This window comes from Lissotriton vulgaris, chromosome 1_1 (assembly GCF_964263255.1).
Source record: "Lissotriton vulgaris chromosome 1_1, aLisVul1.2, whole genome shotgun sequence".
In the NCBI taxonomy this organism is placed as follows: domain Eukaryota; kingdom Metazoa; phylum Chordata; class Amphibia; order Caudata; family Salamandridae; genus Lissotriton; species Lissotriton vulgaris.
In genome coordinates, this window is record NC_141685.1 from 1,712,285,507 (window position 1) to 1,712,357,595 (window position 72,089).

Genomic DNA, 72,089 nt, shown 5'->3' on the forward strand with positions numbered 1-72,089 from the left:
GCGAGGCACCGCATCACATTGCTTTCCAATGCAGTCAGATCCTCAAACAGCCCCCACTTACTGACGCCACCTCACAGGCCAACAGGGCACCCCACGGCGACTTTCGGCACAGCATTGTAGGATGGCCACACCAGTGCGGCAACTTGCTGGACACCACCTCGGTGCCATCCGGATCTCGGCGCGTTGTGCTGCCTTCGGCCTATTCGCACATCGGTCCGCTACTGATGCCGCCTCACGGGCCAACTGATTTTTTTGGCTTTTTATAGCCGAGAGCCGCATAACAGGTCATGTGACTTGTTTATAAAACTTTTCATTGGTTCATTTTACTTTTGGTTTCCTAATGATGGAAGGCTTGATCATATGACCTAAAAATAACACTTTTAATTGGATTAAAAAAAAAATTCCCAAACGATGAAAGCCCCACCTTTTTTTTTCTCACTCGGCAATCCAAAAAGGTTCTGTTAGATGACAACAGAGGGGACAGGCAACAAGAACCATCACTCAAAAAAGGGGAGGGCAAGTTCTTCCCTACCGGGTCACGTTGGTGCTCCACTGGAACTCATCGAATTGATAGTCTACAGTGTTTCTGGATGTTTCAGACTGAAGCTGGCGTCAGCATGAGAGCACCACCATCTTGTAGCTCCGTCGTGGCCATTCCGCAAGCAATCATGACAGCCGCTCCCCACCGGAAGCCTGCGGGAGTCGGGGGCCCCCAAGACTTTTGTAGAATCTTCAAGGCTGAGGGGACGCTTTCGAGAATGGGGTCCAAGCCCTAGCAGACAAGCATCCGAGTTCCAAGGTGTCCCAGGGCCATTTTAGTGGACTAGGCCCAAATCTGAAGAGCCTGCCGCCATTTTGAGAGTCCTGTGGCAGCCGCCTATCGCTGCACCGCAAGAGTGGGCGCAACTCAGCTGAATGGCGTATTTTGGCACAGTGTACCAAAAGCGGGCGGAATGGCAACTGAAACGGTAAAGGGGCGCCCCACTACAGCAGACGAGCCTCCACCTGGGGAGGCCCGTTCACGCCGCCTCCCCCCCCCCTCCCCGGGGCGCCCCACGCCGTTTTTCGGAGCAGCATTGTAGGATACCAAAACCAGTGCGGCAACTTACTGGACATCACCTGGGTGCCATCCACATCTCAGGGCGTTCTGCTGCCTTGGGACTATTCGCACAACAGACCGCTACTGACGAGGCCTCCCCCCCCCCCCCCCCCCCCCCCGGGCGCCCCACGCCGTTTTTCGGAGCAGCATTGTAGGATACCAAAAACCAATGCAGCACCCAGGTGACATCACCTGGGTGCCGTCCAGAACTCAGCACGTTGTGCTGCCTTGGGACTATTCGCACAAAAGACAGCTACTGACCATTGTTGCTTCTTTTTTCAAATTTGTTTTTTAAATAAGTTTACTGTTTTTGTTGCGTTGTATATATTTATAAGTTATTAAAGTTTTATAATCCTACTACTTTGTTGGAGTGCTATATATTTTTAATGTGACACATAATTGTAAAAACTTTGATGTACAAAGAGGCATCCCTGGAATCTTCCACTTCAGACTCGGTCCTACACACCCTCACAGTGAGAATCCCCTCCCCAATCACAATACAGGATGGTTATCAGATAGTAGGAACGCGTGTGCTGTGACGGATCTCATGAGGTGGGGGCCTTGATCTACTGTAACTCCTTTGAAGAGGGGTGATTCTTTAAAGTTGGGGCCATAAATTACATCCGCACGGCTAGATGATAGCCTAGGACCGGCCTGGACAATCAGACACAGAGGAAGAGGAGTGTCAGAGGGTGCGGTAGTGAATAGGGTGAAAGGGAGGTGTCGGTCGGGCACAGGGTGTGATTCTCAGGGAAGAACAGCGCAGATGGGGGGAGGTTTATGGCCCATGCATGAGAGAGAGAGCGGGGGTGACCAGTGCGTGGGGGAGATGCTTGCGAGGGTGGGGAGCCATGCTGAGGATCGGCGACGTGCAGAGAGTGGGTATGGTCAAGGCATCTAAAATGGCTGCCGTGCACGACAAAATTGTGGCATTGGAAAAAAGGCAAGATGGCGCAGACAATGTTTATCAATACTGATTAATTTATAACAATTATTTTTAACAAAATATTTACTCGCAGTGACAAAATAACGGTCAACACTTCCTGATTTCCTTCGAATCAAACGTTAACAGACGTCACGCAGCAAAAAAAAAAAAAACGCTCACGCGCAGCCGCTGGAAGACATGTATCAACATATATGAGCCTCCTGAAGGACTGGGCTATTTAGAACCCAGCGGTGCCAGGGCACAACACCTGAAACCTTCGTGGGTAACCTGCTCCGGCGTACAAATCACAGAGACACGGGACACTTCCTTCGGTGTCAAAGATTCAAGGTTTATTTGCTGCAGGGAAACACAGAAATCACGGAAGTACAACCAGTGTAGTTCAGAGTAACTGCTTCAAATTGGTTCTGCGGATCGCTCCTTTTATACACGATTTTCCCATAGAGTTACATAGCACACAAAAGTTTATGGCCCGGTTCCCACAATTATCCCCCAGAGGGGTCGTTTTGGTCACTTTGATACACACAAGGTCCGGGACATAAGTGCGGAAACATTTGGCGGTTCCCAACTGTAAAAACCCATCTTCCCACCATTAGTGCATTCCAATCAGCAGAAAACAGATCGAAATAGGAACAAGGACAGGTGCAGAGGAAGATGGAGACAGTGGGGAGATCGAAAAGGGTGTAAAAGGGGAGGTATCGGGAAACACGAGATACAGGCATCAAAGGGATGTGCCTAATGAGATGCACGGCTGAGACAATAAGCCGCTACGGCAAGATGAGCCTCGAGCGGCGCCATCTGCCTTACAATATCATCCCCCTCGTCATAAAGACACTTACAAAGGACATGTGTCTTCCGCAAATATCTTGGGAGTCCCAGGGTCGCGAAGCGGACAACGTCCGTTCGCTGGCTACTTGAGGGCAAGAGACAAAATGGATGCCGTATCTAAGATGGAACCCGTGGGTACAGATAGAAATACCCACGTAACAGACGAACGGTTTAGGTTAGCACAGCGAAACTGCGTACACCCACTAAACTCGTCATTTGCGGTTCATAGATACCAGACTCGACTATATTCGTGCGAGTCGAAAACACCACTTACAATTGTCACGGAACCTCAGACGCTCCTTTTGCCCTCATGTAGGCAAGCACTAGTCGGAATCATACTCGATATTCATCAGACCATCTAGATGTTGCTGTAGCATAGCTCTGTCCAACCGAGTTCCATTGGTAACAGGCGGCTGTCTCATACACGTTGTAGCACAAAGGCCACATAAGGCAGGACCGCACTGCACACAAAGGCAACACGTGAACAGGAACGCCACGACAACCCCGATAATCGTCAGAATCTTCCAACCCCAAGTCGACATCAGGCCCCAAAACCACCCAAGTAGCGTCCAATCCCCCACATCCACGTGTATGGATTCGGAGATTTTATGCAACTTTGAGATGGCTTGATAAACGGTCGGAGCGTTATCAGGAATGAAAATACAGCAGCTCGAATGGATCACTTTACATACCCCACCTCGATCTGCTAAGATCACGTCTAAAACCATACGGTTTTGTAACGTCATAAGTCTATCCGCCTGAAGTTCTGTGGTGATATTACCAAGGGCACTGGCAGTAATATTAGCTGTCGATTCTACCACTCGAGTCAACTGTCTCAGGTTCCTACTATTAACCATAGGTCCCCAAAACGGGAGGAAACCCTTGAAAAAGTCTCCCGCCTCTTGACCGGCAGTATCCTCTTCGCTAATTACGCCTCTCACAACTCTAGTCTTGTGATAATCTGCATCTACAGTGAACGTCGGAGGCAACAAATTTGCAATGAAGCATGAGCCCATGAAGTCAGAGGGCAACCATGCATATGCACGATCATGACAGATAAAGTATGTACCCTTGGCAGCCAGAAACACAGGGGACAAGACCATCGGCAGAATGTAATTTTCAGTGCAAGCACTCTCTCCAAGTCGGGCTTTCGATCTTCGACCACGACCCATTAGACAAAAATTACCAATGTGGGGTACGACCCATATCGGAGGTGAGCTTTTAAGCTGCTTTTCACTAGTGAACACACTATACTCGCCTCTACTCAGGACCCTGTAGGCTTGTACCTCTTCTTCTGGAATAATCGAGGGATCATAGATATCGCTATCTAAGTCCTCTATTGCTATAGACAAAGGTTTTTGATACGAGGTAGGACCAGAGTAGGGGGAACGTGGTTCTCGAATGGGGTGGAAACCTAGTGCGCTTCGAAACATTGTTTGAAATGCTCGAGCGGACCCTTGGGAACTATACGGTAACACCAGATATGGAATTCCCTCATCCGTGGTGTGTGGCATCAACCCACACACCCAACAATTGGTAGTGTTAACCACTAACTGATGCTGGTGAAGGAGCTGAATAAAGGAATTATTGCGGAATTCTGCACGTCTAGCCTGCTCGTGTTCCGGTAGGACATGAAAAGAATGGGGAGAGGCAACAGTGGTAAGTTTAGGATCAGGTGTAGGAGTAGGTAAGACAGGAGATAGAAAACAAAACATCATGTAGTACACCCCACCCGCCAATAATGCAGAAACAGTCAAAAATAATACAAACACTTGGAATATAAAACATTTGGTACGACTGAGTTGTTGCAACTTGAATCTTTGTGCCTGAGCTTCTTCCAAGTCCATCAGCTTCGAAAACGCCATCCCCTACGACCGTCCGCAACGTCTCTTGACGCACTTCGTTCCGTGTAGCAGCAGTCAATCCCTAGGAGTTCCCAGGAACCGACGGTCTTTAACCTAGTGTCAAGACCTGCTAACCAGAAGGAAGTACACGCGCGGCCCTACGGCCTTTATTTCACAAATATATATATGCGAAAACAATATCTCTCAGCTGTGGAAGCAAAAAAGTATAAGGAACGAAACTCAATGTATATATACAAGAATAATCACGGTAATATGAATGTTCAAACTGATCACGGAAAACGGGATAAATGCAGTTGTCAATAAAGCAAAGCAGGATCTTTTATTAGTCTTTAGTGCTAGATCGCAAAAAGTATCGGGTTTTCCCAGGACATGTCTGCTCGTCAAACAAAGGATCCGTTGAAGAGACAGCGTCCTGCTGATCAGTTGAGTGTTCTGGTCTTGAGTCTTTTGATGACAAATGTTCAACAGTGTCTTTCTGCTGCACTGAGGATTCTCCGACAGGCTGTGCGTCGCTAAAAGGTACAAACGCCGGCAATCCTTCGGTTTCAGTTGATGCAATGCCTCTCCTCACCCACGGGTCTGCCGGCAAAGGAATAGGGACTTTCTTCGTGTGGGTGGCGTGCACCCAGTTCTTCCGTCCCTCAAGACGAACAGCAGTCCTCGTGGCAAGGAGAACCTGGTAGGGTCCAGTGAACCTCGGATCCAAATTGTTCTTGCGCGAAAAGTTTCGCGTCACCACCCAATCTCCGGGCTGGAGCTGGTGGCCTGGACCCTCCGTCTGCGTCGGCAGTGCGTTGTAAACCTGTTGGTGAATTAACCTCAGTTTAGCAGTCAAGTCATGAAGATAATCGATCAACATTGGGTACTCAAGATCACAGAACGCACCTGGCCTAGGAACCCCCCAAACATTCGCAGGACGACCGAACACTATTTCATAGGGACTAAGCCCTACTCGGGAGTGTACAGTCGCCCTAGTTGACAGTAATGCTAAGGGTAAAGCGTCAGGCCACGAGAGACCAGTCGTAGCCTGAATCTTTGCTAGTATTAGTTTAAGGGTGCCGTTATACCCTTCAACCAAACCAGCTGACTGGGGATGATTGGCGCTGTGGAATTTCTGATTAATTCCAAGGCCCTTACACACACTCTTCATCACACTCCCCACAAACTCACTTCCGTTATCTGACCACACGACTCTAGGCATTCCATACCGAGGAAAATATTCCTTCAGTAGGATTTTCGCAGTAGACAAGGCAGTATTGTCTTTGAGAGGATAGGCCTCGATCCATCGGGAGAATGCGCAAACCACAACTAAAACGTATTTCAGGTTATTGCATCGCTCCATATGGATGAAGTCCAATTAAATCACCTCAAAGGGACATGAAGGGGGAGCAAAACTGCCAGGAGGAGTTGGGGTTCCCTTGCCAGGATTGTACAACATACACACCATACAGTTCTTAACCAAGCGTTCAGCACATTTCGTGATACCATCATTCCTCCACACCGGAGACAGCAACTTACAAATACCTTTCGCGCTAATATGTGCTAACCCATGCGCCATTGTCACAACGGCCAGCACATACGCATCAGGCAACATCCATCTTTTCTGATCCGATAAATCAATCCAACAACCATTCGCATCCAACTTTCCCGTACTTTCTTTCCACTTCGTCTTTTCAGTCTCGGTGGCCTCATTCTGAATTTCTTTCACACTCTCAATAGTGTCTTCGCACATGCTCGACTCTGTAGGCCACCTAACCGAACTCGTCACATACATTCGAGTGCTAAGGTTCCGGGCAGTCTCCTTAGCAATCTCATCCGCAAACGCATTACCACGACCAACATCATCTGTCACCTTACGATGCGCACTACATTTAACAATCGCTACCTGCTTAGGCAACGTCAGTGCATCCAAAAGATCATTCACAAGCTGACCATGCTGAATCTTCGTACCATGCGATGTCAGAAAACCTCTCTCTCTCCACAATCGTCCGAAGCTATGGGCGACGCCAAACGCGTATTGGCTGTCGGTAAACACATTCACACGTTTCCCTTTTGCTAACACACACGCTCTAGTGAGAGCGATCAGCTCTGCAGCTTGGGCAGAATTCTGATTCAACCTTGCAGTCTCAACAACAGTATTCAACGTTACAAAAGCATAAGCAGTAGTCACATCGCCATTCGGCAACTTAAAACATGAACCATCCACATACAGCGTTCCATCTGGGTCTTCCAATGGGGTGTTTTTAAGGTCCACTCGACCTTTTGTTTCCTCCTCCGTCCTCAAATAACAATCATGTTCTGTTATTTCATCTGACTCTGAGCTAATTGGTAACAAAGTCGCCGGATTCAGAACATTGCAACGTTTTATCTGGATATGACTTGCCAGCAACGTCAACTCGTACCCAGACAATCTCGCACTTGTCAAGTGCTGAGTTTTCGTACGATTCAAAAGAGTATCGACTGCATGCGGAACCATCACCGTAAGCATATTATCCATGACCAGTCCTGCTGATTGTCGGATGGACACCGCAGCTGCCGCTGTTGCTCTCAAACAACTCGGCAATGCTCTAGCTACCGGGTCCAAGGTCGAGGAAAAATATGCACATGGACGTTGCTTACCACCAAAAGGTTGCGTTAAAACACTCAAAGCACAACCTTCCCTCTCGTGAACATATAATGTGAATGGCTTACTGTAATCAGGAGTACCTAACACAGGAGCCGAACACAATGAATCACGCAATTCAGAAAAACTTTTCTGACATTCGTCCGTCCATGGTAAAGGAGTTGAAACATCCTTGCACGTAAGAGCCACTAATGGTTTCGCTAGCAATGAAAAATTAGGAATCCATTGCCTGCAGTACGACGTGATACCTAGAAAGGCACGCACATCTCTTTGGGTTGTTGGCACAGCCATTCGCGCAATCGCTGCAATCCTCTCTGGGGTCAACCGCCTTCCCTCCTTTGACAATAAGTGACCTAGATAGGTTACTTCTTGACAACAATATTGGAGTTTAGAAGGGGACACCTTGTGATTTAACTCGCAGAGATGTTGCAGCAACGACACCATAGCAATTTTGCAAATGTCCTGGGTATCAGCAGCCACCAATAGGTCATCGACGTATTGGATTAGAGCCGCACCAGCCGGCAACCTAAACGCATCCAGTTGACCCTTCAAGGCTTGACTGTAAATCGATGGACTTTCACAGTAGCCCTGAGGAGCGCGTTTAAACCGGAAGCTACGTCCACCGAGAGAGAAACCGAAAAGGTCTCTACTCTCCTCGGCAATCGGGATGCTGAAGAACGCATTCTTCAAGTCAATCACCGAAAACCACGATGCAGAAGCTGGAATCAGAGTCAGTAGCGCCGTGATGTCAGGCACAACGGGGAACTGAGGAACCACAATTTTATTCACCTCCCGTAAATCGATAACAAAACGATAAACAGGCGGTTTTGAAGGATCAGTACGTTTAAGAATGGGCAGTACAGGGCTGTTGCACACGTTTCCCCGAGTCTCTTCAATAACGTCTTTCTCGATCAGATCATAAATGATCGCTAACAGTGCTCGTTCACCATCAAGGGAGATACGATACTGGGGAATACGTGGCAATCGCACATTAGATTTCAACTGAACAACATAAGGGGAGATGTCAAGCAGGCCCACATCATTGGGACCCGTTGCCCACAAAGACGCAGGAAGAGAACTCAATTCCGGTGGAAGCTTATTGAGAGACAAGTACATAGGAGAGACAACCCTCTCTCCTAACGTAAGCTTTACACCCGCAGGAGAACAATACAAAGTTGCATACAAACGTTTAAGCAAATCCAGGCCCAAAAGATTTTCACCACAACCAGTAGTCAAAATCAGCGGAGCTTGAAGCTCACGAGGCCCAATTGTAAGGGCCAAAGGGCGCGAAACTGGATTGCTAACGGGGGCGCCAGAGAATCCAACGGAAACATTTGTTAAGCCAGACAAAGGTGCGCCAGGGAGTTTCGAATGCATAATAGAACTTTTCGCTGCACCAGTGTCCAACAGAAAAGGCTCAACGACGCCCGATGTAGCAACTGCGACGTAAGGCCCTCTCTGATCAACCGGAACTGATACCACTCCCTCTCCTTATCTTCGGCTGTCCTAGTAATTACTGTCGTCAGTTCCCTGATCGACGTAATAATCGTCTACATTGTACTGCGCAGATCGTCCTTGCGATGATCCACGTTGGTCGAAACAGTTATTAGAATTAGATGAATTATCAGAACGATCATTCTGAGCACCACGACCCCTACCGGGTGATACCTGATGCGAGCCACCACGACCTCCTTTAGATGAATTCCCACTATTTCGATCATTCAAAACAGGACAATTGAATTTGATATGACCCTCCTGTCTACAATAGGCGCATTGATTGTACCCTAACGATGATCTTTGGGAAGAGGAGTCATTATGAGGTTGTGATCGGTTCGATTGCGACTGCGATCTATTCTGTTGGGAAGCATTCTGATTCGAACGTGGAGGATACGCTTGCTGTAGCAACACTTTAGTTTTGAGCTCTTTCGTCTTTTTATCAGCACGGTCGTTCTCCTCTTTCTCTCTATTCTCGTAATATTGTGCTGTGGCCAATATCTGAGCTGAGGTAGAAACGGCCCATGCACTTTCTGAATTCTTTAATTTATTGCTCAAATCGGGCAATAGGTTTGAGACAAATTTATCCACGAACAACCGCTGACCACCCTCAGTACCCATATCCTGACCACTATGGTCGATGAATGCCTCCTCGAACCTCGTAAAGAAGTCGGAGACACTCTCGTCCTTCTTCTGCTTACAAGCTGACAATTTGTCCCAGTTCACCCTCATAGCTGGCATAAGAGTTTTCATTAACGTTATTATTCTTTGAGGAAGAGCAGTAATCATCTGCTCGGGTTTAGCTCCACCAGTTTGTCGACCATCCGCCGCTACAATGGCAGCCCAATCACCACCTAATTCATTGGGATGGTTTTCCTGACGGATCTTAGCCCATACCGGTTGCGGTACGACATTGCCGAACAACATATCGATATCAGCAAGATTCATTATCGTAGCATCTACGAGCTGCGATAATTCTTTGTAATACCCTGTAGGATTTTTGCGAGGGTCAGGCAAAGATTGCTTCACCTGTAACACTTCCGATCGTTTCCATGGGAGATGTATCCACACTCTCGGGACATGCGGCAGAACAATAGGAATAGCATTAGCATCACCCGGCATCCATACCGGTGGAACTTCTCGCATGGGAAATTGACCAGACTCATCTGGCTGTCTTTCAACATCCTCAACAAACAAGGCTTGAGGTATAGGAGTGGGACGGAAAGATAGCAACCGCTCAACAGCGCGTCGAACGTTGGTATCCACTATCAGTCCAGTCGAGAACTGAAGCTGTAGATCAGACAAAGCGGTCAGCACCTCGTCAGGTGCATCGGCCGATATCTGATCATGAAGGACCTTACACATTTCCTCGAACACAAATCTTTGGGTTGGTATATTGAATTGGCAAAATGTGTCGAGTACTATACGGGGTGGATTTCTAAGAGGATGTGTCATCCAACCCATCGCCATATTGTATAGCGAAGCACGTTCTCTGTTACCAGGAAGCTGACTACGTCTCTGAGGACCATCGGAACCAGCGGACCCAAGAACAGGTCCGAGCGAATGAAAGAAGCTAGCCGCAAGAGGAGTAGTACGAGTACGAGTAGAGGGAGAAGTATAGGACACAGGACTAACAAGTGAAGGGGTAGAAACAGTAGCAACAGCAGGAGTTAACAGAGCAGGAGCAGTAGCGGGAGCAGGAGTATGTGGAAGCGGAGGAGCAGTAGGGATGGCAACAGGCAAGGTGGTAGGAACAGTCGGAAGAACGGGTGCAGGTTGAGGAACAGGCAAAGGAAGAATAGGCGGAAGAACAGGTACAGGAGGAACCGCAGGAGCTGCGGCACCCTGTACGTACGGAGGCGGCGACTTCATAAGATAGGACATTAAAGGATCCTCAACTGCCTCTTATTTCTTTTCCGACTCCGTAGGCAAAGTAGGATAACATTTATCTATGGTCATACGCTGTAGTCTATCAAACACTTCCTTCTCCTTAACCTCCTTATCACGCTGAAATTGCTCTGCCTTCTTTACAATGGTAGCAACACTATCTCGCTGATTTCGTTTAGTCTGTCTGATTTCTTTCTGTCGGGCTTCTTTACGCCACAACCGAAAGGCATCAAACATGGCCGGCCTTGACTTTCTCTCGAACAATTTAGCCTCTAGGTTGTCTAAAATCGGGGTCTCAAAGCTACCATGAGGTGGCCAACTAAGGACACCATCCTTCTTCGTATATCGGATCCAGTAATCATTAAAAGTAATCGGGCCTAGCCCATGCTTACTGTACAGTTCATAAGTCGGAGTTCTAACCGGAGGAATCGGACACGAGTCCTCCAGTCGGGAATCCACACCACAAGGTCTGAAACAACTAAACAAAGTACTACGACCAGGCATCTTGCACACTAGCCGAGTTTCACAAACGTCAAGGGTTACGGGATTTACCAAGTCCCTGTAAAGAACAAAACCCTCGGTTTTTGGCGGCTGCAGTCGTCAAACAACACAACAAAGTACCAAGAACTACAAATGCAATGGAACCATGCAACCACTAAGCAACCACAACCAAGAACTCTGGGAGCGACCCACAAATACTTAACTCAAAGATCGATGGCGTCACCAGGAAGGCCCGTCAATCGTCTCGCTCTACCAAGGTCTACGCCAGGCGCCAAAACAGGTCTACAGTCAGGGCAGCAGTCCGTCGCAGCCGTCAGGAGGCGGGAATCTTCGCGGGAAAAGTCTTCGGGCCACTTGTTTCGACAACAGGATCGATGAAGCGGAGTGCACCTTCCCTCGGAGATTTCACACGAAGTTCCTCACGATCGTCGGGCTTGGACCGGTACCACTGATGGAGCCCCACGTTGGGCGCCAACTGAAGGACTGGGCTATTTAGAACCCAGCGGTGCCAGGGCACAACACCTGAAACCTTCGTGGGTAACCTGCTCCGGCGTACAAATCACAGAGACACGGGACACTTCCTTCGGCGTCAAAGATTCAAGGTTTATTTGCTGCAGGGAAACCCAGAAATCACGGAAGTACAACCAGTGTAGTTCAGAGTAACTGCTTCAAATTGGTTCTGCGGATCGCTCCTTTTATACACGATTTTCCCATAGAGTTACATAGCACACAAAAGTTTATGGCCCGGTTCCCACAATTATCCCCCAGAGGGGTCGTTTTGGTCACTTTGATACACACAAGGTCCGGGACATAAGTGCGGAAACATTTGGCGGTTCCCAACTGTAAAAACCCATCTTCCCACCATTAGTGCATTCCAATCAGCAGTAAAACAGATCGAAATAGGAACAAGGTCAGGTGCAGAGGAAGATGGAGACAGTGGGGAGATCGAAAAGGGTGTAAAAGGGGAGGTATCGGGAAACACGAGATACAGGCATCAAAGGGACGTGCCTAATGAGATGCACGGCTGAGACAATAAGCCGCTACGGCAAGATGAGCCTCGAGCGGCGCCATCTGCCTTACAGTATCATCCCCCTCGTCATAAAGACACTTACAAAGGACATGTGTCTTCCGCAAATATCTTGGGAGTCCCAGGGTCGCGAAGCGGACAACGTCCGTTCGCTGGCTACTTGAGGGCAAGAGACAAAATGGATGCCGTATCTAAGATGGGACCCGTGGGTACAGATAGAAATACCCACGTAACAGACGAACGGTTTAGGTTAGCACAGCGAAACTGCGTACACCCACTAAACTCGTCATTTGCGGTTCATAGATACCAGACTCGACTATATTCGTGCGAGTCGAAAACACCACTTACAATTGTCACGGAACCTCACTCCTCAGCCACCCTCAGAAAACATAAAGGGTCAGGATACGTCTCCCGTACCCCCTTATACCCTGTAATTTAATTAAAACGAAATACAAAATGGCAAATTCCCGTTTCGCTACCTGTTCGCGACCCGGTTCGCGAACCGGGAAGCGCTTCTACCGTGAAAAATCAATTTTTATTTTTTTTTCCCACGGGACCCTTCCTAGGGGGTCAAGAGGGGTCTACCTTGCCCCCTTTCATTAAATTCCCCCTTCGTTTTTCTCCTCCTCTTTTCTCTCGATCCTACCGAGAGACAAGATGGCGGCCGCTCCGGACTGTTTAGAATGTTGACAGACACCGGAGAGCAAATCAGCTTCGCTTCGCAAAGCTCCGTAACGCGACAAGTACGCGAACCGGAGCGCTACCCAGGACGCTGTCACAGATATATAAATTTTTTTAAACGTTAATTTCTCAAAATCCACTGGAGCACATATATTAAGACCCGGCAAAGGCACATCGGGCTAACAGTCCCTACAATTTTGCCAAGTTTCGTGCAAATCCATTCAGCCGTTCGAGCTAAAAGTGAGGTCAAACGCCCTATGGAAAACTCAATGTTAAAAACGCGTTTTGGGACGCCCCTTGTTGAATAACTTTGGCGTTGATCGACGGAATTGGCTGAAATTTTCAGGAAAATGGCACATTTTGTTTCTGAGCGTCCCCTGAAAGTTTGGGGGGGGTTTCTTCAAGCAGGGGCCGAGAAAAAAGGGGGTCCCAAAACGTGTTTTTAACATTGAGTTTTCCATAGGGCGGTTGGACTCACTTTTAGCTCGAACGGCTGAATGGATTTCTATGAAACTTGGCAAAATTGTAGAGACTGTTTGCCCGATGTGCCTTTGCTAGGTCTCAAGATATGTGCTCCAGTGGATTTTGGGAAATTAACGTTCAAAAAAATATATATATCTGTGACAGCGTCCTGGTTAGCGCCCCGGTTCGCGTACCAGACGCGTAACGGAACTTCGCGAGGAGAAGCGGATTGGCTCTCCGGTGACTGTCAACATTCTAAACAGTCCGAAGCGGCCGCCATCTTGTCTCTCAGTAGGATCGAGAGACAAGAGGTGGAAATAAACGAAGGGGGAAATGAATGAAAGGGGGCAAGGTAGACTCCTCCTGACCCCCTAGGATTGATGTGGAGGCTATTAAAGGGCCCCGCGGGGCAAAAAAATAAAATAAATTTTTGGGGATTTTTCGCGGTGGAAGCGCTACCCGGTACGCGAACCGGGTAGCTCACCGGTAGCGTAACAGGAGTCTGCCATCTTGTGTTTCGGACGAATTTAGTCACAAGATGGAAGATAAACAATGTTGGGAATGGGTATAAGGGGGCACGGGAGACATATCCTGACCCCCTAGGTTTTCTGAGGGTGGCTGAGGAGGCCCATATATGTAAAAAAAAACCACCTTTTTTTCAAATTTTTGCACGGTTAGCGCCCAGTCCGCGCACCGGGTAGCGTTCCGGAAAGCGTAACAAGGGGAAAACCAAGGGAAATAGTAAAATAATATTTTAGAGTGCTTTGAGGTAGGGTAGCTCTGAATAGAGCTGTTGTGTTGTGTGGGTGATGTAAGTACCAACATGTAGGTACCAATGAAGAGTCTAAAATTCAATGTACACCGTCTCCTCTGTAGATATTTTGTATGTTCTAATATGGGTTATTTAAATGTAAATGTGTGGAAAAGCACTTCATGCTTTAAAGCAATTGTATTTTTGAACTGATTGTTCTTTCCTCTTAGTCCTCCTCTTTGTTTTTTTTCCCCACACTCTTCTTCAGCATGATAGTTGATAAATTTGTTCCCTCAAAAATGTATTTACATAAAAAAATTATATTAAATACATATAAAATATATGTTTCCTTTAAAAGAAGAATACATTTTACAGCTTTTGATATTTGCTATTAAAAAACCATTGAAATTCACTGAAAAAACATAGGTTATAGACCATATATAGTTAGGAATTAGCATTTACAAAACCTTGAAAATTCACTGAAAAAACCATAGGTTATAGACCATATATAGTTAGGAATTAGCATTTACAAAACCTTATTTTACTCACACAAAACCATTGAAATTCGCATATATAGTTAGTTGCACTAACTATATATAGCGCACCCGCAATCCACTGCTGATCATGTCACATATTACATCATTCATGACATGGTCAGTGACATCACTGATGACATCACTGATGACATCTCAAATGACATCACTGATGACATCACTGATGACAACATCCAGTGACTGTATGTTTCTGTAAAGTTAAAATATGTCTTACATATTGAAGAATGAGTGGATGTATAAGTGTCTGGATGAAGGATTTAGTAGGTGCATGACTGACTGTATGAGTGAGTGATTAAATGTGTCTCACTGAGTGCATGGGTTAGTGACTAAACTGTCTTAATTTGTGCATCATTATGTCTGTTGTTCTGTAAACTGCTGCATGTGTTGATCAGTAGCTATATGAGTAACTATATGGGTTATTGATTGGTTGCCCAAGTATTTGTATGGGAGACTGAGTGTGTGTGTGGATGGCTGGGAGGTGTATGACTCTGTGCATAGATGTGTGAGCAGTTGATTCACTAGATGTATGGGTTCAAAAGTGCATGTGGAAACAGCTGTATGGGCGGTTGACTGTGTGCATGAGTGTATTGGTGAGTGAATGGATATCTCAGTGCTACATGTCAAAGTAAGTACATATGTAAAACACAGTACATGTGAGAGTTGACATATATAAATAACTGTGCATAAGAGCCAGTGAATGTGTGAGTGGCTGTATGGATCATTGTGAACTTGTATCAGGGATTGTATAAGAGAGTAAATATGTGTTAGTATATGTTTGAATAAGTAAGGTGTGTATAACTGTATAGTTGAGGAAATGGAGGTGTGATTGATTCTTTGCATGACTGACGAGGTGTGTGAGTAACTCCATGGATGAGTGACAGTCTGTGAGTGTCTGTTTACACTGAGTGTATCTAAGGTTATATTAGAGTCTGAAGAGGTTCATCGTATAATCACATGCATGATGTCATCAGTGATGTGATCAGTAATGTCAAATGAAATGTCATCAGTGATGTCATCAGTGATGTCATTTGAGATGTCATCAGTGATGTCATCAGTGATGTCATTTGAGATGTCATCAGTGATGTCATCAGTGATGTCATTTGAGATGTCATCAGTGATGTTATTTGAGATGTCATCAGTGATGTCATCAGTGATGTCATTTGAGATGTCATCAGTGATGTCATCAGTGATGTAATTTGAGATGTCATCAGTGATGTCATCAGTGATGTCATTTGAGATGTCATCAGTGATGTCACTGACCATGTCATGAATGATGTAATATGTGACATGATCAGCAGTGGATTGCTGGTGCGCGATATATAGTTAGTGTAACTAACTATATATGCAAATTTCAATGGTTTTGTGTGAGTAAAATAAGGTTTTGTAAATGCTAATTCCTAACTATATATGGTCTATAACCTATGGTTTTTTCAGTGAATATATATATATATATATATATATATTACAAACACCACAGGAACCCATTCGACAAACAGCCACTGGAAGGTTCAATAAGCACTGTTTATATATATATATATATATATATATATATCGCCAGTAGGTATATATAGTTAGGATTTTTTGTCTATGGAACTTTTGAAAATTCTATGTCTAATAACTTTGGCGTTTGTTGACGGAATCGGCTGAAATTTTCAGGAAAATGGCACATTTTGTTCCTGAGCAGCCCCTGAAAATTTGGGGGGGTTTCGTCAAGGGGGGGCCGAGAAAAAAGGGGGGTCCCAAAAAGCGTTTTTCCCATGTTAATTTCCGTAGGGCCTTTGGCCTCACTTTTAGCTCGAACGGCTGAATGGATTTGCACGAAACTTGGCAAAATTGTAGGGACTGTTAGCCCGATGTGCCTTTGCTAGGTCTCAATATATGTGCTCCAGTGGATTTTGAGAAATTAACGTTCAAAACAAGATATATATCTGTAACAGCGCTCCGGGCTGCGCTCCGGTCCGCTTACTTTTCGCGAAACGGAACTTTGCGATGCAAAGCTGATTGGCTCCCCGGTGTCTGTCAACATTCTAAACAGTCCGGAGCGGCTGCCATCTTATCTCTCGGTAGGATCGAGAGAGAAGAAGAGGTGAAAAACGAAGGGGGAATTTAATGAAAGGGAGCAGGGTATACCCATCTTGACCCCCTAGGAATGTTGTTGGGGTTATTAAAGGGTCCCGTGGAGAAAATAAAAAAAAAATTATTTTTCACAGTAGAAGCGCTTCCCGGGCCGCGAACTGGGCCGCAAACTGGTAGCGAAACGGGAATTCGCCATTTTGTGCTTCGTTTTAATTAAATTACTAGGTATAAGGGGGTGCGGGAGACCATTTTGTGCTTCGTTTTAATTAAATTACTAGGTATAAGGGGGTGCGGGAGACGTATCCTAATCCCTTATGTTTTCTGAGGGTGGCTGAGGAGGCTCATATATGTTGATACATGTCTTCCAGCGTCTGTGCGTGAGCTTTTTTTTTTTTTTGCTGCGTGACGTCTGTTAACGTTCGATTCGATGGAAATCAGGAAGTGTTGACCACCAATTTGTCAGTGCGATAAAATATTTTGTTATAAATGAATCCTTATTGATAAACATTGTCTGCGCCATCCTACCTTTTTTCCAATGCCACAATTTTGTCGTGCACGGCAGCCATTTTAGATGCCAGGCCGGTCCCAGGCTATCACCTAGCCCTGCGGATGTAGTTTATGGCCCCAGCTGTAGAGAATCCAGACATGCCAACCCTCCCGATTCAGGCGTGAGACTACTGATTTCAGTGCTAGTCTCCCACCTCCCGATTTCTGCAAGCAAAAACCCGGGGGCATATTACCAACAACTAGCGATAATTTTTGTCTCTAACTTGTTTAGAGACAAAAATTATCGCCGCACATCGGCGATTTTTATCGCAGATAAACCTTGCTATTAGCAAGGTTTATCGCAAATGCGATAAAAAACGGCCGCAATGCATGAATATTGCTGAAAAGTCAGCGATATTCATGCATTATCGAGCAAATGCTCTTAGCCATGTTATCCACCTCCCATTGGATAACATGGCTAAGAACTGCTCAGGTCAGGTGTTAGCTTTTGGAGATATTCACGCTTAGCGCGAATATCTCCAAAAGTTGGTAATAGGAGATAGCGATGTTAGGGACTGTTTCCAGTCGCTAACATCTTGGCACGCCCACTTTGCATGTCATTAGTGATAAATATCACTGACATGCAAAGCGGGGCCCAAGATGGTCGCTATCTCCTTTTAGCTGTCACTAACTGGTGTTAGCGACAGCTTGGTAATAGGGAGATCATTTTATCTCCGCTTTCTTGGCTTTTAAAGCCAAAAAAGCGGAGATAAACCCCTTGATAATATGCCCCACGATCCCTCGGGGGTTTCAGCTGACAAGGCTTGGTATTGTGTTACGTGGTAATTCTTCCAGGAAACGTCAGAGGGTCGATGCAGGCGTTCTAGAAGGGGTGATAAACCATTTAAGCCTCATGAACAAGCGCATGGTCTTTTAAAGATCTGTGAAGTACTCGGGGCGGCGGTGTGTGTGTGTCCTCTTTCAGGAGCGGGCGGGGGGGGGGGGGGGGGGGCACTGCCAGCAACTTGCCAGGCCAGGCAGTGTTCAACACTTGCATCACCCTTTCTCTGCCTGCTATTGCGCTCCATGCTTCGGAAAGGTAAGAAAAAGAACGTGCATTTGAGTTTGAAATGTCCGATCCTGTAGCAGTACACTTGCAAAGCCCACACATGACAATAACCCGATTCAAGGCCCCATTCACCCGATTTTTTAAAAATATATAACACTCCAACAAAGTAGGATTATAAAACTTTATTAACTTTTAAATATAACGAACGGAACAAAAACTGTAAAAACATTTAAACATTTTTGACAAAAAAAAGCAACAATGGTCAGAAGCTGTCTTTTGTGCGAATAGTCCCAAGGCAGCACAACGTGCTGAGTTCTGGACGGCACCCAGGTGATGTCACCTCGGTGCCGCACTGGTTTTTGGGATCCTACAATGCAGCAAAGAAAAACAGCGTGGGGCGTCCCGGGTGGTGCGGAGGGAGGCCTTGTCAGTAGCGGTCTGTTGTGTGAATAGTCCCAAGGCAGCAGAACGCGCAGAGATGTGGATGGCACCCAGGTGATGTCCAGTAAACTGCCGCACTGGTTTTGGTATCCTACAATGCTGCTCCGAAAATTGGTGTGGGGCGGCCCGGGGGGGGCGTGGGGGAGGCGGCGTGAACGGGCCTCCCCAGGTGGCGGCCATCCAGCTGAGTTGCGCCCGCTCTTGCGGCTACAGCGTCTCGCTCACCATGTTGTTGAGTTGCTCCCACTCTTGCAGTGCAGCGATAGGCGGCTGCCACAGGACTCTTAAAATGGCGGACGGCTCTTCGGTTTTGGGCCTGGTCCACTAAAATGGCCCTGGGACACCTTGGAACTCGGACGCTTGCCTGCTAGGGCTTGGGCTCCATTCTCGAAAGCGTCCCCTCAGCCGTGAAGATTCTACAAAAGTCTTGGGGGCCCTCGACTCCTGCAGGCTTCCGGTGGGGAGCGGCTGCCATGATTGCTCGCGGAATGACCACGACGGAGCCACGAGATGGTGGTGCTCTCATGCTGACGCCAGCTTCAGTCTGAATCATCCAGAAACAAGGTGGGACTTTCATCGTTTGGGAAAAAAAAATGTTCTAAACCAATGAAAAGTGTTATTTTTAGGTCATATGACCAAGCCTTCCATCTTTAGGAAACCAAAAGTAAAATGAACCAATGAAAAGTTTTATAAACAAGTCACATGACCTGTTATGCGGCATAGGGCTACAAAAAGCGTAGAAAATCCGTTGGCACGTGAGGCGGCGTCAGTAGCGGACCGATGTGCGAGTAGGCCGAAGGCAGCACAACGCGCCGAGATCCGGATGGCACCGAGTTAGTGTCCAGCAAGTTGCTGCACTGGTGTGGCTATCCTACAATGCTGCGCCGAAAGTCGGCGTGGGGCGCCCCGTTGGCCTGTGAGGTCGCGTCAGTCAGTGGGGGCTGTGCGTCTCCCCCAAGATGGAGGCTCCTCGGCTGCAGTGGAGCGCCCCTTAGCGTTTCACTCGCCGTCCAACTGAGTTGCGTCCGCACTTGCGGCTACAGTAGGCCGAAGGCCGCACAACGCGCCGAGATCCGGATGGCACCGAGGTGGTGTCCAGCAAATTGCTGCACTGGTGTGGCCATCCTACAATGCTGCGCCGAAAGACGGCGTGTCCAGCTGAGTTCCGGTCACTCTTGCGGTACAGTGACTCGAACGCGCCGAGATCCGGATGGCACCGAGGTGGTGTCCAGCAAGTTGCCGCACTGGTGTGGCCATCCTACAATGCTGCGCCAAAAGTCGGCGTGGGGTGCCCCGTTGGCTTATGAGGTGATGTCAGTAGTGGACCGATGTGTGAATAGGTCGGAACCAGCACAAGGCGCCCTGCACTGTTGAGCCTTTTTCAATGCCTGTTTTTTGTTGTTTCCCCTCCATCAAAAACAAAGTTGAGAGTTCTGAGCAGTGCTTGTAACACTGTCTGAAGCTTATTTGCACCTGCTGCAGCTTCACTATTGCCCTGGTGTGGCCAAAGATCGCCCATGACATAGGCGGCCGGCTCCCGAGGTCCGGCGGAACTTTTTTCCTTTTCCTTTCTGCTTCTTGTCCTACAATCCGTTTCACCTGAAGACACGACCAGGTCCCTGAATGTGTGCAGGGGGACGCTATTGATTGAATGAAAATGGCGGCTTGACACAAAGCTGACTCAAGCATTGCTGTTGATGCTATACAGACAAAAATTGGTTTTCAGTTTGTACATTCTTCAGGATTTTTTTCCATCCAAGGCTGATTGAGAGTTTGTAGAAAAATGGCTTCAGATTTTCCACATATTACTCTTCAACATTCTTCCTAAATGTAAGAATGTGAGACTCACAAGGAGAACGGCTGTTTATCTTTCCTTTCAAAATGCTGCCAACAATATTTTCTGAATGGAAGACACCATCTTGTAGCATAAAGGGCCGAAAGGGGTTCTGGTCTGGCCGATGGTTGGTGGAGACATTTTGACTATATCTTGGACCTGCCCGGCCTCGCCCAAAATGGCGCCGGTGTAAATGGGACTCGTAACTCCTTGTTGTGTACTGGTTGAACAACCTTGATATCACGAGATATGAATGCAGTTTTGATGCTCATGGCGGGCGGGGACGAGAATTGATTGAATATTTCGACATCCCTATTGATATTAAGTTCTGATGTGTTATTGATTACTGTACTATTGAAAGTTCGAATTAACGTCACCCATGGTACTTGCACGCAAATGTATATCTAGATAACTTTTTTGTAAGTGGCCCTGTCGTATTTTAATTACAAAATGTACGTCCACCGATTCCGCAACTGTTAGACACCTTAGTTCTTGCAACCTAATAGCTCGCTCGTTACGTTCCTCTATAATGTAAATGTCTCCTCATCATATACGATTTCAGTTTGCTCCGTGGCCGGCCCACGTGGTTATAGGCCCGTATTTGTATAGTGACATTTTCACAATAAAGGTTTTTAAAGCAAAACAAGGTAGTAGTATTTACATTGGTAAAGTTTTTACTTTTAGTCACTGTTTTCGAATCAGTAAAAGGCAAGTGAAATAAAGCAGTCCAATTACATGACGGATAAAAGGTATAATATGTTGGAACGCAGTAAAGATAAATGGTCAAGGGCAGTTGTGTTTTCCACTCCTGCAACATAAAGTGATCGATAAGAATCTGATAATCAGGCGTATCGGCGACTAAGACAGCAGGCCGAGCAGTAGCGGTCGGCAGTAGGTGTTTCTATAGGGCGGTGACGTGGGCAGGAGGAGGGGCAGGGTGGGGGGAAATAAGGTATGGATTACGGAGTTTTACAGGTAAGTAAACATTTAAATACATAAAACGAATTTCGTTGCGCACACTGCATCACCAAATGTTATATTAGAGTCTGAAGAGGTTCATGGTATTATCACATGAATGATATCATCAGTGATGTGATCAGTCATGTCAAATGAGATGTCATCAGTGATTTTATCAGTGATGTCATTTGAGATGTCATCAGTGATGTCATTTGAGATGTCATCAGTGATGTCATTTGAGATGTCATCAGTGATGTCATCAGTGATGTCACTAACCATGTCATGAATGATGTAATATGTGACATCATCAGCAGTGGATTGCGGGTGCGCGATATATAGTTAGTGTAACTAACTATATATGAAATTTCAATGGTTTTGTGTGAGTAAAATAAGGTTTTGAAAAGGCTAATCCCTAACTATATATGGTCTATAACCAATGGTTTTTTCAGTGAATATATATATATATATATATATATATATATATATATATATATATATATATATATATATATATATATATATATATATATATATATATATATATATACATATATATATATATTGCACACAAACCTTCTTTGACAGAAGGATTAACGGGACGAACTCTCGTATTTAAGAAATTATACTGTTTTTATTCAATTTTTAGCCTTCAGATCGCATTATGCAGCAAAAGACAAACACTGATCTACGCGTTTCGGGAGCACCTCTCCCTTGCTCACGATCACCTGATCTCAGGAAGTCAGTTCTTTTAAAGTTACTGTGTAACATTTCCCGATTAGTGTGCTCATTGTCTCTAGGCATTCTGGAGGTTGTAGTTTTCATTAAAAACAAGTAGAGTTCATTGACTTTAAACATTCAACTTTGTTGCTTTTCAATTAATTAGGAAAAAATGTTTGTGTATGTGGTCATATACATTTATCCTTGTCCAACAAATCCCAATTTTCTTTCTTTTGTATTCTACAAGAATGTTTATAGATTTCAACTTGATCTTTTCCCTTTGGTGGGAAGTGATCCTTTAGTTCATATATTGAACTTCCATTCTTTTCTGTACAGTTCTTTCATCAGCTGACCTTGTTTCTCCTTTATATTTTTTGTGGATTCAATTTTCTTATTTCCATTTTGCCTTGCAAATCATTGTCTCACCATTTTCATTTCTGTATTTTAACCATTTTTTCATTTTTCTTTTTCTTGTTATGTTTTCATTGTCAATCGGAGTATTTAGCGGAGCGGGCTGCCGCTTTATTTATTTTTTCTTTTCTGTTTGTTCAAAGATGTATATAAAGCTCTTCCGACTGGTTGAGGCCATATGGGTGCATTGTCCTTAGCTTCATGATGTATTTTGATTCCTTCCGGCGAAGTTCCCTTTCTCTGTCTCCACCTCTTTTCATTTGCGGGACTGTGTCTATTCCATAGAATTTTAGTTGTTTCCAGTCCCCTTGGTGCTGTTGTTCCATATGTTTTGCGATAGCGTTGGCCCGGTCTTTGTGCACCGTTGCCCTTACATGTTCCAAAATTCGCTTTTTTAGCTCACAGATAGTACTTCCCTCGTACTGCAGTGGGCACGGGCATTCAACTATGTATACAACATATTGTGTCTTACACGTTATTAGTTGTCTTATCTCCCACGATTTTCCATTTTTCAGTTGCAACATTTTTGTTTGTTTCGCTATCTGGCACACCTTGCACATGTGGCATTTCACAAATCCTTTTGTTTTAAGCCAGTCACCCTCCATTTTCTTTGGCTTGAAGTGGCTGTGGATTAGATGGTCCTTCAGATTCCTAGACCGTCTATATGTTACCACCGGATGTTTTGCCCACTACTTCTTTGACTGTTTTGTCCAGCTGGAGAATTTTCCAATTCTTCCTCAATATCTTCATGACTTGATTACTCTCTACTGAAAAGTCCATTATTAAACGTATTGGTTCCTTCTCCATTACGTTTTTTCTTTTTTGTTTCGGCATTAGGCATTCTTCTCTTGACTTTTGGTTGGCCTTTTCCCAGCTTTTCAAAATTATTTTGTTGTTATATTTTCTCTTTTTAAAACGTTCCGCTGTGTTTTGGCCATGTCTGTGCCACTCCTCCTCCTCACTGCAGATTCACCTTATTCTGAGGAACTCTCCGAATGGTATACTCGCTTTTAGAGATTCCTGGTGGAAGCTGGTTGCTTCCAATGTTAAGTTGGTGGCCGTACTCTTGCGATGCAGGGTGGTGTGGATTTGGTTGTCTCTGATGGAGATTTCAGTATCTAGAAAAACTACACAATTTTTACTTGTTTCATAGGTGAATTTCAATTGGGTAGTGCTGTTATTTAAAATTTCGAAGTAATCTCAAAACTCCTCTTCCGTGTCGTCCCATATAATGAAAAGATCATCTATGAATCTCTTCCATGTGATGATCTTGTTTAGAAATTCATCGTTTTCAGCTCTCCACGCCACCTCCTTTTCCCAATATCCCATGGTCAAGCAGGCATAATTTGGACTAAAAGAAAAGCCCATTGCTGTGCCGTTACGTTGCCGGTATACTTCTTCTCCAAATAGAAAAATATTTTTGTTGAGACAGATCTCAATCATTTGTCTTAACATGCTGTTGTGATCATAATATTCAATGTTTCTTTCTTGTAAGAAGAAGCTGCATGCCTCTATGCCAAAATCGTTCCCTATTGTTGTATATAACGATACAACGTACATTGTTACTAATAGGTAGGACTCTTGCCATGGTGTATTTTGCAACATCTTCAGTATGTTGGTTGTGTCTTGAATATATGAGCTTAGCTACTTTACATAGGGCTGTAAAAAATAGTCTATGAAATTTGCCTCTGGTTCAAGCAGAGATCCTTTTGCTGTTAGTATCGGTCGCCCTGGAGGTTTCCTTTGGTCCTTATGCAGCTTGGGCAGAAAATAAATTGTTGCCGTCACAGGATGATTTACTGTTAGATATTTTCGTTCTTCTTCATTGATTTGTCCCTTCATTGTCCATTCATGAAGTTTCCCATCCAACATCTCTTTTATTTCATTAGTTCTTCCCTACCACTTGGAAGGAGGCCTTGGTGATTCCAATTCTAAAAAAGGCGGATGCCGACCCCACTGTTTTCGCCAACTACCGCCCCATCTCCCTTCTCCCCAAACCCGCAAAAGTCCTGGAAAAAGCCGTTCAGTTGCAACTCACGGAATATCTGGAAAACCACTCCCTACTGCACAATTCACAGTCCGGATTCAGAGCGGGATTCAGCACTGAGACGGCATTACTGGAAGTATCGGAAACCATTCGGGAATGCGTGGACAGGGGCGAGGAGGCCATGTTGGTCCTCCTCGACCTGTCAGCAGCTTTCGATACGGTCTCCCACCCCATCCTCCTCGACCGACTCAAACAGATAGGCATTGGCGGCACTGCCTTCAGCTGGATCAAGACCTTCCTTTCGGGAAGAAGTCAGAGGGTACTGCTGCGGCCTTTCAAATCGGATGAAAAACCCCTGTCTTGCGGTGTGCCACAGGGCTCCGCCCTCAGCCCCCTGTTTTTTAACGTCTACCTTGCCCCACTGGCCGACGTTGTGGAGTCCTACGGAGTCAGGGTGGTCTCCTATGCTGACGATACTCAGCTGGTGTTTTCCTTCAGAGACCACTCGGACTCCGCATTCACCAACTTCCGCCAATGCCTCAACAACATCAGTGTCTGGATGACTAATAACCACCTCCGACTAAATGCAGACAAGACGGAGGTGCTGTTCTTCAATCATTCTTGGTGGTGGCCCACGGCACTTGATCCTGCTCCCTCTCCTGTTCACTCTGCACGTAACCTGGGTTTCCAGTTTGATGACTCCCTCTCATGCAAAACTCAGGTCAATAAAGTGACCTCTGCCTGCTTCCTGAAGTTGCGCATGATCAAAAAAATACTCCCTTACCTCCCTCTGGATTCCCGCCGCACAGTTACCCATGCCCTCATCACGTCCCACCTGGATTATGCTAACAGCCTCTATGCTGGTGCCCCCCAGTATCTGTTAGACCGGCTTCAGATTGTCCAGAATGCGGCGGCCAGATTGATTGGTAACATTCCCTACCGTCAATCAGTTTCCGCGTATCGTAAGGAGCTTCACTGGCTTCCAGTGGCCAGCCGTATCCAGTTCAAGATCCTTACCCTTACCTACCGAGCCATCAACGACCTCGGGCCCAACTACCTGAAAAAACGTGTCTCTATATCTCGTTCCATCAGATCCTTGAGATCCAATGACCTCCGCCTCCTGATCTCTCCCCGTTTTAGACTATCTAGAATGGGTGGCAGAGGGTTCAGTGTCATTGCGGCAAAATGGTGGAACGCTCTGCCAATCGATCTGAGATTCTGTCCTTCCGAATCCATCTTCCGAGCCAAACTCAAAACTTGGCTCTTCTCTGGACTCTGATTTCTCCCTGCTGCTCCCCATGCTCTATGTTCCTTATTCCCCCCTAGAGACTCAGGATCTAGCGCCGGGACACCCCTTCGGGGGTAGCTGTGCGCTCTATAAACTACATAAATAAATAAATAAATAGTTGGGTTCTTTTTTAATTTTTCATAGTAAACAAAGTAGCCTGTGGGCTTCCATCACATATGCAGTCTTGTCTTGGATCACAATATTTCCGCCCTTATCAGCGATTTTAATTTCAATGTTGTTGTCATTCATGAAATTTTTTAGGGCTTCTCTTTCTTCTTTGGTTAAGTTGTCTTTATGGGTTCGACATTTCAATCTGTATAAATCCTCGATCACGGCTTCCTGGAATAAATCCACTTTATTTCCCGGTGTCAATTGCGGGTAAAATTTGGATTTTAGTTTAAGCCCGCTTAGGCCACCTCCCTTTTGTGCAATTGCTTCATCCAGGCTTATGTCATTCTCATCAAGTGTATCCAGGTTAACAAGTGTCAGGTAGCTTGTGGCATCCTTAGCTTGTAACCCTCCGATGTGTTCAGTTGGTTTACATTTTGATGCTGCATTTTGTTTTTCCACAAAGTATTTTGCTAGTTGGATTTTCCGAAAATAGTGGTAAAGGTCTACTCTTACTTGTGCCAAGTCCATTCTTTTAGTTGGACAGAATTGTATTCCTTTCTTAAGGAGCATTGTCTCTGTATTTGTTATTTGGCGATTTGACAAGTTTACTACTTGGAGTTCATCCATTTCTTCCTCTTCAGGCGCATGCTCAGAGTCTCTGTTCCTATTTTCTCTGTGCTTGTTCCGGCCCCTTTTGCCCCTTCTTGTGGGTTTCTTTGTTATCTTTGTCTGCTTGAGTCAGGTTTGATGCTTTGGAGTAGGCATCCTTTATACATCTTTGCCCATAACCCCTTTCGGTGAAACGTTGTATCAAACCTGACTCAAGCAGACCTTCTAGTTCCTAAAAAAAGAGAGTCTGAAGATGGTATCATCAGATACATCTCGACCTTTAATTCTAAATCAAGTGACATACGGAAATGTCTAAACAAACATTGAAAAATACTGCACACAGAACCTACCTTAACCGAGGTGTTGAAGGATTCCCCTAACGTGACTTACAGAAAGAGTAATTCTTTGAAAGATAGACTCTGTAAAAATGACATCTCTTTGCGGAAATCCACGTCCAGGCAGATACAGGGTTTCTATGTTTGCATGAAATGCAAAGCATGCAAACATAGTTCCAATGTAAAAAATGTTTACTTTCCACTATCCAAAACTGAGAAGAAGATTGAAAAGCACCTAACATGTCTATCAGAATATTGTGTCTACATTTTAATGTGCCCCTGTGAAAAGAAATATGTTGGGAGCACGATGTTCCCCGCAAAGAAAAGAATACTAGAGCATATGCGGGCAATTGCCAATAAAGATAAATTGTCTCCAATAGCTCGTCATTTTGAAGAATTGCACAATGGGAATCGCAACCTATTATAGTTATTTGTGATCCATAGGGTCCCCCAGTCCAACAGGGGTGGTGACAGAATCCGTAAGCTGCGACAAATGGAGTCTAAACTTATTCTAGAGCTGAATACCAAAATTTCGGAAGGGTTGAACTCCGAAGAGGAGATGAACTGGTTCCTAGGAGAGTAGCTATGCTGTAAAAGTATATGTATTAGATGTATATATGGTCAAAAACGTAACAAATGGTAGAATTGTTATTTTGAGGTCATATTGGCTATTCTATACATGTCTTTCTGTATCCTTCGTTTGACTTCCTAGATCATTTTTAAATGAATTTTAACTCACTGATTTAAGAATGTGAACATTTACGAGAAAGAATGAGACACCAATAGATGTTTCGATTTTCTTTCAGGTGTACAAATATGAAAATATGTCTGAAAATATGAGAAATATGAGATTCATGGACAATTCCTAGAAGTCAAAATTGTTGCCTACAATGAACACTAATGACTATTATGAATATGAATTGGAATTCACGCATTTACAGATTAATTGTTTACCCACTGGGGATTAAGATTAATTATTTACGGAGACTAAGATATGTACAGTGTTCGAGGTGATATAATTACCCACTTGGGATTGTGTACTCTTTTTCTAGGATTGTATTGACACACTAGGATCTTTTGAATTGTGATATAGATTGCTAAAACCCACTTGGGTTTCGTAACCTGTTTTGTAATTTTCTTAGCAAACGCATGTAGGTCCGTGTGTTGTTATGAATATGTCAGTATGACACCCAATATTGACAGACCATTGATTGTTGCCATAAATCGAAAAGTACATATTACGTGTTACTAAAGTACTGTGCACCACAAATGGTTTATTGTTTAAGGAATGGCTCTACAGAGCATTGAAAAACACGTAAAAAGACGAAACGTTTACCGTGTTAAGATGGCCGAAAGGCTTCTTTGTGTGTAAAGTCCTTTCTTGATGTTCACAATCGACACTTTGTTGCACTTTTTTTCTTTATTTAATGTCGGCTAAAGATACAAACAAATCACCCGTGACCAAGGCGAGTGTGTCGCCAAAACGCGTTGGGTTTTTTGAAGAGTTTGGCTTGATATGGAATAAAGTCTTCCAAAACCATATTATCGTTTGGCGGAGATTATTGCTGAGAGTGCATTAGTAGTGGAAAGTACGAGGTGGAACGGATTTATGCAGGGCCACCTTGTGCCCTGGTTTTGCACCGACGCCAAAAGAGTCCCGGTCTCAACACAAGGACAGTGGAAAGGAATATATATATATATATATGTATATATATATATATATATATATATATATATATATATATATATATATATATATATATATATATATATATATATATATATATATTCACTGAAAAAACCATAGGTTATAGACCATATATAGTTAGGAATTCGCATTTACAAAACCTTATTTTACTCACACAAAACCATTGAAATTCCATATATAGTTAGTTGCACTAACTATATATCGCGCATCCGCAATCCACTGCTGATGATGTCACATATTACATCATTCATGACATGGTCAGTGACATCACTGATGACATCACTGATGACATCTCAAATGACATCACTGATGACATCTCAAATGACATCACTGATGACATCACTGATGACATCTCATTTGACATTACTGATCACATCAATGATGATATCATTCATGTGATAATACGATGAACCTCTTCAGACTCTAATATAACCTTAGATACAATCAGTGTAAACAGACACTCACAGACTGTCACTCATCCATGGAGTTACTCACACACCTAGTCAGTCATGCAAAGAATCAATCACACCTCCATTTCCTCAACTATACAGTTATACAAACTTTACTTATTCAAATATATACTAACACATATTTACTCTCTTATACAATCCCTGATACAAGTTCACAATGATCCATACAGCCACTCACACATTCACTGTCTCTTATGCACAGTTATTTATATATGTCAACTCTCACATGTACTGTGTTTTACATATGTACTTACTTTGACATGTAGCACTGAGATATCCATTCACTCACCAATACACTCATGCACACAGTCAACCGCCCATACAGCTGTTTCCACATGCACTTTTGAAACCATACATCTAGTGAATCAACTGCTCACACATCTATGCACAGAGTCATACACCTCCCAGCCACCCACACACACACTCAGTCTCCCATACAAATACTTGGGCAACCAATCAATAACCCATATAGTTACTCATATAGCTACTTATCAACACATGCAACAGTTTACAGAACAACAGACATAATGATGCACACATTAAGACAGTTTAGTGACTAACCCATGCACTCAGTGAGACACATTTAATCACTCACTCATACAGTCAGTCATGCACCTACTAAATCCTTCATCCAGACACTTATACATCCACTCATTCTTCAATATGTAAGACATATTTTAACTTTACAGAAACATACAGTCACTGGATGTTGTCATCAGTGATGTCCTCAGTGATGTCATTTGAGATGTCATCAGTGATGTCATCAGTGATGTCACTGACCATGTCATGAATGATGTAATATGTGACATCATCAGCAGTGGATTGCGGGTGCGCGATATATAGTTAGTGCAACTAACTATATATGGAATTTCAATGGTTTTGTGTGAGTAAAATAAGGTTTTGTAAATGCGAATTCCTAACTATATATGGTCTATAACCTATGGTTTTTTCAGTGAATTTTCAAGGTTTTGTAAATGCTAATTCCTAACTATGTATGGTCTATAACCTATGGTTTTTTCAGTGAATTTTCAAGGTTTTGTAAATGCTAATTCCTAACTATATATGGTCTATAACCTATGGTTTTTTCAGTGAATATATATATATACATACATATATAAACATATATCATCTGTATATCTATATAAATACAAACATAAATGCATGCATACATATACTTATATGCATACAGATGCATGTTATTTACATGAAAGTTGAAAAAACACTAATAAAAGCAAAGCTAAAAAGCCACCTCATTACAAACAGAATGGCTTTAACTTAAACGAGGGCGAGATCTATTGCATTTTCAATGCTTGTTTACTTTGGTTCCATCAAGAAGGCATTCAGATGTGTCACACATTTGCCATAAATTCTGAATGTTAGCACTCTAGTTGCACATTAGATCACTGTAGTAAAGCTACTGCTCACCAGGGACATCTGCTGCTGGTATTCAAAGTGCATGTTTCAGTCTGCATGTCAGAATTTTTTTTAATGAAATTGAAGAGGGTTTGAGAAGTCACTCAAAATGTGCCCTAATTTTTCTTTCTGCAGCACTAATCATAATTCATATGTCAAAATATACCCCCTCATTTTGTTCCTTTTTAAATTAAATGTTTTAAGAGTTACCACTTTATTCCAATCAAGATGGCTTCAGGTGTGCCATACCTTTGTAATAAGTAGGACTGTTAGCGCTCTAGTTGTTCTTTAGAACACTCTGGGACATTCTGTCATTGGGCTATACTTGGGCTACATCTGGGTGATATTTGGGCTACATTTGGGCTCTTTTGTCTCTGGTGGCCATTTTGGGAGACTGCATGTCAGAATTTTTTAATGAAATAGAAGAGGATTTGAAAAGTCACTCAAAATGTGCCCTAATTTTTCTTTCTGCTGCACTAATAATACCTTCTATTGCATAATATACCCCCTCATTTTGTTCCTTTTTAAATTAAATGTTTTAAGAGTTACCACTTTATTCCCATCACGATGGCTCCAGGTGTGCTATACCTTTGTAATAAGTAGGACTGTTAGCGCTCTAGTTGTTCTTTAGAACACTCTGGGACATTCTGTCATTGGGCTATACTTGGGCTACATCTGGGTGATATTTGGGCTACATTTGGGCTCTTTTGTCTCTGGTGGCCATTTTGGGAGACTGCATGTCAGAATGTTTTAATGAAATAAAAAAGGATTTGAGAAGTCACTCAAAATGTGCCCTAATTTTTCATTCTGCAGCACTAATCATACTTTCTATGGCAAAATATACCCCCTCATGTTGTTTCTATTTTAAATTAAATGTTTTAAGAGTTACCACTTTATTCCAATCAAGATGGCTTCAGGTGTGCCATACCTTTGTAATAAGTAGGACTGTTAGCGCTCTAGTTGTTCTTTAGAACACTCTGGGACATTCTGTCATTGGGCTATACTTGGGCTACATCTGGGTGATATTTGGGCTACATTTGGGCTCTTTTGTCTCTGGTGGCCATTTTGGGAGACTGCATGTCAGAATGTTTTAATGAAATAGAAAAGGATTTGAGAAGTCACTCAAAATGTGCCCTAATTTTTCATTCTGCAGCACTAATCATACTTTCTATTGCAAAATATACCCCCTCATGTTGTTTCTTTTTAAATTAAATGTTTTAAGAGTTACCACTTTATTCCAATCAAGATGGCTTCAGGTGTGCCATACCTTTGTAATAAGTAGGACTGTTAGCGCTCTAGTTGCTCTTTAGAACACTCTAGGAGGCTGCAGTAGAACACAAAGGAATCAACTGACAGTCTCTGTCCTTGTTGGATGTACATGTTTTACTGAGAATGTCAGACTTCATTTTCACATGACTGAGAAAGATAATGTGAATTTACAGAAAATATGCTTTCAGTTTAGCTTATAGATCCCCTTCCAAACCACTGTGGGAAAATCATGAGATATTAGTTTTCTTTCAAACAATATTCATGATATCACAGCAGAAGGTTTTTTCACATGGTAAAATCACCTTAGAACCCACCACAATTCCTAAAACGAGTATGGTACCATCAACAAATGATTTATAATGTAACTAAAGTCCTAAAACCCTCTATTAACTACAATGCTTTTTAATGAGGTGCTATCATGTATATTGGTCCCAAGATGGCTGCCAACACTTCTTGGATGAAGTGCTGACAGCCAATCAGATCAGATGTGTGGTTAGGCTCCGCCCAGATATATATCTTTTTTTGAACCTAAATTACTCAAAATCCACTGGACCACATATATTGAGACCTAGCAAAGGCACATCGGGCTAACAGTCCCTACAATTTTGCCAAGTTTCGTGCAAATCCATTCAGGCGTTCGAGCTAAAAGTGAGTCCAACCGTCCTATGGAAATTAACATGGGAAAAACGCGTTTTGGGACCCCCCTTTTTTCTCGGCCCCCCCTTAAAGAAACCCCCCAAAATTGTCAGGGGCTGCTCAGAAACAAAATGTTCCATTTTCCTGAAAATTCCAGCCAATTCCGGCCACAAACGCCAAAGTTATTAGACATAGAATTTTCAAAAATCCCATAGAGAAAAAATCCTAACTATATATACCTACTGGCGACCGCCAGTAGGTAATATATATATATATATATATATATATATATATATATATATATATATATATATATATATATATATATATATATATATATATATTCAATGAAAAAACCATTGGTTTTAGGCCATATATAGTTAGGGATTTGCATTTACAAAACCTTATTTTACTCGCATAAAACCATTGAAATTCCATATATAGTTATAAGCGCTAACTATATATCGCGCACCCGCAATCCACTGCTGATGATGTCACATATTACATCATTCATGACATGGTTAGTGACATCACTGATGACATCACTGATGACATCTCAAATGACATCACTGATGACAACATCCAGTGACTGTATGTTTCTGTAAAGTTAAAATATCTCTTACATATTGAAGAATGAGTGGATGTATAAGTGTCTGGATGAAGGATTTAGTAGGTGCATGACTGACTGTATGAGTGAGTGATTAAATGTGTCTCACTGAGTGCATGGGTTAGTGACTAAACTGTCTTAATTTGTGCATCATTATGTCTGTTGTTCTGTAAACTGTTGCATGTGTTGATAAGTAGCTATATGAGTAACTATATGGGTTATTGATTGGTTGCCCAAGTATTTGTATGGGATACTGAGTGTGTGTGTGGGTGGCTGGGAGGTGTATGACTCTGTGCATAGATTTGTGAGCAGTTGATTCACTAGATGTATGGTTTCAAAAGTGCATGTGGAAACAGCTGTATGGGCGGTTGACTGTGTGCATGAGTGTATTGGTGAGTGAATGGATATCTCAGTGCTACATGTCAAAGTAAGTACATATGTAAAACACAGTACATGTGAGAGTTGACATATATAAATAACTGTGCATAAGAGCCAGTGAATGTGTGAGTGGCTGTATGGATCATTGTGAACTTGTATCAGGGATTGTATAATAGAGTAAATATGTGTTAGTATATGTTTGAATAAGTAAAGTTTGTATAACTGTATAGTTGAGGAAATGGAGGTGTGATTGATTCTTTGCATGACTGACTAGGTGTGTGAGTAACTCCATGGATGAGTGACAGTCTGTGAGTGTCTGTTTACACTGATTGTATCTAAGGTTATATTAGAGTCTGAAGAGGTTCATTGTATTATCACATGAATGATATCATCAGTGATGTTATCAGTCATGTCAAATGAGATGTTTTCAGTGATGTCATCAGTGATGTCATTTGAGATGTCATCAGTGATGTCATCAGTGATGTCACTAACCATGTCATGAATGATGTAATATGTGACATCATCAGCAGTGGATTGCGGGTGCGCGATATATAGTTAGCGCTTATAACTATATATGGAATTTCAATGGTTTTATGCGAGTAAAATAAGGTTTTGTAAATGCAAATCCCTAACTATATATGGGCTAAAACCAATGGTTTTTTCATTGAATTTTCAAGGTTTTGTAAATGCAAATTCCTAACTATATATCCACTATAACCTATGGTTTTTTCTGTGAATTTCATTGGTTTTTTAATAGCAAATATGAAAAGCTTTAAAATGTCAAGTATGTGATAGATAAAAACATTTTCGTATTTATGCACGCTGATGTGCTTTGAACGCTGCCCCCCCTCCCCTCTTTTCTCTTAGTAGTACTCTCTCTTTGCAGATAGTGAACGGTAGTTAACGCAGGCCTTTGCCCCCGTTGTAATCCGTCGTGCCTGCTTGTCTCTCCATTTGATTGATTGTTATCCAAGCATTTACTGTTTTAGAATTGGTTCTCTTTGGATCATTCTCTATTTACAAACAAGCACAAAGTCGCAATACTCTGTTTAGTCTTTGCAGATCGGGAAAAATCGTGTAAAAAAATAAAAGTAATCGAGCAAAATCAGTACGCCACTAATTGGATCTTTTTTTGACCTCGCTAAAATAGAAATATTATAAACAACCTTTCATGAGAAATACGAAAATAGTGAGATGAACTGAGCTCCACACCATGAGGGCTGCAAGACAGCTCGGCTCCATCACCCATCCCGCACAAAATAACGACAAACCCTATGCAAATATTAAAAATATAGACAACACACCAGCAAAGAAACAGGGTAAAACATGTTATTAAAAAACTATTTACATAACGTTGGTTTATAAGATGATGTCAGTAGTGGACCGATGTGTGAATAGGTCGAAAGCAGCACAAGGCTCCAAGATCCGGATGGCAAGCTCCTGGATGTTGGGTGCCATAGTTCAGAGTTCTGAGTTTGAGCCTTTTTCAATGCCTGTGCTTTGTTGTTTCCCCTCCATCAAAAACAAAAAAAATATATAAAACTGTGCAAAAATACAAAAAAAACAAAAAATGTTTACAAAAGCAGTGCTTGTAAGACTGTCTGAAGCTTATTTCCACCTACTGCAGCTTCACTATTCTCAAAGTAAGTGAGGGTCGTTTGTGGACCTGACTGCATTTGAAAACAATGTTATATGGTACCTCCCTAAACCGCTTGACGGAGGCCCCCGAGGGACGGTGTGATGGCACGGACTCGGAGAAGACGCTTGGCTCCGACACCCTCCCCAAGTCTTATAGCACTGGTATAGCCTGAGATCGCCCCCGACATAGGCGGCCGGCTCCCGGGGTCCGGCGGAACTTTTTGCCTTTTGATGACTCTTCAATTCTGGACCTTGTCCCACAATCCGTTTGACCTGAAGACAAGCTGTAGTGGGGCGCCCCTTTACCGTTTCAGTTGCCATTCCGCCCGCTTTTGCTACACTGTGCCTCTTCCGCCATTCAGCTGTTTACCGCCCGCTCTTGCGACTACAGCGTCTCGCTCATCATGTAGTTGAGTTGCTCCCGCTCTTGCGGTGCAGCGATAGGCGGCTGCCACAGGACTCTCAAAATGGCGGCCGGCTCTTCGGTTTTGGGCCTGGTCCACTAAAATGGCCCTGGGACACCTTTGAACTCGGACGCTTGTCTGCTAGGGCTTGGGTCCCATTCTCGAAAGCGTCCCCTCAGCCGTGAAGATTCTACAAAAGTCTTGGGGGCCTCCGACTCCCGCAGGCTTCTGGTGGGGAGCGGCTGCCATGTCTGCTCGTGGAATGGCCACGACGGAGCTACGAGATGGAAGTGCTCTCATGCTGACGCCAGCTTTAGTCTGAAACATCCAGAAACACTGTAGACTACCAATTCGATCAGTTCCGGTAGCGCCCCAACATGACCCGGAAGAGAAGAACTTGCCCTCCCCTCTTTGACTGATGGTTCTTGTTGCCTGTCCCCTCTGTTGTCATTTAACAGAACTTTTTGGACTACTGAAAGGGGTTGTGTTCCGAACGCTGGTTGGTGGAGACATTTTGACTATATTCTTGACCTACGTTGTCGCGTAATGCGTTATATGACACGCCGCGTTAGCGCACCCGGAAGTGATCCGAGGCGCGGCGCGCAGCGCGTAACGTAAGCATAACAGGTCATGTGACTTGTTAATAAAACTTTTCATTGGTTCATTTTACTTTTGTTATTTTAATGATGAAAAGCTTGGTCATATGACCTAAAAATTACGCTTTTTATTGTTTTCGAACATTATTTTGTTTAAAACATATGTTATAATATTCCAGGCTAATGTACTTTCCCGGAAAATGTACAACTGTCCTGCAAGTAAAATATATTCCTTTTTCGAGAAAAAGGGCGTTTCTTCGTTCCATGACGGAGCCGTTGAGTAAAAGATACTCGGCCTGCTGTCTTAGTCGCCGATACGCCTGATTATCAGATTCTTATCGATCACTTTATGTTGCAGGAGTGGAAAACACAACTGCCCTTGACCATTTATCTTTACTGCGTTCCTACATATTATACCTTTTATCCGTCATGTAATTGGACTGCTTTATTTCACTTGCCTTTTACTGATTCGAAAACAGTGACTAAAAGTAAAAACTTTACCAATGTAAATACTACTACCGTGTTTTGTTTTAAAAACCTTTATTGTGAAAATGTCAGTATACAAATACGGGCCTATAACCACGTGGGCCGGCCACGGAGCAAACTGAAATCGTATATGATGAGGAGACATTTACACTGTAGAGGAACGTAACGAGCGGGCCATTAGGTTGCAAGAACTAAGGTGTCTAACAGTTGCGGAATCAGTGGACGTACATTTTGTAATTAAAATAAGACAGGGCCACTTACAATAACATTTTCTAGATATACATTTGCGGGCAAGGAGTTACGAGTCCCATTTATACCGGCGCCATTTTGGGCGAGTCCGGGCAGGTCCAAGATATAGTCAAAATGTCTCCACCAACCATCGGCCAGACCAGAACCCCTTTCGGCCCTTTATGCTACAAGATGGTGTCTTCCATTCAGAAAATATTGTTGGCAGCATTTTGAAAGGAAACAGAAACAGCCGTTCTCCTAGTGAGTTTCACATTGTTACATTTAGGAAGAATGTTGAAGAGTAGTATGTGGAAAATCTGAAGCCATTTTTCTACAAACTCTCAATCAGACTTGGATGGAAAAAAAATCCTGAAGAATGTACAAACTGAAAACCAATTTTTGTCTGTATAGCATCAACAGCAACGCTTGAGTCAGCTTTGTGTCAAGCCACCATTTTCATTCAATCAATAGCGTCCCCCTGCACACATTCAGGGACCTGGTCGTGTCTTCAGATGAAACGGATTGTAGGAAAAGAAGCAGAAAGGAAAAGGCAAAAAGTTCCGCCGGACCTCGGGAGCCGGCCGCCTATGTCATGTGCGACCTTTGGCCACACCAGGGCAATAGTGAAGCTGCAGCAGGTGCAAATAAGCTTCAGACAGTCTTACAAGCACTGCTCAGAACTCTCAACTATGGCACTCAACATCCAGGACTTGCCATTCGGATCTTGGCGCCTTGTGCTGGTTCCGACCTATTCACACATCGGTCCACTACTGACATCACCTCATAAGCCAACGGGGCACCCCACGCCGACTTTCGGCGCAGCATTGTAGGATGGCCACACCAGTGCGGCAACTTGCTGGACACCACCTCGGTGCCATCCGGATCTCGGCGCGTTCGAGTCACTGTACCGCAAGAGTGACCGCAACTCAGCTGGACACGCCGTCTTTCGGCGCAGCATTGTAGGATGGCCACACCAGTGCGGCAATTTGCTGGACACCACCTCGGTGCCATCCGGATCTCGGCGCGTTCGAGTCACTGTACCGCAAGAGTGACCGCAACTCAGCTGGACACGCCGTCTTTCGGCGCAGCATTGTAGGATGGCCACACCAGTGCGGCAATTTGCTGGACACCACCTCGGTGCCATCCGGATCTCGACGCGTTGTGCTGCCTTCGGCCTATTCGCACATCGGTCCGCTACTGACGCCGCCTCACGTGCCAACGGATTTTCTACGCTTTTTGTAGCCCTATGCCGCAGAACAGGTCATGTGACTTGTTTATAAAACTTTTCATTGGTTCATTTTACTTTTGGTTTCCTAAAGATGGAAGGTTTGGTCATATGACCTAAAAATAACACTTTTCATTGGTTTAGAACATTTTTTTTTCCCAAACGATGAAAGCCCCACCTTGTTTCTGGATCATTCAGACTGAAGCTGGCGTCAGCATGAGAGCACCACCATCTCGTGGCTCCGTCGTGGTCATTCCACGAGCAATCATGGCAGCCGCTCCCCACCGGAAGCCTGCGGGAGTCGGGGGCCCCCAAGACTTTTGTAGAATCTTCACGGCTGAGGGGACGCTTTTCGAGAATGGAGCCCAAGCCCTAGCAGGCAAGCGTCCGAGTTCCAAGGTGTCCCAGGGCCATTTCAGTGGACCAGGCCCAAAACCGAAGAGCCGTCCGCCATTTTAAGAGTCATGTTGCAGCCGCCTATCGCTGCACTGCAAGAGTGGGAGCAACTCAACAACATGGTGAGCGAGACGCTGTAGCCGCAAGAGCGGGCGCAACTCAGCTGGATGGCCGCCACCTGGGGAGGCCCGTTCACGCCGCCTCCCGCACGCCCCCCCCCCCCCGGGCCTCCGCACGCCAATTTTCAGAGCAGCATTGTAGGATACCAAAACCAGTGCGGCAGTTTACTGGACATCACCTGGGTGCCATCAACATCTCAGCGCGTTCTGCTGCCTTGGGACTATTCGCACAACAGACCGCTACTGACGAGGCCTCCCCCCGCACCACCCGGGACGCCCCACGCCAATTTTCGGAGCAGCATTGTAGGATCCCAAAACCAGTGCGGCACCCAGGCGACATCACCTGGGTGCCGTCCAGAACTCTGCACGTTGTGCTGCCTTGGGACTATTCGCACAAAAGACAGCTTCTGACCATTGTTGCTTTTTTGGGTGAAAAATGTTTAAATGTTTTTACAGTTTTTGTTCCATTCATTATAGTTAAAAGTTAATAAAGTTTTATAATCTTACTTTGTTGGAGTGTTATCTATTTTTTTTTAAAACGGGTGAATGGGGCCTTGAATCGGGTTACTGTCATGTGTGGGCTTTGGAAGTGTGCTGCTGCAGAATCGGACATTTCAAACTCAAATGCACGTTCTTTTTCTTACCTTTCCGAAGCATGGAGCGCAATAGCAGGCAGAGAAAGGGTGATGCACGTGTTGAACACTACCTGACCTGGCAAGTTGCTGGCAGTGCCCCCCCGCCCGCTCCTGAAAGAGGGCACACACACACCGCCGCCCCGAGTACTTCACAAATCTTTAAAAGACCATGCGCTTGTTCATGAGGCTTAAATGGTTTATCACCTCTTCTAGAACCCCTGCATCGACCCTCTGACGTTTCCTGGAAAAATTACCATGTAACACAATACCAAGCCCTGTCAGCTGAAACCCCCAAGGAATCGTGGGGCATATTATCAAGGGGGTTTATCTCCGCTTTTTTGGCTTTAAAAGCCATGAAAGCGGAGATAAAATTATCTCCCTATTACCAAGCTGTCGCTAACACCAGTTAGTGACAGCTAAAAGGAGATAGCGACCATCTTGGGCCCCGCTTTGCATGTCAGTGATACTTATCACTAATGACATGCAAAGTGGCGTGCCAAGATGTTAGCGACTGGAAACAGTCCCTAACATCGCTATCTCCTATTACCAACTTTTGGAGATATTCGCGCTAAGCGCGAATATCTCCAAAATCTAACACCTGCCCTGAGCAGTTCTTAGCCATGTTATCCAATGGGAGGTAGATAACATGGCTAAGAGCATTTGCTCGATAATACATGAATATCGCTGACTTTTCTGCGATAATAGCAAAGTTTATCTGCGATAAAAATCGCCGATGTGCGGCGATAATTTTTGTCTCTAAACAAGTTAGAGACAAAAATTATCGCTAGTTGTTCGTAATATGCCCCCGGGTTTTTGCTTGCAGAAATCGGGAGGCGGGAGACTAGCACTGAAATCAGTAGTCTCACGCCTGAATCGGGAGGGTTGGCATGTCTGAATTGTCTACAGCTGGGGCCATAAACTACATCCGCAGGGGTAGGTGATAGCCTGGGACCAGCCTGGCATCTAAAATGGCTGCCGTGCACGACAAAATTGTGGCATTGGAAAAAAGGCAAGATGGCGCAGCCGCTGGAAGAGATGTATCAACATATATGAGCCTCCTCAGCCACCCTCAGGAAACATAGGGGATTAGGATACGTCTCCCGCACCCCCTTATACCTAGTAATTTAATTAACAAAGCACAAAATGGCGAATTCCCGTTTCGCTACCAGTTTGCGGCCCAGTTCGCGGCCCGTGAAGCGCTTCTACCGTGAAAAATCATTTTTTTTTTATTTTCCCCACATGACCCTTTAATAACCCCAACAACATTCCTAGGGGGTCAAGAGGGGGATACCTTGCCCCCTTTCATTAAATTCCCCCTTCGTTTTTCACCTCTTCTTCTCTCTCGATCCTACCGAGAGATAAGATGGCGGCCGCTCCGGACTGTCACGCAGCAAAAAAAAAAAAAGCTCACGCACAGCCGCTGGAAGAGATGTATCAACATATATGAGCCTCTTCAGCCACCCTCAGGAAACATAGGGGATTAGGATACGTCTCCCGCACCCCCTTATACCTAGTAATTTAATTAACGAAGCACAAAATGGTGAATTCCCGTTTCGCTACCAGTTTGCGGCCCAGTTCGCGGCCCGTAAAGCGCTTCTACCGTGAAAAATAATTTTTTTTTTTATTTTCCCCACGGGACCCTTTAATAACCCCAACAACATTCCTAGGGGGTCAAGAGGGGTATACCTTGCCCCCTTTCAATAAATTCCCCCTTCGTTTTTCACCTCTTCTTCTCTCTCGATCCTACCGAGAGATAAGATGGCGGCCGCTCCGGACTGTTTCGAATGTTGACAGACACCGGAGAGCCGAAAAGTAAGCGGACCGGATCGCTGCCCGGAGCGCTGTTACAGATATATATCTTGTTTTGAACGTTAATTTCTCAAAAACTACTGGAGCACATATATTGAGACCTAGCAAAGGCACATCGGGCTAACAGTCCCTACAATTTTGCCAAGTTTCGAGCTAAAAGTGAGTCCAACCGCCCTATGGAAAAATGAATGGGAAAAATGCGTTTTGGGACCCCCCTTTTTTCTCGGCCCCCCCTTGACGAAACCCCACCAAATTTTCAGGGGCTGCTCAGAAACAAAATATGCCATTTTCCTGAAAATTTCAGCCGATTCCGTCCACAAACGCCAAAGTTATTAGACATAGAATTTTCAAAAATCCCATAGGGAAAAAATCCTAACTATATACACCTACTGGCGAACGCCAGTAGGTAATATATATATATATATATATATATATATATATATATATATATATATATATATATATATATATATATATATATATATATATATATTCAGCCAAATACTCTTCCAGTAAAGAAAAGAATTCCGGGCCACTTGGAGATGTAAAGCGCGTTTATTACAACGGCTTTCTCGACGCGTTTCGCCGGTGAAACCTGCTTTTTCACGAGAACGAACCAACTTAGGAGTGTGCAATATATACAGTCACATGGTATTAGTGTCATACCAAGGCAATGGAAAACAGACTTGTTGGTATACCTGCGGGCTGTGTTCAGATAAATAAAACATTATCAGAGCATTATCAGAGCATGACTGGTAAGTTAATTAAATACATTGTGCAAATAATACATTTCATGACAGGTAATAGCATCAAAGGTAGTGCACAGTTCATACGATTAAAGAAACAATTCTGTACTGTCAGCGCTTTCATTGCGCAAATCATACGAAATAGGACGTGAAATCAAATGTAAACGCAGTTCATACGATTAAAGAGAGTCTAGCCCGAGTGGGCACAATTCCGTACTGCCAGCGTTTAAACGTCCAAACAGACATAGTCAAGTCCCTTATAAACATAACGTCACAAGCAGGTGCAGAAATAAGTTCACGTTAAAGGCACATTAAAACCGTTGGACTGCAAGCTGAGTCAAACAACAGAAAACAAGGGATAATTCACTCCCGAATTGTGTACTATGTTACCACCGCCTGAATAAGGCAAGCACTATGCATTTGAGCCATAGTGGGCGCCAGTTGAATCAAAAAACTACAGTCGCCAGGTAGTCCTGTCACACAGTTCTGTCATACGTGCAGGTGCTCAAAAGTATCGAACAGATTCCCATATATGGCCACCACCAAGTTCTGTGAACATAAAATTAAACAGTGAGTGACTATGATGCACATGTGAACAATTCAGTGATTAAAATAATAGTTTAAAAATGGCAAATATGTACATGCAGTCAATCTAGGTTACTTAACCCAAATGCACACTTAGTTCTTCATGTAAATTGTGGCCACCCGGTTGTGTTGTCCTATATTTGATAATGAGTCTGGATTCCAGTCTCCTCATCTCCTTGATTCTGTCTCCACCTCTTTCCCTCATGGGGACTGATTCAAGTACACAAAAGGAAAGCATGTTAGCATTTCCTTTGTGATGTGCTGCAAAGTGTCTAGCAATGGGATATTGCTTATCACCATTAGTGATTGCTCGCATATGCTCAAGCACTATTTTCTTGGTGGGATGTTTGGTACTGCCAATATAGTATAACTGGCAGGGACATTTCAAGGCATGGTCAGTCAGACATGTAACGTGTTTGGTGATTTTGAACTTCTCTGTATCTTTCGAGAGTTGGACTTCTTTTGTGTTTTTACTATTGCGACAGGCTTTACACCTGCCACAAACGTAAAAACCTTGCACGGGGTTTCTCTGTTTCACAGTGGAGCAGAGAAGATCTTTAAGAGACTTGGGTCTTCTGAAGGTCAGCTGGGGATGCTCTGAGATTTCAGGTGCTAGGTCTTTATCTAGTTTGAGGACATTCCAATATTTATTCAAAGCTTTTCTCACTTCCCTAGATTCAGAGTGCTAGTCAGTTATGAATCTGCTGATGGTGCTAGATATAGGTTGACATTCCTTCTCTTTAGGTTTGAGTAAGCTCGATCTCTCTCTTTCTTTTACCTTGGTAAGGGCATTGGATATGGATTTACGACTATAGCCTCTTTGTTTGAAGCGTTCACTCATAATGAGTGTTTCTTTATTGTAGTCAGCCTCGTTAGAACAATTGCGTTTAGCTCTCAGAAATTCTCCCATTGGGATGGAATTAATGAGATTGGCTGGGTGACAGCTGGAAGCGTGCAGCAAGCTGTTGCCTGCTCTGCTTTTTCTAAATAAAGTAGTGGTCAAAACGTTGTTCTTATTCTCAACCTTAACATCCAAAAATTCAGTGAATGTTGAACTGATGTGACACGTGAAGGTGAGATTAAAATCATTAGTGTTGAGGCCTCTGACATAATCCAATGCCTCTTGTTGCGACTGTGTGGATGGAGCTCTAGCTGGTGGTAGCCTGCATTTAAATCCAGCTTTGAAAACCATTTGGCCCCATTTAAATCGGCCACGATGTCGTCCATCATTGGCGTCAGGTGCCGCTCCCTTTTTATGGCCATGTTCGGGAGGCGCATGTCCACACACAGCCTAATTGCGCCAGGTTGTTTCGGTTTTGGCGCAACCACGAGGGGCGACACCCAAGGCGTGGGCCCTGACACTTTCTCGATCACTCCCAAGTTCTCGAGTTTGATTATCTCCTCTTCCACCTGCGGCCGTAGGTGGAACCGCACCCTCCGGTGTCGTAGTGCAGTTGGTCTCACAGAGGGGTCAATGTGTAGTTTGAACACTTTTCCTTTTAGCCGACCCAGTCCTTGGAACAGTGTCGGAAAGTCTCTCAATAGGGCATCGGCGTGCCGCTCGTGTACTTGGTTGGCGAACCTCCGCTGTGTGGCAGCTTAGCAACGTGCCTCTTCTGCCCCCTGTGACATGGAACTTGGTGTTTACCTTCTGGTCGTTGCATGACACCGTCACGTCGATCACTCCGCGTAGGGGCAACGGTTCATCACTGTCATATGTGTATATCCTGTCTCTCGAAGGCAATAGCGGCGGACGAGGATTAAGCTGTTCATACTGTATGCTGTCCATAACATTTACCGACGCCCCTGTGTCGATCAATGCCTTCACCGGGGATCCTGCAATGTCAACTTCGCACATTGGCGCTGGCCTTTTCCTGGATCCATATCTCCCTACGAAGGAGACGAAGAAGACGTCATCATCGTCCTCCTCTTCCAGCCGGAATGCAGTCTGATGTGCATCAGCACATGGGCCTGGGTCCTCCAGAGAGACCTGGCGCACCACTTGGGTAATGTTCCGTCTGCTCGGTCCGGCACGGCGGCTGCTGCGGCACACCTTCGCCAAATGGTTCATTTTTCCACAATTAGAGCACGATTTGCCCCGTGCAAAGCACTGTCCGTTTGGTGGATGTTCCATCCCGCAATTCCCACATGCAGATCGGGGATTAAACGCTGGTTGGTTCTTCTGTGCGGAAGGCGGGACTCGTCTCCGCACCACATCCACGTGCTCTTCTTTAATCGACACCTGCTTTGCCGGCGCCACGGGTCTGTCGAGCGTGGCCTGCATTGCTTCTGCACGCGCGTTTGAGAGCTCATGGGACCTGGCCAGCACCAGGATCTCATCCAGGCTAATCCGAGGTTGACGCAAGATCAACCGATGCCGTTGGACAGACCTGCACCCTTGTATCAGTTGCGCCCTGATCTCCAGTGTCCGATCGGGCAGCTCGCAGGACGTAGCAAGCTTGCGTAGCCTGGCGTAAAAGACGTCAATCGCCTCCCCTTCCGCCTGTCGGGCCTGACGCAGTTTGAACCATTCGAAATCCGGGTTCGCACAGGGGTCAAAATGGCAGTTGAGGGCCGTGACGGCCGCCGTGTAGTCATCGCTGTTGCCTCTGTCCGGCAGTGTCTCGAAGAGCTCATATAGCTCGTCGCCTCCATAGCACAATAGGAGCGAGCGTTTGACCCTGTTGTCGTTCTCCCTTACACCTACAAAGTAGTGTTCAAGGTGTCCCAGCCATAAACGCCATCGCGCTGCTGCTGTAGAAGGTTCCGCCAATTCACTAAACGGCGGGATCAGAGCCGCCATGGCGTGGCCCGGCACCGCGGGCGCGACGTTCTGTGCAGGGACCTGGGGTGGCAGACCCCCTTGCACCTGTCCTGCATTAGGTAGCGGTACTGGTGGCGGAGTGGGAACCCAAGGGGCGGGCCCTGTGGCCGCAGCCCCTCCGGTGGCTTGCAAGCTCATCCCTGTGGTGTATGTGGTCGTCGACCCTCAGAAGAGTGGAGCCAGTACTCTATGAAGCTCGCAGCAGGATAGCGCTCGACTGGGCAGCAGCCGTCACAATGGTGAGCCTCCTCGCTGGTATTGGTGTTGATACAGTCTGAGTTTGGCCGTTTACAAGCGGTATGTGTGGATGCCGGGCACTTTCTGTTCCCCAAACAGCTGAAAAACCGAGCTCCGCAAGATGCGTGAGCAACGGCAGGGTGTCTCTCTCGCGTCCGCGAGATGCGTGCGTTTTGACAGGGGGGCGCGGTGAGGGCCGAACCAGTCCCTCCGATAGGAGCTGCCCGCGTCTCCCCTCCCCTGCGCTGTGAGGCCTGATGACGGCACGGGACGGCCGGTGGTGCTTCTTTCCCCAGGCACTGCGCTCCCCCAACTTGGCGGCTCACCTTCCACGCCGCGACAGGCGCGATACTTCCGCCGGCTCCGGTAGGGATGGAGCGGTCCACACAGCGGGGTGGCACCCGCCTGGGATGACGGCGCCGGCCGCCGGCTCCAGCGCAGACAGCGCGAGCGCGGCCCTGGCAGCACCGCAGGACAACAGCAGGTATGTCTGCGGGGCGAGGCGTGGGTGGGGACCCGCCTCGTCGCCAATGTAGAATGCTGGTGGGGCAAGGACAACCTAGGCCACGTAGTGGGGCCTAACTTACACTCTGTGCAATGAAGTGACGCAGAGACTGTCTAGTGCTTAGGGGCAAAGACCATGTGCGGTCTTACGCCCGTTTATTTATACCCAAGGGCTACCCCGCCCCCGGGTTGCATGCGTGCGTGCGTGCGTGTATGGACGGGCCGGGTGGCTCCGCCAGTACAGTGGGTATCAATGATTTCCAACCGTAATTGCAGTCACAACTTTTTGATCAGATACTAACAGAGTACTAGGGGTGGAATGTGATTAGAAATGGGAAGCTGTCCCACAGGGACAGCTTTCCTTTGTGGAAACATAACTGTTGGCCATATGGAGAGCAGACCGTGGTAAAGCGTATCACTGCATGCTCTCACCAATGTCATTCCTTACAGGAGAGATTGTTAAACACACAACTAATGACCTTTCAGTGGAGCATTGTGTTTAATAAAAAATATGTTAGCATGAATGAAAATGCGAAGATGGAGGTCTGCTGTGCTTTGCTGTTTTATTGCTGCATTATTGTTATTTGATTTAGTTGTTTTTTTTGTAGTCTTTGTGTTGCTTTCTCATTTGACTGCTTTGTTGTGTTGTGCCCTGTTATGTTTTAATTGTGTTATGTTGCTTTGTGTTATTGCGCTACATTCTGTTGTTAACTTTATATGTGTCAGCAAATGCTTCAAGAATGTTTTCTGCGGCAATATCGTAATCTATCTATTTCCACCCTCTTCTTTCAAGTCAAAATATTGAAACACTTGATTGGCAATGATATGAATGAACGTAGGGAGGTCATTGTAAGAGGGGATTTAACACTTTGGAAATGGCTTATTAATTCAACAAGTAACATTCATAAGACGAATTCATGTTCTATCATGTTTAGGTCAAGCCCTAATAAGTCAATTTTTTAATGCTCTCTATTCTATCTAATGTTGTGAAACCCGTCGACCACTGGCTAGCTTTGTAAGTAGCTGCACAATGTTTACAATAAAATCCATGTCCCCTATTCTTCGCCTCCAACTATATTACTTTCCTTATGATTTTCCCTCGGAATTGTACAATAGATTAAACCTTGTCTGATCTGGAAACTCATTTCCTTCATCGACCGCCTTGAACTGTAATGAATTCTTGTGGCAAACCCTTTGAAGTCCAACTTTGATATCGTGTCTATTGCTATAGAACAGTTTCAGTCCTGATATGTGCTTCGCAAAGCGTCGCCCCAGTGCGTCAGGGCTGACCCGAGAAGGGACTTTAAGGAAACCCAAGCCCTTTACATCTGTCTACGGAACATCATTACATGCTTTGCATGTTTATTTTTATGTAACAGAGGAGCTGTGAAAATTAACATTTAAGACCTGAAATATCTCTTGCTACAATTGCTGGAAATGTAATCTAAATATATTGGAACATTGACCAACAATTTCAGTGGAAACGGAAAAAAGAAGTTGTTTGCACTGCTGTCCTACCCTTTTTCCCCAAAGATAATTATTTTCGAAGTAAAGATTCTTACTGGTGGCTGGTCCAGAGGCACCAGTTAATTTTATTTAAAGTGTTCACTAGATTGAAAATGTGTCTTCCGACATCTCTCTGGCTGCTTCTGCTGGTTTAGGCTACATTTTCCTCACACCTCCCCATTTCAGTGGTTCGAAACTATAAATTGTGCGCATCGGGTGAATTAAGGGACAGCCTGGGGGTCTTTGCTGAAACCACCAGCCTAAGATTCTGTCCAACAAGCGGCTGCGCATCGCCAGCCAACGTGTCAGCGAATCATTCTTAAACTAATAATCCCCGCAGCATGGCAGCAGTTAATGCAATTTGCCTTTGACCACTCAATATGTTTGGCCGCTTCCTATGAATACATACCCTGCAGTGCATCATTGCATTAATAGGGAGTCACTCTAGTTCCATGTCATGCTTCCCCTCCGAAGGCTCATAACTTGTGGCATTAGCACTCGGATAGTACAGTGCTTTCCTGGGTCAAGCTTCACGTTAGCTAATCCGATTGGCATGTAGTGGGGAATTATTTCACTAAATTGGGCATTAGCCCCTTCGGTGCATCAGAGGGTTCTGAATTAGTTACAACCAGGTGTGCGAAGAGTGTCCAAAGCAAACTTTCTCATGTATGGAGGAGAATTTACTATTATGCACATGCTGTGCAGGTATGATTGTCAATAAATACAATTTAATCTGTACCAACGCTACACTGAAGTTAGTATAATGAAAGTATTGATCAATTGAAAAGGGGGGGCCCTTGCCCCCCCCCGCCCGCATCGCGGTGCGGTGATCCTCTCTCCCCTTGCCTCCCGGTGGTGTGGGGGCGTGATCTCCCGGCGCCCAATGGTACGCGGGAAGTGTGCGCCCCGCCACCGGTCGGCCGATGCCCAATCCCTGATCATGAGGCGTGGTGCAGTCTTCAGGGTCAAAGGAGCGGGCGTCGAGGGGTGAGGGGCGGCCCGCCCTCTCCCCGCGTCCCTGGGAATAAAGGAGGGGGGAGCGCTCAGTTGGCCCTTCTTGTCGCCTGACGCTCCCCCACACTGGTCGTGCCCCGTTCTTGTAAATTGCTGTGGTGTCACTAAAACTGAGCATGGCAATCTTCTGCTTCTCTGTGTGAAGAGTTGAGCTTAATTCACCAGTTTGACACCATGCAGAAATAACAGATGAACATTTTAGCCAATACTCATGCAGAAAGCCAATCAGTAGTATTCTCCATCTGCTATATACTAGTGGATCGCCAATAACGGGGAATTTCTTCAGCAATCTTTTATCGTCTCACTTGAACATTCAACATTGTTCTACCATGCTAAACATTCACTTCATTATGCCACACAAATCAAAAAGTCACTTTAGTCTTCCAACTGATTAGAAACCAGAATGTTGGCTGCAGAAAATGGTGATTCTGGTGCAGCACTATATGACCAGGCATGGGAAACATTTTGATGATTTCCTTCAAACTTTGCCAAGTACTTTTTCAAAATTTACCAAAGCTACAATATACCGTTAAAGAATCCATGGGAAAACATCTTGTAGAAAGTAGAGTTTGCTGAACAATTCCTAGAAAGAAAAAAAAAAGAAACAGACGTTTAGCATGACAACTCCCTTTTGCTCTTAAAAATGTTTTTTAGGAAAATTGTTTTTATAAAAGAGGTTTTTGCAAAGCTGCCAAATGTTCAAATATTCGAAGTTTTTTAAGTTCATAAAACATTGCAGTCAAATTTACTTTTCAATGTCCCAACTTGTAGCCCGAATATAAACTAAACCTGGGCTAAAAATGTATTACACTTCAGTAACAGAGAAATTTGGAAATTTTGAATTACTGAGTTACTTGAGTTACCAAAAATTACATGATTACAGCAGTTCCCATAATTATGATTAATTTGGTGTACAACTCACATCTGATGAGCACAGAAAAGATTAGCTTAGCAATCAACCATAAGCGGATGCTGCTGCTGTTCGTGTTCTGTTGAATTTTGTGCTATTCTGTGTTACACTCCCTGCATAATGGTGTGCAATCTTGCATAATTTTGTTGTAAATTGACATAATTATACTACAACAAATTATGCAAGTTGCACCTACCCTGAATATAACCTTCTGGGAATGCCCACCGTAGCAGTTACTGGACTGGTAGTGTGGTACAAGGGCATCTCTGTTCAATGTGACTTGCCACTTAATCTCTTTTCCAAATACCTGAACTCAATGCATTTCCAAACGTTTTAAAGGCAAAACACTGTGGGGTATATTCACAAGAACGTGTGATAACTACAGCAAGAGTTGTGTAATACAACTTTAAACATCGTAGCCTATCCCGGGAAAATAACCCTGTGTCAACGTGAAATTCACAACACAGCGGTAGCATGCGATAGTCTGCCGAAACCGCGGCTAATGTCTCCGATACTACCACCTCGATAGAGACAAAAACACAAACCACAACACCAAAAGACCTGCGATGGGCCAAAGAGCGATGAGGATATCAGCGATAAGCAGCGGCAGGCCTGCAACACACACCTGGCAGGCAGGAAATATCATCATAAAAGTAGAAAAAACACCCAAACACAAACTGACCAACACCCAAGCACGATGGAGTCAGCCGGAGCAGGCGCAGTGGACGAGCCCAACCCCACAAGCACCCCGGATGACCAGCCCCGGACCTCTGGGACAGGGAAGGGCAAGGACAAGAAGAAGAGGAAGACAAAGTTCAGTCTGCAGGCGAACAAGATCATAGTCACGGAGGTGATGGAACACCATCAGCAACTGTTCGTCACCTCCAATGTGTCATTGGGCACCAAAAATGGAATATGGTGGGACATTGTGGTCAAGGTGAATGCCATCAGAGAGCAGAGAGGACAATGGACGAGGTCAAGAGGCGATGTAATGACATCAAGCGGAGGACCAAGGAGAAGCTCGCCGCCAACGAGAAGGCAGCAACGTGGACTGGAGGTGGGGGCACAGCGCAACAGTTTGAGCTGGATGACATAGAGGAGCAGGTGTAAACAGTCATCAGTGTGGAGACGGTGGTCGGAGTCGGGGGATCGGACACTGCTAGACAGGACACAACACAACTACAACAGAATGAGTGACCACCAGGTACCGTTGGGATGGGTGGAGATGCGCACAATGGCACAAATGCACACTCAAGCAGAGCACAGTGCACACCAACAATGACTCTGGGTCCTCGCCCAGATCTACAGACTGTCACACAGGGCCGGCCCGTGCAGGGCGTTATACCGGGGCGGTGACATCAGGCGGGGAGGGGCAGGGTGGGGGGGTTTAAAATGCGGGATATGTACCATTACAGGTTAGTAACGAAAAAAATGAAAACAACGAATTTCGTTGCCCGCGCTGCATCGCCAAATGTGATGTAGCGTAGGCAACGATATTCGTTTTATTTCTTTTTTTTGTTACTTACATGTAATGGTCTATATTCCACATTTTAAAAACCGCCACCCTGCCCCTCCCCCACCTGACGTCACCGCCCGGGTATAACACCCTGAACGGGCCGGGCCTGCTGTCCCAATGTACAATGCCATGCTGTCTGAATGTCAACATGTACCATGTGGCTACATACATGTGGACAAATTGTAATACACAATCTCCCCTTCACATCGCAGGGGCACCATCAACACCTCCTGCAGAGCAGTCCCAGCCACTCTTCACTGATGATGAGGAGGACAACACCAGCTTCAACACCCAAACCATCCAAGATATCTTTGACCTCATCCGCCACTCACCTCCAGGAACAGGGCAGGCCAGCTACATCGAGGAGACCCCACCCACTACCCAAAGCACCTAAGAGGAGGCACCCACAGCCTCGGCCCTCCCCCAAGACCCCCAAGACCAGCACATGGCCTTCCAACGCCGTGTGCTGGAGTGCCAGAGGGAGACTGCAGAGCAGGTGCGGTTGGGCTTCGGCATTATGGCAACCAAACTTGACGCCATCCTTGGGTGTGTCGGTCCGCTCCATTGTCTCCAAAAAGCCCTGACTGACATCACTGGAGTCATGACTTGTCTGCTCCGAGTGGCTCCAGTGATACCAGCCGTGAGCTGGCACACATGTGAAGACTCATGGAGGACATGGTGCAGATGGAGATAGAAAGGATGGCAGCCACCGCTGCACATCAGTGGAATGTAGCTGGGATCTACCATTCCCTGCTGATCCTCGTCATGGCATTGCTGCCACAAGGCATGGTGATGATAAATGCTGCTGCCCCGGTGCCCCCACACCATCCAAATCTCCCAACCCCCCGGTGTGTCTCTGCCTTCCAGTGTGGCAGGCCTAACCACTTCGGCACCTGATTTGTCAATGGGACACAGTGCAGCCGACAATCCACCTCCGGCCCCTGATGTGTCAGTGGTATGCAGTGCCGCAGCCGGTACAGCAACACCCACAGGTGGGGCAGAGCAATCATCCGGGGACGAGGACATGGATGTGCCTGTGATCAGAAGGAATCAGTAGCATTAATTTCCACCACCTGGCTGTTTCTGCTTGGACCCACACATGGCGTCATGACCTTCCACTGACCCCCGATTCACTCAGATGCACTCACCTTGGACAACGACATGGACTGCCACATCCTGTTTGATGACCAATGACACGGCGACCAGGCTGCGGACTGTACCCTTCCTCTTCCTCAGTATTTTTCATCCCCGGAGGGACTCTGGCTGGCCCTCCACAGGCCCATATTGATTTGTGTGCTCGTCATTGCCCTGTACCACTCCAGCTGCAGAACTGCATTGGATCTGCAATAAACATCCAGTGACGCACTGCTGTGTCATGTCTTTCATCATTCATGTATGTATGTGTGAATGAATGTAGGGTCAGTGATAACTCTTGTGTCAATGGTGCTCATCCTTAGGGATGCCAGTCAGAGGGTGCTACATAGCAATATGTGTAACGGGTCCCTTGGACACCACAACAGGGACACATGCATCAGCTACTTCCTTGTCCGGACATGGATTGAACCACGCCCAGTGCCCACAAGTCATTTTTGCAAGCCCTGCGCTGTTCTGGCGTACGGCAGGCCAGACCACTCTGCTAACGCTCCGAAGGGGGGGCCTCATTGCTACCCGTCACAGGCATACTCACTGGTAGTGTGCCATTCACTAGTCTAGCTGTCAGCATGTCACAGCCACTCCCTGAGGGCAGGTTTGCACACAATTAAAGGCGTCACAGGCCATGTGACCCCGCAAATATAAGGGGCTGATGACGTCACATACCCTTCTGCCGGCTACCACCAGGTGGCGCTGACTGGGGTTGGACAGGGTTTGTGGCACACAGTGCATTGGGGCCAGCACAGGTACCCCACCACTGGACGCTGACTGGGGTTGAATAGGGTTGGTGGCACACAGTGCATTGCGGCTGGCACAGGACTCTGACGGGGATTGAATAGGGTTTGTGGCACACAGTGCTTTGCGGCTGGCACAGGCACCCTGCCACGGGATGGTGACTTTGGGTGCACTGAGTCATTGGCACCTTAGCGGGTGTGCAGGCTGCGATGATGCCCCATCCCGGTGGCCTGGATTGCTCAGGATTTGTGTGCTCTGCTGGATCGCAGTGTAGGCTGAGCCAGCGGTCAGCGATGGCCTAGTTCCACGTGGCCTCGCTTTCGGGATCACAGAGTTAGCGGCACCCATTGGGCTGAGCAGGTGTGCAGCCTGCGATGGTGCCGGGTGCCCTGGTATGTCCTATGCCATGTCCTATGCCATAGAGTAATCAAGACCCAGCATCAGATGTGAGACCTGGTGGCCTGCGCAGCGTGGCTGCATGGTGTGGAGGGGGCCATGTCCGTGGGCCCCGGGCTTGTTGCTTGCAGCGGCACGCGGTGGGTCCTCTTGTCTACACGCTGGTGGTGGAACGCGAATGGTGAGGCCCAGGTGTGCATGGGCGGGCATGCTCCGATGGGTGGCGGGAGGGGCTGGGTGCCTCTGCCTGGGTGTGCATGGGCTGGCGGGCGATGTTGTCTTGTGCAAGTGTGTGTACTGTGCCAGTCATGTATCTGGACTCTGTTTCAGATGATGGCTCTTACTCTGATATGTGACCTGGTGTACTGCTATACATACCGGCAAGTGGTTGGAGACACACCAGTGGCAGCAGGTGAGCAGTGTGGCCTGGGTGCTCAGGGGTGGCACTCTCTCTCTCTCTCCCCCTTTCTTCTTCTTTCGCTCTACCTCCCCCTCTCTTCTTCTTTCTCTCTCCACCCTCTGTTCTTCTCTCTCTCTCTCTCTTTCTCTCCCTCTCTTCTTCTCTTTCTCTCTCTCTCTCTCTCTCTCCCCCTTCTTCTTCTCTCTCTCTTCCCCTCTCTTCTTCTCTCTCTGTCTCTCTCCTTCGCTCTCTCTCTGTCCTTTGACGTGCGCAGGACACACCTTCTCATCATGTTTTTTGTCTTGCAGGCTGCGACCTACAGATTGATCCCAAGGGGAGCTGCCCTGTGTCTTCTTTTCATTTCAGTGTTCATTTCAATAAAGTTTCATTGGATGCTTCAAAAGTGAATGTGTGATGCTCATTTCTGTGACAACACATGCATATCACCAGTTGTGATTGTGCGACATTAGACGGATCATTTCGTACATGTTTAGGTGTAGCTGATTTGGCATGTCTTTGGTCGGGGGATGCCAGCGAGGGGTGGCCCTGGGTGTGGTGCCGGTGGCTGTTATGGCCCTCTTCAGTGTCCGTACTGCTTGTTCAATTGCTCCATGGCATCTGTTTGTCTTCAGCTGTGGCTCTGGGTTGTGCTCCTTTTTGTGGTGCAGGCTGTGGTCCGACTTTACACCAGGTTGGAGCAGGTGTTAATTTCCTGCTGCTAACGTGCCTTATTGCGTGTTTTGTGTTCTTATCGCCGATCTGGCTGGTCGTTGAGAATGTTGAGGTGTCGTGTTGTTGCGGCTTTTTGCACAGGAACGCCTACTCTGCATCTCATTAGTGATATTTGTGGGGTCCTCTGTGGCAATGTTTTTTGTGGCTGTTATTGCGGATAAACTGGTGCTGTGGGCTGTTAATACCAGCTTGTGAATGAGGAGGTAAATTTATCATGACTTTGGCTGCATTAAAGTGCCGTTAATATGGTGATAGCTCCATGTGAATATGCCCCTCTGTGTTATACAAATGCTTAAAAACAAATACATAAATAATCACATATCTCATTAAATAGTGAGAATTTATCCTTTGGTACATAACTACACTAGCCTACTAGTTCGCTTGCAAATTGAAGCAGAGACTAACTTACATGCATATGTTTCACAACCTACTAAAAGAGATGGAAGGAAACCTGGAATGCGTTGACTTGCACTGTCTGAAACTGAACCCATCAAAAACGGTATTCCTCATGATCTCTTCCAAATTCTCCTCCAAAATGGACCCTATTGTACTGACTGAAATATCCTTATTGGGGATCAAACCCAGCTCGGAGAATCTCAATCAAATCTCTTTATCTTATGATAGACTTCACGCTGCCTTTGTCAGCACAAGTGAAAAAAATGGCACAATCTGCCAACTTCCACCTCCGTCATCTTTAGAAAATTAAACATCTCCTGTTCTATGACCAGCTAGGATTGGCAGCTCATGCCTTGATCATCTCAAGAATTGATGCTTGCAATGGCATCCTAGCAGGAATATCCACATCAACACTGGGTCCGCTCAAAGCCAACCTTCATCCCACTTCTAGAGTTATCTCAGAGAGAAAAGATGCAACTGTATATCATTGATTCTGAGATAGCTCCATTTGTACTTTAAGCTGCATCACTTTCAAAGTCTTGCTTTACAATAATATTATTATTATTTAACGATTTATAAAGCGCTTGGTGACCCAAGGGCATCCCCGCACTATAAAGATTTGTTGTACAGATGAGAGGGAGGAAAGGAGGGGGATGACATTATTTAGGGAATAGAAGTGTTTTCAGTTTTTTTCTGAAAATCAAGTAATTGGGTTCTAGTCTAAGGGTACGTGGGAGGGAGTTCCATCCAGTGGAAGCTTTCAAGGAGAAGCGTCGACCTCCAGTGCGTGTCTTTTTACATTTGGGGATGTTGGCTAGGTGCTCATTCTCGGACCGCAGGGATCTGGGTGCTTTATAAGATGCGACCCGGTCGCTGAGGATCGAAGGGCCACCTCCATTGATCAGTTTGAAAGCCGTGCACATGGCTTTGAATTCCACCCTTTGGCGCACGGGGAGCCAGTGCAGGGCCTTGATGGCAGGTTTCACTGACACTCTGGAGGGAAGGTTCATGAGTAGACGGGCTGCTGCATTCTGTGTTCGTTGCAGTTTTGCCAGGGTGGCCTCAGGGGCTCCCAGGTAGACCATGTTACTATAGTCCAAACGTGACAGTATGAGCCCTTGGACTAGTAGTTTCCTGGATGCGGGGGGGAGTAGGGGGAGAATCCTGCGGGTGGTGCGCATAAGCCCAAAACAGGTTCCTGCAGTTTTGGCCGCTTGCATTTTCATTGAAAGCTCGGGTTCTAGCCATACTCCTAGGGTCTTAATTTCATGTTTCGGGGTAGGAATTTCCCCGAACACGTCTGGCCAGACCGCTGGGGGGATGGTCACCCATTGCTTTCCCATGAGCATCACTTCGGTCTTTGACCCATTTAGTTTTAGTGATGAATCACACATCCAACCATGGATTTTCGTAAGGCAGTTTGCCAGGTTGTCTGGGTGGTCGTCTAGTTGGGATAGGGAGACGACCAACTGTGTGTCATCAGCGTAGCTCACTATTTTTATACCGAATGGTGTCACCACGTCTTCAAGGGGGGCCATATAGGCATTAAAAAGCGTCGGGCTCAGGGATGATCCCTGAGGGACCCCGCTCGTGAGGGGGAGTGTGGACGAGCGATGATTGCCGTCCCATACCTGGAAAGTGCGCCCGGCAAGGAAGGACTCTATCCATCTGAGTGCCGTCCCGGTGAGCCCTGCTGCCGCCAGCCGATGGAGAAGGACACGATGGTTGACTGTGTCGAAGGCTGCACTAAGATCCAGGAGGATCACTGCCACTGACCCTCCTGAATCTAAAATGCGCCTTGCCTCCTCGATGACGGCAAGAAGGGCAGTATCTGTGCCGTGGCCCGGGCGGAACCCAGTTTGGGATTGCCGTAAGATGTTATTTGCCTCGAGAAACTGAGACAATTGTCCGTTGACCAATTTCTCGGCTACCTTGCTAATGCCCGGGAGGAGTGAGATTGGCCGGTAGTTTTCTATATCTGCTGGGTCTAGCTGGGGTTTTTTAAGGAGTGCCTTCACCACTGCGCTCTTCCAGCTAGCGGGAACAGATCCCTGGGTAAGTGAGCTATTAATAAGCTCCGTGATCGTGGGAATGGTGACGGGGGCTACAGTTTTGAGGAATCTAATGGGTGCAGGGTCCAAAGGTGATCCGCTTTTTATTTTGGTCATGGTTACTTCTACCTCGTTGCAGGTTACTGGCCTAAATGTCGCAAGTTGGGGGCGTAAGCTGCTTCCAGACTGGCTGGGGGGTGAATCATTGTCCATGTGGCTAGAGGGACAGGGAGGGGTAAGGGATGCTAAGATGCGGGCAATTTTATCATTGAAATAGGTGGCTAATTCGTTGCTTCGGTCCACAGGGGGGATGTTGGAGGAAGGAGTGGTTGGTACTTTCAAAAGCTCTTTTACGATTAGGAAAGATTCCCTGGCTGAGTTAGTGGATTCTTTTATCCGAGTATCGTAATGGGAAGCTTTAGAGCGTCTAATAGCAGTTTTGTATGATCTAACTGAGTTTTGGTAGGCTTCCTTGCTGGCGTCCTGCCAGTCTTTCCTCCAAAGTCGTTCGGCTCTCTTACAGTTTTTGCGTAGTAATCGAAGTTCCGGGGTATACCATGGGGCGGAACCTGGTTTCCCATTTTTGTCCTCCCGAGTTCTAAGTGGGAGTACGGAATCCGGGGAGGTAGTAATCCACTCTCTATATTTACTATCGGCAACAGCCGGGTCTTCTGCGTAAGCAGGGGTAGTTGACTTTAGGGTCCTGACCCATTCTTCGGTGGGGAGCTTGGACCAGGCCCTGTCCCTGGTGTAGGTGGGCGGTTTTTGAGGTTTCCTAAAAGTTCCTGGTAGTTGGAAGGAGACTAGAAAGTGATCCGTCCAGGGGAGGGGAAGGGACTCACTAGCTTGCATAGTGAGAGTGCTCGTGAACACAGGGTCCAGCAAGTGACCTTTGTTGTGAGTAGCTCCAGAGTTTAGGAGGCGGATGTTGAGGGCCGCCAGATCGGTGATCAGGTCGACAGCCCCAGAATCTAAAGGGTCGTCGAAATGGATATTTAGGTTTCCTAATATCATGAAATTAGTGATGGAGTGGGCCTGTGTAGCTACTGTGTCCAGGAGAGTCCTGACAAAAGGACCTGGATGACCGGGGGGGCGGTACACTAGGATCCCTGTGAGTGAGTTAGTCGGGTCTAACTTAATTGTGAACTGCAGGCTTTCAGAGTCGGGAATCTGCGCATCATTGGATTTGCAGAGGAGATGGTCCCGGTGGATAATGGCGACACCACCACCCCTACCTAAGGGACGAGGTAGGGACTGAATGAGGAAGCCCGGTGGGGTTACTAGCACCATATCTGACTCCGAAAGTGGAGAGAGCCACGTTTCCGTCAGGAAAAGGACGTCTATGTCATGGTCTTCTATGAGGTGGTTAATCAGCATCGCGTGTTTGGGGAGAGAGCGACAATTCAGCGAAGCGAGTTTAAGGGCTGAGAGCTTATGGGGTCGAGTAGGGAGTTTAAGCTGGACTGGATGGCAATAAGTACAGCTGATGAATGGTCCATTCAGGTCGTGAACATACTCACAGGAGGAGGCGATGGGGGGTCTGAGACTTAGGAGGTCCCGACGTGAGTAGCTTACCTTAAGGGCAGCTTTATCCAGCTGGGGTTCTGGCTCTAGGCCCGGCCGTGCGCGGATGGGCGCAGACGGGCTTGCCTTAGGCGCGCCTTCGGCGCGCAAACGGCGCTCCCGCTGCACTCGTCCGCTGCGCTGGTATTGCCAACACATTTGTAGTGTGTGGTATGGGCGTGGCCTCGCAGTGGGCGTGGCTACGCCTTCGAACCGCGATGGCGGTGTGCTTGTTTACCCTGTCTCAGCGCTGGTTGCCGCTGTCTCAGGGGGTGTCTTATGAGGGCTGCTCAGCGCGTGAAGCTAGCGCTTTCAATGCAGGTGAGGTTTTAAAATCGAGTCAAGTGACGAATGGACAAGTTTTAAAAACATAAACATAAACAGAGTGCAGTCCTCCGGCTTTCCGCCTCAGAGGTCGAACAAATGATAATGCGTGGCGCTTAGATCAGCATTTTTGTATGTTTCCTGATGGGCGTGGCCTCGCAGTGGGCGTGGCTACGCCTTCGAACCGCGATGGCGGTGTGCTTGTTTACCCTGTCTCAGCGCTGGTTGCCGCTGTCTCAGGGGGTGTCTTATGAGGGCTGCTCAGCGCGTGAAGCTAGCGCTTTCAATGCAGGTGAGGTTTTAAAATCGAGTCAAGTGACGAATGGACAAGTTTTAAAAACATAAACATAAACAGAGTGCAGTCCTCCGGCTTTCCGCCTCAGAGGTCGAACAAATAGACCTACAAACCTAACCAGCCTCCTCACACTGTCCAGAGGAATGCAACTATCTGGAAGCAACCTTTCCTTAACTTTAGATACACCTAAATTCAAGTCTGCTTTAACTCTAAAGTAATCCTTTTCTGGAGCAACACCCAGTTTTTGGAACTGAGTATCTCTTGACCTAATATGCAGCCATAACATCCCATCTTTCAGGAAAGGCCTTAAGACATACCTCTTGAAAGCTTAACTCTGAGGTGATTAAACACACTTTGCGGATGCCCACAGAGAACACCACCTTCAACACCACTCTTTCCTTTTCCTAATGTCATTCCTTAAGAGACTTCATGACTTATTTTCAACTGTTTCACATTGTTCCATTTTACTGTCTCTACAACCCCCAGACTCTCTCCCCTCCTCTTGTTGCTCGGTGTTCATTGACATCCTCATGCAAACTTGTAGGTTCTATGTAAAGTGCTTCAATACCTGTTCGGTGACAAGGTGCAATATACAAACTTCATATACAATGAATGCATAGGTCTACCAATGTACATATTAAAAACTGTTTTCACAGAATGTCTTAGCAACTTTAGTTTCACTTTACTGAGCAAAATGTACCACCCACAAGTGCAAATCGTAGCTAATGATTCGCATTTAGCCATGCAGATAAAACTTACACATATGTTAATTTAGTTAAAGAGTAAAAAGATTAGAGTTCCCAGTGGGGTGACAGCAGAGTTGCCATCAGAAATGCTATAAACTTTCACAATGTCAGAACTGTTTGGATAATCACATACAGTCCCAGTGCCTTTTACGACCTCAAATGCACATCTAAAAGCACAGCAAAATATTGGAGTATGTGTGCCTTCAAACTCACAATGTTACCCACAGCAGATTTTCATTTTTTACCGAAGGATGGTAAAAATGTGAAAATGCACGTTTCCCCAAACGCCACAGCAATGGAGAATCCTCGGGATTATCACCAGCAGAAAAAGAAATATATCTAGAAATATGTGAGTTTTTATTTTTATTTCAAGCTCTAAGGGCCCAATTATGGGTTTGGTGGTGTGGGAAAGGGACCGCCGTGCCGCTGGCCCACTCTCGCACTGCCAAACTCGTATGCACACCACCCACCAGATTATGACTTTTACAGTCAATGGCAGGTGGTTCTTTGACGGTTCCACGGCTGTGCCTTTGAAATGGGCACCGCATTGGGAACGTCAAAGGCAGTACCTGCATGGCGTGGACTGGTGCAGTTCAAGCTTTGCAGGTACTGGAGTGCATGCACACAGTGGGGCACACAATGTGCCCCCCTGCATGCACCCCATGGCCCTGAGGTAACAGGGTGCCCTGTAGGCCCCCATTTATTTCCTCTTCGCCCTGGTTTTCATGGAGTAGGAACCACTGTGAAAGCCATGGCAGAGAGGAAACTCGTAATATGCTTGGTAGGACCACATCAGTCCTGCCAAGAATATTGCAGCCTCAAAACAGCAGCGCCACTGCCAGGGATCTAGGGATCTCTGATCCCTGCCAGTTGCGGCAGTGCAATTGTGGTCCCACCACCTAAGTTGTTATAGGGCAGTCGGACTGCCAGTGCAACGGTGGTTGGGAGGGCAAACTCATTATTAGGCCCTAAATGTAAATAAATTCCCATCATTTTTTCCAAATAAACAAGTTACAAGCACAAGCTCACCAATCATAGACAAAGGAAGATGAGGCAGTTGTCTCCACATACACCCAGCGAGAGAGGTAATATGGCCTGCAGTTAAACTTCCAGAAAGCAAAGAGCACTTATGTGAGGGCTATATAATACAAACCTTATCTAACTAGAATAGACCCGCTGGCTATGAACCTTTGTGAAGATAAAGTGATGTGGGCATGGACACAGAACACTTGGAATATAAACCTCAAAGGGATTCTAAACCATACATCTAGGTCGCCATAGAAGTCAGAAAAGCTAAACAGACATGCATGCAAAAAAAACCTCACCACACAAATACTTTAAGACAGGGGCATAACAGACACCCCGCAGCCCCTGCAATGTTGGAGGAGGGGCAGTCTTCTGTGCGTAAAGGGGGCGCCCTCTCCGATTGTCAGCTCAGAGTATGGGTATTGCCAGGGGCCCCATCACCATCCATTGCAGGCCCCGCCCCAAGGTGTCCTTCTTACTCCACTGCTTCAAGAGGGTAGGAGAGGTTGGCTATCATTGTAATGTGCATTTATGGTAAAACTTCCGTTGTTATGGTGTACGTATGGTCTTACAATGAGTTTGATGTAAATGTGAAAATGCGTTAAAGTGGACGCACACAGCAAGTTAAATATCAGTGCTGAAAATCAAAATGCACAGCAACTAGTAAGGTTTCATTTGTTCCGAACAGCATTGTTTATTTGGCTGACAATTTCATGAGAGTAGCAATTCTTTACACGTCTGAAAATAACACATTAGCTTTATGTCCAGGCATATTGCTGCATTAACCAGCAGCAGGCAACATTCTGCACTGCATAGAAATATCACTGTGGTTAGAGATTGGATTGCTTTGTACGCAGAACATAACATCACTCACAACACGAAGGCTGCTTTTTCCTCAATACAAATCAACACACGAGGCTTGTTTCCACTAGTATTAGCTGGTGTTGAAACTTCCTGGGTCTTTGAAGAGTTCCCTTTGTAGAAATGCTGGTATACTGAATGCCCCCGTCTGGCCTTCTATTGTTTGCGACTGGTCCTGGTTCAGGAGATATTTTGTCTTCCTTTTCTCCTTTAATAATCTCTTTTATGGTGCATTGTGGTTCCTTTTGATCCTTGATGTATTATTGTATCCTGTGTCTTCTGAGGTTTCAATGCTCAGCTGTGAAGCACCTGCTTTGGGAGAATACAGAGTCCCGTGAAAACCCTCACGGCCCCAGAGGGCAAGAAATGTTCATTTGGAAGACTAAGAAGTGAGTGCAGAAAAGGGTTCCTTATCCGAGGTCTTCCCTTGTGCAAACCAAGAGCAAACCCATTTTGTCCCCTGTTGATGCTTCTGAATGAATGGCTGAATATGTTTTTTACCCTTGTTCATATTACATGATAATCTTAAGGCTAGGGCTAAATAAAACAAATGTCCAATGCGAATAATGCATAGTTCTTGAGTCATAAATTGTACTATATAGAGAACTTGCTCTACGAGTGACATTTTGAGTAAAGTGATTTTACACAAAATTGCATAAATAGGAGCGGAGGAAAACCATTTTGCCACAAACTAAGCCAAATGTTTCCCTTGTTCCTTATTTCACAAAAACATTAAACATAGTTCAAAATCGGTCTGCTACAGTTTCATGTTTTGATACCAAATATTTTGTAAAACGGACTTGCTTGATTTCACAATTTTTAAAACTACTAGCAAGCGCAAGAGAGATTTGATATTTTTTACACCCTAGCAAAAACATTAATTTCGAATAGGTCCTCTGTTTTTCAAAGATCATACAGATTGAAAAAAGGTACAATAGAAATGCTCATAACAAAAGATCAAATAACATGAGTCGGTTGGGTCCTTGTGTGTTCTCTTTTGTCATTTCACTGCATCTTCGTTTCACTGACACAATACCGATATAAAAAATATAGAAGTAAAAAATATAGATGAAAAAATATAGAATGAAAAAATATCAACTCCCTATACTTAAACAGATAAGTACAAAAATCATTGAAACAAGAATATCAGTCAAAATTATAGTTGTACAAAATATCAATTGCTTTATATATATATATATATATATATATATATATATATATATATATATATATATATATATATATATATATATATATATAAAACATAATCAATATTAAATATGTTAAATAATAAAATGTATATAAAAATGTAGTAGATTTAATATACATTTTCACAAATGTAACAAATAAACTTAATTAAAAAAGTTAAACACATACATAAAAAATTAATACATTTAGTTACCTTAGATCAATCAATAAACTTTGAATTTTAATATATTTTATAATTTAAAAATTATATGAAAATTGACAAATGTATATATATATATATATATATGTATATATATATATATATATATATATATATATATATATATATATATATATATATATATATATATATACATATAAATATATATATTAATAATCCAAAAAAGGTATCACGCACACTCAGAAGTCAGGATGATGGAAATAAGGTTTAATCCATAAACTGCTACGCGTTTCGACACGTATAAGTGTGTTCAAGACACTTTTACGTCTCAAAACGCGTAGCGGTTTATGGATTAAACCTTATTTCCAGCATCCTGTCTTCTGAGTGTGCGTGATACCTTTTATGGATTGTTCATTGAAATTAACTGGCATTGGGTACCGCCGGCTGGTGCACCACCTGACCAGCCGCGGCCCGTGGAGGGAGTTGTGGTGGGGCTGAAAGGCGGGGCGGGGAGGGGCAGGGTGGGGGGGTTCTGAAAACCGGATTAGGCATAATTTGAGGTATGTAAACAATTTAATTAATAAAACGAATTTTGTAGCATGCCCTGCATTGCAAAATGCGATGCAGCGCACATTACGAAATTCTTTTTCCTAAATTAATTGTTTACTTACCTTCAATTATCCATATTCCGGTTTTTAGCACCCCCCACCCTGCCCCTTCCCTGCCCCGTCTTTCAGGACCACTGCAACTCCCTCAAAGGGCCGCAGCTGCATCTGACTACGGGACCGATCCCGGAAGGACCCTCTTTATATATATATTCTGCATTTGTTATACGCGTTCTCCAGATGCACGTTACAGAAGCCCACCTTCACAAGCTGGACTGGATGTTCTGCCCCCTGCTTCGGCAAGTTTTTTTTCCTTCAAGCAATTGAAAGCTCAAGGCCCGCCTACAGCACAAGTGGAATCGCAGTGGTACTGCGAGGTTATTAACCTCAGCCTGGGTGGGATGCATGGCTCTCCCTGCCCCCGTTCATTTGAAACTGGTGCTCAAGGCTGAAGTGGTAAAAGGGGACCCAATCGGGCATCTCAAGTTTCTTCTACCGGATCTCCTGGAGCGTTGTGCAGAGCACTGGGCCACCCGCTGACAACTTGGACTATTCCGAGCACGACTCTTGGAAGCACTTACCTGGGAGCCAATGGTACATCCTGGGAGATTGAGTCCTGGAACCATCAGGGACCGATGAAAGCACAGTGACTTCACCTGCTGAGGGGCGGAGCGGACATTGCACCTATCACAGTGCGACAAGGTACAGTAGTATGCACAGCGCCAGCAGGTCCCTAAGACACACCACAGTGCTGACAAAGGCCAGAGAAGGCCGAAATGCATTCACCACACAAAAGAAATAATAGGTGTTGCCTCTGATCTCCGATGTGGCTTCTGCTCTTTTCGTTTTGGGAGGAGTTGTTCTGCATATATATATTTATATATATATATCAGCCGCGGTCGGTAGTGGGTGTACCGGCCCGGCGGTGACGTGGGCAGGGGGAGGGGCAGGGTGGGGGGTAGTAATGTATGGATTATGGAGTGTAACAGGTAAGTAAACATATAAATAAATAAAAATAATTCAGTTGCGTGCACTGCATCACAAAATGCAATGCAGTGTGCGCAACAAAATTTGTTTTATTTATTTATATGTTTACTTGCCTGTCACACTCCGTATTCCATACATTACTACCCCCCACCCTGCCCCTCCCGCTCCCCACGTCACCGGCCGGCCGGTACTCCCACTACGGCTGCGACAATATATATATATATATATATAAAAAGCAAAAAAATCATTCAGTCTTTGCATGTGAACAAGGGCTTTCTTAACCCGAAACGCGTCTTGCTTGACCAGCTGAACTGAAAATAAAATACCTGCAAACCGATCTGGTGGTCCGTCTCCTGCTTCGCCGGTCCGAATGGGTTGGAGGTTATATATATATAATCAAGAGAAGCTCCACAGAGCAACCTCCAACCCATTCGGACCGGCGAAGCAGGAGACGGACCACCAGATCGGTTTGCAGGTATTTTATTTTCAGTTCAGCTGGTCAAGCAAGACGCGTTTCGGGTTAAGAAAGCCCTTGTTCACATGCAAAGACTGAATGATTTTTTTGTTTTTTATAATGCTAGCAACCCGCCTACATCTAGCCTCCAAATTGGTCATGTGACCATTGAAACAAACAAAATACGATGTGGTTGTCACCTTCATATGAAAACACATTTTCAATCTAAAATTAATCACATATGGCATACGAACGTGAAGGCAATTCCCATCAAAACAAATTGTATTCTCTTTGGTTAAATCCTTGAAGTAAACAATAAACAGAATGGAAGGAATTGGACGGCATATTACTGTAAAATACAGAAAAACCACCTTGTAGTTTGATATGCAAGCGTCAGTAGCTGGAGTTAAGAAAGGCGGGTATACATTAAAGTGCTACTAACAGTGCCATAAAGTCAATACCTAAAGTGCATAAAGCTGTGCAAAAGGTGCAACGTAGATATAAAACAAGTGCTTAGGGGAATGATAAAACGCCCTATACTTTCATTATTGCATATTACCACTATTACATTTAGGGCAAAAAGCCTTTTTTTGTTGTATAAAAAGAAATATAAAACAATTCATGTATTTAGGCAATTCATCATATTTACAAGTGATTAAAAACACCTAGTGTATCAAAAATGTGCTAAACGGAGTTCAGAATAGAAAAACTGGATATTTAAAACAATTACTGTTGTTAAATTGGGAAGGCTGGTGAACTGAAGTACATACGGCAATGGATAACAGAGAACCTGACTATCCATTCCTAGCTCCAATATTCAGCTGTACAGCAAAGAGCCTCCACTAAGACGGAACATTCCCACAGACCACAGGGAACCTGACTGTCTGTGGGTGTAAGGCACTAAGTTTAGAGAGTAATTTCAAGATGACACTATGCTGCTGAGAAAGAACAGAGGATAGGGCAATGGGTTGCTGCTCGAGGAATCAAATGCGAAGTTGGAATTACAGAAAGTTATGCATGTCCTCGGTATTGTTAAGGCCATTAGGCCATTTGCTGTCGAACTCAAGGATCATGCTCGACTCCAGCTGTCGTAGCTGAAGCTCCCTATTGCCTCCTCTGCGAAGTTTGGGTACCGCACCCACCACATAATAAGTTAAACAGTCCAAATCTTTGTTATGTTTTTTCTGAAAGTGGCGCGCCACTGGGTAAGCAGGATCGCTGTGTAAAATGGCTCGAAGATGTTTTAAGATCCTGACGTGCACCTGTAGTTTGGTACTGCCTATATAATTGAGGCCACAGGTGCACATCAGGACATACACAGTGTATTCTGTCCTGCATGTGTGGTTGCCGATGATAGGGACTTCGGTGGAACTAAATGCGGTGCAGTAATGCGTTTTATTTATCCCAAACTTGCATGCTCTGCAATTCGATCATTTACGAAACCCAGCTGCGGGTTGCAGCCATGTAGTTTTTTGTTTCAGTTCTAGACTACTTTGATCTAAAACAGACCCCATACTGCGAGCCCTAAGGAAAGTAACTAGAGGGTTGTCAGGTAACATCAAGCCTAGTATATTGTCTGTGAGGACAAAGGGCCAGTTTCTTTTGATGATATTTCTGATCTGCTTTTCCTGATTACTGAAAGCAGTAATAAATCTTGGACACTCATTTTGTTTGTGGTCTGTGATGGAATTAGACTAAATGGCCTGGCTATTAGATGTGCCGTTTGGGAAAAGACTTGCCCTAGTTCTTGAATTGGCTTTGGCCAGTGCCTTATCAAACATGGAGTCAGAATAGCCTCTGGCTTTTAACTGACCTCCTAGCTCCCTCACACATTTCTCTGTCAACACAATCGAAGGCAGATTTAAAATATATGAAACACAAATATAAGGGTTGTTTAGCTAGAATTGCTTTTTCAATTAATATTGTTTATGTTAAAAGATTTGTGGTGGTACCGAGGCCTTTGACGAAACCTGTTTGATTTGGGGGTAGTACCTGGTTCTCTTTTGCCCAGTCAGTTAGTTTCGCCAATAAAATTCCAGCAAACAGCTTTGCGTCCGTGTCCTGTAAGGTAATTAAGCGATAATTTTCTGGTTGTTGCCAGTTTCCTTTCTTATATATAGGGGTTATAAGTGATCCTTTCCATGATTCAGGGATTTGTTCCCTCTGGACCACTTCATTAAAAACATTTGTTAGATAGCTTGATCAGAAGTCGGGCGCTTCTTTGAAAAGTGCAAAAGGAATGCCATTTGGTCCGGGGGCGCCATCTTTTTGCTTTTTTATCAGGCTTGCCACTTGACTATTGGTTATTAGGATCTCGCTATCCCCTTCTTTGTCAACTTTTGTGGAACTTGGTCGACCGTGCTTTGTGTCAAAGACGGTTGGTTTGGATTTAGATGTGCTTTAAGAAACGTCACCCATTCTTCTTCGGATAGACTGGTTCCAATTCAGTGTTTATTTGGTCGAGCTAGGCCGTTAATTAGACTCCAGAACTCCCTTCAATTTGCCAATTTACTTGCATGGAATATTTTTGTCCACAGATCTTGTCTGGCTTTGCTTTTTACATTCCAAATCAATTTATTTAATCTGGAGTTTGTATTTCTCAGTAAAGCAGCTAATTCATTGTTATTTGGCAACTTCATTAGTTGTCTTCTCAGCCGATTTCGTGTACATCTGAGTTTCCTTACAGCATATGGAAGAAAGATGTAATTATCTCTGCCTTCTCTTTTATTGGTGGTCACATCTTTCCTTCTTTGTGTTCCTGTTGTTTTAACATTATCAGTGACGAATTTGTGGGTGAAATTTTCCCATCGTTCCATGAGGTCTATACTTGTTTCTTCATCCATGGATTCTATCACTAATTTTTTTGCCCATCCGGTGATCTCATCTGTATTTTCGGGTTTCCATATACGTTTCTTGTAATTAATGGTATAGATCTCGGGGGGCACTTCGGAAACACTTACCTGTGGCGGCAGGGAGCCGCGGGGGGAGCAGCCAGGAAGGACCCTTTGCCTGCCCAGCCGTGAGGGAAACGGCCAACGTGACCAGGGACGCTCCGTGAGCGCCAGGAACCACAGTTCCCAGCAGCCCCGGCACCCGGCGCGCTCGTGACGCTCCCGCTGCGCCTGGAGGCGCCACAAGAACGCGGAGCACCGAGCGCGCCTGGGGGCACTTCGGAAACACTTACCTGTGGCGGCAGGGAGCCGCGGGGGGAGCAGCCAGGAAGGACCCTTTGCCTGCCCAGCCGTGAGGGAAACGGCCAACGTGACCAGGGACGCTCCGTGAGCGCCAGGAACCACAGTTCCCAGCAGCCCCGGCACCCGGCGCGCTCGTGACGCTCCCGCTGCGCCTGGAGGCGCCACAAGAACGCGGAGCACCGAGCGCGCCTGGGGGCACTTCGGAAACACTTACCTGTGGCGGCAGGGAGCCGCGGGGGGAGCAGCCAGGAAGGACCCTTTGCCTGCCCAGCCGTGAGGGAAACGGCCAACGTGACCAGGGACGCTCCGTGAGCGCCAGGAACCACAGTTCCCAGCAGCCCCGGCACCCGGCGCGCTCGTGACGCTCCCGCTGCGCCTGGAGGCGCCACAAGAACGCGGAGCACCGAGCGCGCCTGGGGGCACTTCGGAAACACTTACCTGTGGCGGCAGGGAGCCGCGGGGGGAGCAGCCAGGAAGGACCCTTTGCCTGCCCAGCCGTGAGGGAAACGGCCAACGTGACCAGGGACGCTCCGTGAGCGCCAGGAACCACAGTTCCCAGCAGCCCCGGCACCCGGCGCGCTCGTGACGCTCCCGCTGCGCCTGGAGGCGCCACAAGAACGCGGAGCACCGAGCGCGCCTGGGGGCACTTCGGAAACACTTACCTGCGGCGGCAGGGAGCCGCGGGGGGAGCAGCCAGGAAGGACCCTTTGCCTGCCCAGCCGTGAGGGAAACGGCCAACGTGACCAGGGACGCTCCGTGAGCGCCAGGAACCACAGTTCCCAGCAGCCCCGGCACCCGGCGCGCTCGTGACGCTCCCGCTGCGCCTGGAGGCGCCACAAGAACGCGGAACACCTCCCGTCCCGCGGGACGCGCGCGGGCCGGCGCCGGGCTAAGCCCGGGCAAAGGGCGGGCCCTCTGTGGCCCTCAGAGGCACAAAGAGGCCGGGACGGGCCACCACCCTTATCATCCTGTTACAGCAAAGAGGTACTGTGCTTCCCCTTATCATCTCTATACAGCCCACTGTTTGCTATTTAGCTTTACACCATGTCTATCTGGGACGAGCTTAATGCTATGTGTGGAACTCAATATACACCCGACCTTTTATCCCCTATAAGCACAGACAACAACCCACATCTCGCTTACGACACCCTGCAGATGTCACCTCTGTCTGTTAATAAACTTCAATCTCCACTTATAGCACTACCGGGTGGGCAGAACACCAAAAGAAAGACAGATGATGCCATCAACAACGGAAACCCACCCAAAACTCCTAAACTAGGCGCCAGTCGCTCTCAGCACCACCCAAAGGTTACCTCTGTGTCGGGGGATATGGAGCCTGGAAATAAGGAAAATTCCCCATCACCTCCCCAACCAACTTTATTGGCCCAGCTCGAGCATCTATTAATCTCCCTAATCTCTCCATTGGTAGAAAAAATCAACGATCTGGGGGATAGGATATCTAACATTGAACTGATAGTCAAAACACATATCCCACCAGGAACTAAATCAGCATCATCAAACCCTCCGATCCCCCTCCTTGTCCAGGAAAAACCAAATCTGAACCCCCGCAGGAATGCGCATTCTCAAACTTTATCGCTGGCCCAAACAAACCACATTGAGGTGAAAAATGAACCTATCAGAATGCCACGAATAAATCTACCTCCCGAAGCCGCCCCCTATGTGACTGTTGTCTCCGGGATTCCACCTCTAACCCACGGAAAAGTTGAAACACGCCAAGACTTACTACACAAGGCCATGCATTGGTTACAGACTAATAGACCTCTGCCACCTGACCTAGATGGGGGGATCTTAAGCGTTAGGAGGGTGGGGTGGTTGGGCACTCTGCCAAAAGACATTCCAGGGGACTTGGTCCTAATTAGGTTCAAGCAAAGGAAAACAACCCCTTACTTACGTTCCTGCAAGTATAAACAGGGGGATGGCCAAATTCGCATCTGGGATTTACATGACTTTTATCCGAGCTTTCCACCCACCCAGACATCAAGAACACAAAGGTCTTGGGAAACTTTAGACCGATATGGGACATAACAATTATTGCTGTTTTTAATTTGTTGTTTTTAAATGTCCTCTCTAAATAGTTCCCTTATCAGTGACTTTTTAACCGCCTTCTGAGTATTGGATAACTTCTTTTAACTGAAATCGTTTCTTGTTTGTCATTATAATGCTTTTTTTTAAATTTTCTATAATAATGTATGCTTATGCTTATATGATATTTTTTCCAAATATCGAATAAAGCTTATTTTGAACCTTTGAACCTGGTATAGATCTCACCAGGGGTTGTCTGGAAAGTCTCAGATTTTGGGCACAATTTATTTATTAAGCATGGGTGAATTTTGCGAATTCGCGATCCGAGAAATATGGGGATTTGCGAATTCGCGAACTGCAAAATTCGCAAATTTTTTCGAATTTGCGGATTTTTGTTTTTTGCGTGTTCGCGGGGTTTTTTGCGTGTTCGCTGGGTTTTTTGCGTGTTCGCGGGGATTTGTGCGTCTTCGCGAGCCGCTTGCATAGCGAAGTTACCCATGCAGTCGTTTATGGGAGAGGGAGAGAGAGATAGATAGATAGATAGATAGATAGATAGAGAGAGAGAGATAGATAGATAGATAGATAGATATATAGATAGATAGATAGATAGATAGATAGATAGATAGATAGATAGATAGATAGATAGATAGATAGAGAGAAAGAGAGGGAAAGAGAGAGGGAGAGAGAGAACGAGGGAAAGAAAGAGAGGCCGTATCTCTGAAGAGCCAGATTCCTGAGTTGCCCCTACAGAACATACAGCTTTTTATTTTTAGCAAAATGCATATGAAAATTGTGCTGTAAAGGTCTCTTTTAGTTTAACCCCTCCTGACAACTCAAAATGGGTGTATTTGCCATCCTCTCCCTTCTTCCTGTTTTTTATATCTGTAAGTACTTCCTGATGAGGTTTAATTCCTTGGACAGGTGCCTCGTTACCTACTTGTAACTATTCTCTGACTCTGCTTCAAGGGTCAGAGCAGGGTCAGAGAATAGTTGCAAGTAGGCAACGAGGCGCCAGGAAGCAATTAGCAGCAGGTGTCCAAGTTGAAGTTAATTTGTTTGTAACCCTTTTGTAAAAGGTTACAAAGAAATTAGGTTCAACTTTTGCACCTGCTGATGTAACCCTTACTTGGCTGAAAATTTGTCCCCGCTGATTCGCGGATTTTACCGCGATTTCGCGAGATTCGCGGATTGCGAAATCGCGGAAAATCCGCAAATTCGCCCGCGAAATGGATTTTACGCCCACCCTTAATACTTATCACAATAATTTGCTGCCTATGATCACTGTCCATAACTTTATTCAAGTTATAAGATGTCACCTTATTAAAGGTAGATAAAGACGTCAGCGTATAGTCAATTCGTGAAGTACCATTTTTAGAATGAAATGTGCAAGCCGGTGGAGAGTCCGTTCGAAATATTCTAAGTCCCAACGCTTCCATATCCTTCACCAAGTTTATCCCTATTTTATTTTGACGAGTATCAGTTGTAGGTCCCATTATTGGGTCAGGGATTGCCCATTGATGGTTTTGCGATTGAACAAAGTCGCTCCGTACCATAGGCATTAGCAAGTTTGTATTGAAGTCCCTGTTACAATATAATCTGCCAGGGGGTCTTACAAAATTTGCTCCATTAAAAGATCATTTAGGGTAGTAATCAGCTCTTTCTTTGAGGTATTTTTTGGTGGTAAGTATACATTTACAAGAGTCAATGTTTTTTAAGGGATACTTTTACAAGCTTTATAGTGAATTTTTAAAGCAAGCAGGTTTGAGTTATTTGTATGGATTGACTCATGTTTTGCTTTTAGGTTGTTTGATACAAATATTGCTAACCCTCCACAAGGGCGTCCAAATTTGTGATGTTTATCAGCA